Source organism: Ascaphus truei, chromosome 3, assembly GCF_040206685.1.
Source record: "Ascaphus truei isolate aAscTru1 chromosome 3, aAscTru1.hap1, whole genome shotgun sequence".
NCBI classification, from domain to species: domain Eukaryota; kingdom Metazoa; phylum Chordata; class Amphibia; order Anura; family Ascaphidae; genus Ascaphus; species Ascaphus truei.
Genome location: NC_134485.1, coordinates 187,836,151 through 187,908,239, shown reverse-complemented (window position 1 = coordinate 187,908,239; position 72,089 = coordinate 187,836,151). Strand labels below are relative to the sequence as shown.

The following is a 72,089-nucleotide window of genomic DNA, read 5'->3' as shown; positions in this document are numbered from 1 at the left end:
CCCTCCTCGAGTCCTCTCTTTCACCCCCCTTCCCCTCCCCATCCTCCCTCTCACCTCCCCCCCTTTCACCACCCTTCCCCTCCCCATCCTCCCTCTCACCTCCCCCCTTTCTTATATATAGTTTGTTACATTTTTTCTCATTTTTGAAAGAATGCTAAAGTTTAGGTTTGTGGTAGCTATAGTGCTACACAAAAAGCTTGTGTTTTATTTAAAACGTTCTCATTAATAGTAAGACTAAAACCGCAATATTTGTTTTCACACAATAACTGAACTTTTAACTTAAAAAGTATAGTGGTTATGTGATTCCCAACTTCCTGCACTGAGACATGCAAAGTCATGAAAAAGTTTTGGGAAATAAACCATATTAATATAAACTGTTACTGCATATTTCTTTTCATTACATTGCCCTTTTTTTCTGCGAAAATAGTTAGATTTTATCATAAAGACACAATGCGACAATAAACAAATGATTAAATATATCTGTTATTTTTTGTGTTGTAGATTCAGATGAGTCCCCCGTGGCAAGAGAGCGCAATGTTATAGTTCATACCAACCCTGATCTCTCCAGTTCTGCAAACAGGAGATCTGGGACACGGGATACAGAGTGCCAAACAGAAGATATACTCATTACAGCTCCCTCCAGAAGGAGAATTAGAGCTCAGAGGGGACAGAGTGTAGCAGCGTCACTCTCTCATTCTGCTGGAAACATTGTAGCCCTGACAGAGAGCGGAGACCAAATGTTCACCACTGCAGTGTCCAGCCGCATTCGCTCACGGAGTCTTCCTCGGGAAGGTGCTAGAGTCAGCAATGATTGTGATCATGATGCTCAGTCTTCAACCTATGAAGAGGAATGCTATATGCCCAGCTCAGAGAGGGTCCTGAACAAGGATGAGAACAACTTAACTAGCCAAGGTTCTCCAGAACACCAGCCTTTAGGTTTAACATATTCCCAGCATCGCCACAGCCCACAATTAAACCTGAATGAGAGAGGGAGATCAAGGCTATCAAGAATGGCAGATTCAGGGAGCTGTGATATTTCTTCAAATTCAGATACTTTTGGAAGCCCTGTTCACTCAATCTCTACAGCGGGAGTACTGTTGAGTACACACATTGATCAGAAAGATGACCATCAGTCCTCTAGTGGGAACTGGAGTGGAAGTAGCTCAACATGTCCATCCCAGACATCAGAAACAATCCCTCCAGCTGCATCTCCTCCACTGACTGGGTCTTCACACTGTGATTCAGAGTTATCTCTTAACACTGCTCCTCATGCCAGTGAAGATTCTAATGTCTTCATCATTGAACCATACAATGATGACCACATGGACAGCATTAGAGGTCACAGGGCCAGCTCCTTTACATCTACAGTTGCTGATTTGCTTGATGATCCAAACAACAGCAACACAAGTGATAGCGAATGGAACTACCTTCACCATCACCATGATGCTTCATGCCATCAGGATTTTAGCCCACAGCACTTAAAGGCAGATGGCTTAGGTAGCCCAAGTTTTACCAGTATGTGCACATATGATAGCTTTCTCGAAAAGTCCCCATCTGAAAAAGCAGACACAGGCTCTCATTTTTCAGTGGACACTGAAGGATATTATACCTCCATGCACTTTGACTGTGGTCTTAATGATAATAGGAGTTATATTTGTAACTATGCACCCACAGGGTCTGAGAGTGACCAAGATACCGGTGTTTCTTCCATGATTACAGACTGTGTTTGGCAGCATTACGTGGATCACAGAAGACAGGGAAGACAGAACATCTCTTTTAAGAAACCAAAGGCAAAGCCAACTCCACCAAATCGCAGTTCATCTTTGAGGAAATCTGAAAATCATGCAGATGGTCCTGAAAAGAAAGAACCAAAGATAACCAGTGGGCAGCAAGTGCTTCACACTTCCAGGGAAATGATGCTGCAGCTTGAGATTTCAAATACACCTTCAAGAGTAGAAATCTTAGCTCCATCCAATCAGCAGGATCTACCCTGGGTCAATCAGGGTGATAATGATATAAAAAGCACTCAGTTTATCACCCCAGATATTCCATTGTTCAAAGATGAAGGTGGTGAACAGTCTCACTATGCAGATTTCTGGCTTCTCAATGACTTGAAATCAAATGATCCTTACAGGTCTTTATCAAACTCAAGCACCGCTACGGGTACTACAGTCATAGAATGCATTAAGTCTCCAGAAAGTTCAGAGTCCCAAACTTCACAGTCTGAATCCAGAGCCACTACTCCTTCTCTTCCTTCTGTGGAGAACGAATTCAGGTTAGCATCTCCAGAAAAGCTGGCTAGTTTAGCGTCACCATCAAGTGGCTACTCCAGCCAATCGGAGACACCTACATCATCCTTCCCCGCACCTTTCTTTTCTGGACCCTTGTCACCTGGCTGTAACAAGAGAAAGCCAAAAGTTCCAGAAAGGAAGTCTTCTTTACAACACCCTTCTTCAAAAGGTGGTAATATATTGGTAAGCAAAGAACTAGAACTTCCAGTAATACCTCCTACCCATCTTGACCTAAGTGCTCTTCATGTGTTAAATAAACCATTACCTTACAGACCCCAGATGCATTTTTTCAATCACACTAATCCGAATATGGCAGAGGATCCACTTCATTCAAATCCTCCCCCAACCCTTGCCATCACACCTTCAGTGCTGAAATCTGTCCATCTCAGATCTGTCAACAAGCAACATAAAGAGTCTAAGCAGAAAGAAAACAGCAGCAATCTTTTCAGCACACAAGATCCCTTCATAATAGGAGACACTTTTGCCTCAGAAAAAACAAAGGTGACTGCACCTAGGAAATCAATATTGCGTCAGTTCTCAATTGAAGAAGTCATGATACCCTTTATTGATGCCTCACCGGTTGACACAAGATCAGGCAGTCTGCCTTCAGAAAACATTGCACTGTTCACTGGACACAATATGTGTAGTCAGGGAACAGCTATATCCATGTTTGGAGTCAATGTGGAAGAAAAACCTGAGAAACATCGAAAACACCCAGTTGATGAACCTTTACAAGAAACGGCTTCAATGGCACCGCCAGAGACATTCACAAAAAGTTTTCAAGAGTCATCTGTGAATAATAGTGAGTGTGCTGTAGAACAAAGCTCTCATACTCAAGAGAATTATCAAAACCAGGAACAGGAGCTGCAAGTACAATGTGAACAGGTAACCATATCAGAATCTTTAAAGCCCAGCAATGAGCCTGACTCAAGCAACAATGATAAAGTGCCTGGAAATACTCTCAGCTTTGAATCAGAGATCTCCACTGTATATTCACTCAGTGACAAATGTCCAGAGCAGGAAATTGAAACTGTATCAGGTATTCCGACCAAAAGTGCCTCTGAAGACAACAGGACAGATGAGATATTAGAAAACATGGATGATGTCTTCTGGAATGGTTAGTCCTATCAATGAACTGCTGTACAAGGGAGAGTTTTTAATTGTATTAATGTTTATATATTACATCTAAGATATAGTATATTGTTGAAAGAAAAACGAACATCTTCTAGTAAATACAATCCTACCTGTTATAATCAAAAGGCTTAACCACCAATTTACTTTCCTTGCATTGTTGGTATACTTTTGCTACTTCCCTGCCAGATAAGCACAATGTATATTGATTTGCTTCTCGTTTTACTAGAGTTGGCTAATGTTGACATGTTTGACTTTACATACAGAGGCAGCGGTATGAATTGTTCCCTCAGTGAAGCAGCTCAGGACGATTTTCGTGTTTTCTGCAAAGTTAATCGCGCCAGAACTGCCCCATTGCATCCAAAGCATTTTGTCCTTTTCTTTTGATAAAACTGCCTTGCACAATTTTCGTACATTCTTGTTCAGGCATAGGGACTCAACTTAAAAACAAGATGTTTTTTATTATTGTGTTGTGGTATTAATGCACGGTTTGGCACACAATAATAGGTGCTACATCTTTACTAAAAGCAGCAGGTTTTGTCTCTCTTCTGGTTCAGTAACTGCATAGAGTAGCAGTGCTAGACCTGCCCTTGCTTGACAGGACATATAAATACAAGCCCCTTTTCAGCATTTTGGAAGAAAAACATGGGTCATTAGTGTTTTCTCTGTTTTGTATATTTATACTTGTACTTGTAATGCGTTACATTTACATTTTGTGTGCTTGGGGTAAATGACAACTGTGCGTAATCTTAATGGCTAACGCAAGAAAAAAAAACATTTCTAATCTGCACATGCAGCATTGTTTTGTTCTGTCCGAATTGCTTTTTTTTTTTACATTTTTTAAAGTTGACTAGATATGTAAATATTAATTTTGTAAATTAATTTCAAATATGAATTGTTGCTGCTTCCTCTTTCTCTGTGCAGAATCCTCTCAGAGTGAGGACTCCCTGATGTCACCGCTGAGTGAAGATTACCAGGCTGATACAAATGATGTTTTTGTGTCACCTAACAGACCCCGTACTACTGAGGATCTTTTTGCCGTCATTCACAGGTAACACAGATTTTCCTCTTATAAGGGGAGTTACTGTACTTTGCACTGCAGATGGTTGCACTGTTTGATGAGCATCACTGCCTCCTGTTATAATATGTGGCTGTTGCAGAGAAAGTAAAACTTTAGTGGCCTTAAAAGCTGTATTTGGAAATAAAAAAACACCTACTGTATGAAGAACTCTTGCATTTATCCAAAAAATGGTTCATGGTTTTATAATATTTTGTGTGATGTGACTGTGTTTTGGTTTATCACTCTTTTGTGTGATGTCACTGGGTTTTGGTTTATCATTCTTTTGTGTGATGTCACTGTGTTGACGAGAGCGCACAGCACAGCCCCCTTCTCTCTTCCTTATCTTTACCACCCCTTATTTAGGGCCCTTGTGGGCTAAAGATTACCCTGATGAACTCCCTTAGAGGCCAAAACGTTGGTTTTGTTATGTGATCTAATAAATTATTTCTGGATTATGAATTCAACGTGGGCTGCCTCTCAAAAATTGCTATTAAGTGATAGGTGGTTTCTTGTCTTTACTGGAGCATCCATTACAATTGTAGTGTGCGGTACTGTGCCTGATCCTACTTTTTACTAAAGGTGAAAGATACACTGTATTGACAAACACTCCTGCCCCCCCCCCCCCCCGCCATCCCAGAATCCTCCCCACTTTAAAAGCGTTCTTCATTTACAAAGAATGCAAACGGTGTTTGCTTTAAGCATAATTACATTTGTTCAAGTAAGCAAATTACTTTGCTGTTGTGTTGATGTTATTATTGCTGAGTTATGTGGGACTGCACGTTTTAAAAAAGGTATGTTCTTTTTTTCTTTACAGATCCAAGAGAAAAATACTTGGAAGAAAAGAATCTGGAGACAACACTGTTAAAAACAAATCAAAAGCTTTATCTGGGAGTAACGTAGTCACCCCAGCAAGTTCTCAGAGGTCTCCGGGTCTTATCTACAGGAATGCCAAAAAATCCAATACGTCGAACGAGGAATTTAAGTTACTTCTTCTAAAAAAGGGGAGCAGGTCAGATTCCAGCTACCGAATGTCGGCTACTGAAATACTGAAGAGTCCGATAACCCCTAAAACATCGGGTGATCATCCTCTTGACTTCTCTCCTAGCTTCGACGAGCCTGCGCAGTTATCGTCTGGCGGTGAGGCATTCTCCCCCTTTTCTCCTTGCTCTCCGAGGGTCATTTCCGAGGGTTTCTCAACAAAGAGTGGCACCATGTCTGCTGCCTCCAGAGTGGGGAGGTCTCGGGTGCCTCCCGCTGCAAGCAGCAGCCGTTACAGCGTCAGGTGCCGGCTCTACAATGCACCGATGCAGGCCATCTCGGAAGGAGAGACAGAAAACTCGGATGGCAGCCCCCACGATGACAGATCCTCACAGAGCTCAACGTAGGAATTGCATCTTGTGCTGCCATAGCAACGCACTGCTTGTCTGTCACATAAAAACACTGGAGACGTGTTTCCAGCTGCATGCAGAATTATTCCGGATTATTCTGGACAACAACTGAAAGGATTTCTTCTGCACAAACAATCTAGTCCAGGACCATGTCCCAGCATTCATTGGAAGGAGAGAAACGGCTGGTTTCTATTGCTCTTATTAAGTAACTGGATCCTACTTTCCAATGAACTTTTCACAAAAAGTGATTTCCTGCCATAAATACTTGATAGAAGTATCTGGATCGGGGAAAACCATTATATTCGGAGAGAGGTTTTTCACAATCCTATGTATCAATCCAAGCAAGACCTGCAGAGCACTCTAACAGCTAAAGAACTAGGACAACGTTGACAGGATGCAAAGTACTAAAAATAATATTAGTGCAATTTTTTTGTCATTTAGCATTCCTTAAACTAGAATCACATCATCTAGGTTTACCTGAGCTATTATTATATTTTAATATTTTAAATCCTTATTATATCTTAATTAGATAGTAAATCCACTTTGAGGGGCAGGGGACTGAAATAATATGTTGTGGAAATAATGCTCATATTGTGAAATATTGAAATATTATTTTGTTGAAGTGCTTCCCTGGGAATTGAAAAGAGGAAGAAAAAAAAGAGGAAATAACTCTTGAGAATAGGTATTTTTGTACATTAGGAATTTAAAAAAAAATAGAGCAAAATTTCAAAGAAATACAAAAAAAAAACCTGTAAATAACATATTTTTGATAAAACTGTAAATAGGATTATCAGAGTAAAAGTGGATATGCAGCCAATGAATAAAAGGCATTAGAAATTCTTGAAAGTACGGTTAACTCTCTCAGTGCTACAGAATATGTTGCAGCACTGAACGGGCTCTGGGGAGAGAAGAGGTGAATTGAGTAATTGTATTCTGTGAATACCACCATCATAGCCTGTGTCACAGTAATACATGTCCATTCTTAACAAAGATAATAATTAAAAGCCTCAAATTTGTTTTTGTACATTTTTAACTAAATGCAATGTCATGCTTTTTGAAGGTGTTTATTATATAAAATGAATTTGAAAGTAGCATTCATTTTCTTTTCCAATTCACTATTGTGCTGGGCAGGCTGGTAGAGCAACGCCGGCCAGGTAAACTTTGCAGCAGATGATCAAGTACTGCCAACCTGTCGTCATGAGATTTTGATAAAGAATTTAGACGATATGATGCACTATATAATAAGATACGATGACACATGGCTAGGTTGGCCATACTTGCAGATGACTCAGTGCTGCCAGGGATTCTGCATGGCGTTGTGCAACAGAGAAAGGGTTAATTGCCAGACAACACGCAGGTTCTGAAAAAGGTGGAGCATAGTAGTGGTACTTGTGCTTGCATGCAACTAATCCTGCTAACAAGGTGGACCAGAGCTTCTTTCAAAGTGCCATTAAAAAAAGTATCGATAATGTGACACTGCAAAAGAGCACAATTCTGTTTAAAATATGGAGGCCCTCTTGAAAAAGAAAAGATTTAAGCTAATAGGACACACTTGTGCTTTTTTATAATGGATACACTGATTCGCATAAACAATAGGAATTTGTGTGGAGAGGGACAGAAGCAGTTACTCAGAAAATGAATAACATCACAGCGCATATCCAGATCCATTTTGCAGATCTATGAAAATTACCCTAAAGTCTACTGTACAAACTTTGATTCGTAATAGAAGGGGATATATCTCTTTAAATAACTCATATGTGTTTGCAGCTACAGTTTGATCCCTGTCATAGGCCAAACCACGCAGACATAGATAGAAGTTTATATTCAGAATGCACTTCACAGAAAAATATTGGAATTGCTCGTTTAGCCTTGAACACATTATGACTGCAGCTATAGTATGCTGCAGTCTATATACCCTCTGCTGCCAAAGCAATTTATTGCAAAGGGTGCCAATGGTGCCAATGGTGCCAATGGTGCCAACATACTGTACACACACACAAAAGAAAATTTAAAAAAATTATATATATAAATATATATATATATAATGCATTTAGGAAATGGCTGCACACTGTAATAAATAAATATCCCACAGAGGATATCTGTGCTAGATAGAGAAAAATATCAAATTTGAAGAAAATACCAGAATGGTATAATTATCAGCACCAGACAATATGAATGAAAAATAGAGGGTGTTTATTGCCCCATTACACGCTACTGTGTGTTATGGCGCAATAACCACCCTCTATTTTGCATTCATTTTGTCTGGTGCAGATAAGTAGACCATTCTGGTATTTTCTTCAGATAAATAAATACAAAATGCTGGGTGCACTCAAACAGACGTTATATGAAAAACAGAAAAACTATATACTTACCAGAGATACAGGTGCACGCTGAAGGACAGGGAACACCAACCAGTCCAGTAGATAAACAGCAAATAAAAAAAAGGGGGGGGGGGGTCCGCAGCACTCTCAGATAGATAATAGCAGTTTCATGAAACATCAGGCAACCAATGTAATCCAGAGCAACGTACGTTTCGGTCCAACAAGGTTCTTTCTGAAGCTTGAGAAAGGACCTTGTTGGTCCGAAGCGTACGTTGCTCTGGATTACATTGGTTGTCTGATGTTTCATGGAACTGCTAGTGTCTATCTGAGAGTGCTGCAGACCCCCTCCCTTTTTTTATATATATATATATATATATATATATATATATATATAGCCAATAAATAATATCACTTGTGAGCAAATTCACATGTCTTAGACACGTCTGCAACCCTGCCTTTCATCATCACCTAGCATAGAGTGCTTCCACCGCAGCCAGGGATTCTGGGAAATGACATGCAAATGAGCATACAGTGCACCTTTTGCCTGAATATATGAATATATATATATATAGACGTGTGGTAACCAGGGGATCCTGATGACCAAAGAAGACAGCACACTGCAAGGTTGATGTCATAAAAGTGTATTGTGGAACACAAGGCCGCCAACGTTTCGGTCCTCACAACGGGACCTTCCTCAGGGCAGGGACCTCCCTGCCCTGAGGAAGGTCCCGTTGTGAGAATCGAAACGTTGGCGGCCTTGTGTTCCACAATACACTTTTTTGACATCAACCTTGCAGTGTGCTGTCTTCTTTGGTCATCAGGATCCCCTGGTTACCACACGTCTATATGCTACGTATGGGACAAGCATCTGCCTCCTAAACTAAACCGTGAGTGCAAATCTCCATACCATGACTATATATATATATATATATACATACATTACCATGAAGCGGCAAAGAGGCGACAGCACTCAGACAGTTTGAAGCAGTATTATGTATTAAACATATAGCACATATCTCCAGCGTTTCGATCCCACAGGGGGATCTTCCTCAGAGGGGGTGCCCTCTGTTAATAGAAGGTCACTGGCACTCCTGTAGGTAATCAATAGTAGGCTGGTGCCTGTCCCATAGAAATAATAAAAGCATACATTACCATGAAGTGGCAAAGAGGCGACAGCACTCAGACAGTTTGAAGCAGTATTATGTATTAAACATACAGCACATATCTCCAACGTTTCGATTCCACATATATATATATATATATATTAAGAGAAAGGGCGGGCCCCGCATCCACAAGACTGCACAATAAAGGCAACCAAGAAACTGACAACCAATATATATACTAAATAGTATGTCAATGGTGCTAGATGGGCCAATGAATATGTAAGCAAAAAGAGAGAGAAAGCCCAAAAATACAGCACTCTGGTATACCGTCTACAATATCAAAAATACATATTTATTTATTAACTGTCACAAAAACAGTTGTGACAGTTAATAAATAAATATGTATTTTTGATATTGTAGACGGTATACCAGAGTGCTGTATTTTTGGGCTTTCTCTTTTTGCACACACACACACACACACGCACACACGCACACACGCACACGCGCACACGCGCACACACACACACACACACACACACACACACACATATATATATTAGGCACCCCAAACATTTACATACAAATTAATTTTATTAGCCCAACATTTCGGCTGGAACCTTTATCCAGAGTGTAACGGAAACGTTGAGCCAATAAAATACATTTATTTTCAATTTTTTGATTTGCCTATCCCTTTGTTATTTTTGTACATTATCTCCTAGGTACTCTGATTGCAACACCCTCTCCAATTGTCTGATTTATACCAGTTAATTGTGTGCCCCACTCCCTTCACACGCACACACACACACACAGAAACACACGCACACATATTACTCCGTATATAGCATACAGTAGTGGTGGTACACATTAGTCACAGAAAATTCCTCGCCCAGGTACTCGTGTATATGGTAAGGTATGAAATAAGAAATTATCGGCATTCACTGTTTTTTTGGTTTCTTTTAAATAAATAAATATTACGTGGTTTCATATATTGACGTTTCGGTCGTGTCCAAGACCTGATCAGGACCGAAATATCATTATTTTTTTAAATTAAACCATATTCTTGTTAAGCCCCTGACACCAAATGCAGCTATAAAAATAGACAACACATTTAAAAAGCTCGTTAAAATGGTGACATCAAGAAAAAAAATTCTTTAGTTGAATACAATATTACACGGCTCCTACGCTGTTAAAATCATGCCAAGCGTGCAAAATAAAACAATATTCCAAAATGTACAAGGTAAAGAAGGTATTTAATGCTAGTAAATATTTCCCTAATTATTTTAAAAAGAGAAATGCTGAGCTAAGAAATAGACCATGTTCTTCTTTTTAACGACAATCAGTATTTTCATTGATAACACATGCAGAATATGTCCTTTTGTTGATTTATTAGGAGAAGTTAGCCCATTTGCTACAATTAGACCAATCTGACTTTGAAGGGGTTAAATCATTTTTGACTAGTGCTTAACCTTGAATAGAAGGACAAAGCAAGTGCATTGATAAAATGAAAGCAGAGAGGCAGATGCTAAATTACTTGAAATGAAAGATGGGCAGACTGACTGAAATTTGATTTGTGTTTTTTCATTTTGAAAAAAGTGCAAAGCTTGTGAGAAGTTTGATCAAAATTGTCCAATTTCGCAAGTGAATGTATTTTCGAAAATATTTTTTCACTTTTATCTTTTTTTATAAATGTTGTAATATTCTTGCAATTTCTTTAGACGCCTTTGTAGGACTTTTCTTATTTTTACAACTTTTTGAGAAAAGACAACGTTTTATTTCTTTTCAAGCTTTGGTAGATTTGCGGTAGTTTGAAAATGCAAAAAAACACTGTTTTCACTGCAAATTAGAACTTTGGCCCAAAACATCTCTACTTGAGTTTACTTGAATTGTGTGTTTTTGTTATGAACAAAAAGGTTGAACTTTAAACGAGAAAGTGATTTGCACTTTTGCTGAAGAAAAAGTTGCAAAAAAAGTCTTGTTATGTAGATATTATTGAGTAATGTTCATATGACATATGCTTATGGAGGTGGTAAGAGAGAGGAGCACGTGAGTTTTTTAAGATGGTGTCTGACAGGGCTTGGTATTGACTGAACTGAAATAGTTCATAGGAATCTGAGGGGGTTCAGAGCACATGTAAAGACCACTGAATCATGAAATGAGTGAAAGGGGCTTAATTTAATTATGCACCAGATACTAATAAAGGCACATTTAAAGATGCAGTCCCACTTAGGACCTAATTAGTAACTGTGGTACAATATGTTTAATAGGTTACAATGAGTGAATGATGCTTGAAAAATATCAGAGAAGTGTTTTTTTATTATTATCTTTTTATCATGACATTGTTTGTAGACACTATAACAGCCGCAAAAGGTTAGGTTGGGCTACGTTACCCTTATCTCTGTCTTATCGGTACGTCAATGGCAGTTGCTTGTTTTTTAAGGGGCAGATCAGGCTAGCCACTCCGTCATCAGAACGGAAGTATTTCCTGTATCCGGGGGTCTGATCGCGTGACATTATCGATCACATGGCACACAAGTGCCAGGGGTCTGGTGGCACTCTGACCGCAGCCCTGGCACTAAAAAACGTTAAATGACCATGTGACGTGAAAACGATGTCCATAAATCTGTTTACTTTCTCTGTGGGGGAGCAAACAAAGTTGACAATCCTCACCACCACCCATTCAAATTTACCATGTTACCAAGAACAAAGGAACTTTCGTAGACTTTAAAAATGAAATGTAAAAATATAACTCTCTTTTTTTAATTTTTTTAAAGGTATTTCAATATCGGACTTATTGAAATCATCACCACCTTTATTTCACTCTGGTCCTATGTGTGACTGCCCTTTGAAGGGCTTACTCTAGATCAGTGTTTCCCAACTCCAGTCCTCAGGGAACCCCAACAGGTCAGGTCTTAAGGATATCCCTGCTCCAGCACAGGTGGCTCTGTCAAAATGACTGAGCCGCTGATTGACCCACCTGTGCTGGAGCAGGGATATCCTCAAGACATGGTCTGTTGGGGTTCCCTGAGGACTGGAGTTGGGAAACACTGCTCTAGATGAGCCAAAGTGCCCGATAGCGCCACTTTCGGACAAATTCCCCATTGAAGTCATTTGGGAATTTCAGTCAAAACGGCCTGATTGGCTACTTCAGCTGATATATAATAAGCCTCTTAGTGTGATGGTAAAATGACATTAAAAGAAAATGCCATGTGCGGTTGGCTAGTAATTTCTGCACTTTTAAACCACTGCCATAATGACATACCTGGAACAGCATGAGCCCTGGCATGCTACAGGTCCTTATGACATACCAGGTCATGGGCACCTGCTCATTTTGGGCTGACTGCTCTGACGGAAACTGCAGGGGTGATCCCAATTCTGTCATTTCCAGGGCTGGTCGCATCATGTGATCTCATCTGCAGCGGGCACTCTGGTGGCGTCGGACCCCCAGAACTGTAAAAGGCTAAAGCATTTAAATTACATCAATAAATCAAAGGATAAAATGCATAAATAAACAAACAAACCACAAAACCTGAGTTTTCTGTGGGTCGAGTTAAGATGTCTGTCTCCAAATAGTTTTCCTGATCCCCATCATAAACACATATTTTAGTGTTGCTACATTTGTGTAATTTGGAGGAGAATAACTCAATGTTGGAATAGTACATGATTTCGCCAATGAGAGGCCTTTATTAGGGCTTTGACCCTAGTTTTTACAATACAGACAAAAGATGAAGTGATTGGACGGTATGAAGATTGTATTCAAGTATGTCTTAGCATGTGTGTGTAATAGTGAATTCACCTTCAAGGTGTTTTAAAGCAGCGGTCCATGTTACTCGATTCTGTTGTGGGTGTTGAACCTAACATCCAGGGATCCTCTGGTTCCCGAGATTTAACAGGATGTGGTTTACGGTTGCTCTGACGGCCAATAGAAAGTTGCAATGTCATTGCGAGATGACACCACAGCATTCCATTGGTGACCCATGTGAACATATTTGTAGTCTTTTTGTGTCACACCCGTACTTGAAAAAACGCAAATATCTCGGGATCTAGGAATCGAGGAGAACGGACCAGGTCATTAACTTAAACAAAATACAGGGACTGCTGCTTTGAGAAAAGCTTCATAATGTCATTGACAGTTTCTCATTACGGAGACATGAATTAAAGAGTTGTATTATCTATAAAATATAGAGCGGCACTGTGAAGGTGTGTGGAGGGGTTAAGCATGTGATTATTAGGGGTTGTGTGCACGGTATGGTAGGCTTAGTCTTATACTGTAATTTTCAAGTTGGATTATTTTATTGAGCTGCAGGGCAATCATTTTCATTGTAATGCTGTGCATTAGTATCCCACTGCACAATTAGCAAATTATTACCCTTTTAGATCTTTGCCCAATTAGTAGCTGTACTTTCATTATTTTGTTAGTTTTTTTATTTATTTATTTTAAAGACATGTAGAGCTGGAAAATAATAAGCTTTTATCTTTGCTACTTGAGATATACTACCAGCTTCAAATAGTAATGGGAGAATGCTCCAGAGATAATGCCTGCTTGTAAAAAAACAGTATACAGCAGACATTCACCTAGTCAACATAAGCTATTTTGTTAATAGAACTATGATATTAAATGTCTTTTTAGTTGTTAATGAAATGATGTATCTTACATGTTCCTTAAAAAATAATCTACCCATATACAGTAAATCTACATAAGCGTAAATTCTATCCTTCAGGAGGGTGAACAATTTGTTGATACCCGTCCAGCACTAAAGCTGATGACGTGAAACCCAAGTTTTCGAGTCCTTGTTGTTATTACCTGATGCATTTATTTAATTAGAAATCTCTATTGTAATATTAAGCAATTCGGATGCTCTATTCTGATACCGTGACACATTATTTCACCAAAGAAGGTGACATGCATTATTCCTGACATGGAACACTCCATTTGGCTTAGTCAGTTATTATTGGAACACTGTACCAGACAAAAATGCTCTTTAGAATTCCACAGTATATTCATCCACATCTAATAGAGTCCACATTATTTTTTTAAATGAAAACATTGATTTATAATATGTTAATTAACTGGGGCATTGGCAATTTGTGAAATACATACCATATCTTCCAGGATTCCCAGAAATCACAATTACCGCACTTCACCCCCCTCCTTTTTAAGAATCTGTGAGATGTCTCTTTGTCCTACAATGTTATCCTCCCTCCCGCATTGTGCTGCTTGTTTGTCACCATACAAATAAAAGATCGTAATGTCTCCCTATTACCACTTCTTCCACCCTGACTAAAGGGGTTATTCACTAAAACGCACCGAGGATCGTAACCAGCCATTCAAGAGAATGGTCACTGAATATGATCACATTAAGGAGTTAACAGCTCCCTAATTTGCATAGGGATGGCCCTGCAAAGTGTGTCCTAATCCTTGGCAGTGACCGGGTTAAGTGCTGTGCAGAATCCTCCCCCTCAAACACTTATTGACACTCATGGAGCATTTACTAGTGACTCTATTACAAGAAGCAATTCTTCTGTGAGAGCTGCTGGCACACTCTAAAAGCAACAACTTAATAACTTGACAGTTGTGGATGTATAGATACATTTTTAATGGTACAAAAAAAGCACATTACAGTATAAGCTCTAACAGTTTGTTCCATATTGGAATGTTGTTTAAGATTAAGAAAATTACATCTGATTCATGTGTGCATACATTTAACGAGTCTTACACAATTAACTAAAATGACTTAAGATTCACCCATTGTCCTTTACAAGGAAACCATCTTGGTTTTATGAGGCAGTATATATGACTTGGCATTATTATTCCTCACTCTTTTATTTTTGCTTCTTCTGGAACAGTATAAGCCTGTCCCTTCCATTGACCTGGTATTTCACACTATTGTGCCCAGTTAGTTACCGTAAAGCAGAATGCAAATGGATAGACATTCGCAATGCAGCCTCTCTTGTACTTCCATTTTTACAAATTACATCACAAATTTAAGATGTGTGGATATAAAGCTAATCTACTTTGCTGAAAAGTTTTACAATTACTGTAGAATGCTGATCACACTGCAGCAAAAGAATAGGAAAATATTTTCTTTCCATGCCGTAAAAATGACACCATTACAATAAACATAATTTAGGCCTGGGACATAGTGTGTTGGGAGCGCGCTGAGGCGCGCTCCTGCTCTGCCTCGCCTGCTGAAAATGGGTCTTTTCCCTGTCCTTGCAGGCGAGGCAGTGAGCGCGCTATGGGGGCGGGGCGGGGGCAGAGTGGAGGCGTGCCAGGTGGCGGAGTGGGAGGCGGGGCTAGTCCCCCCCAAGCGGCAAATTTCAAAACTGCCTGTCTCAGGAAAGTTTCTCAGCCTCCGCACGCATCAGCGCGCATGCGGAGGGAGAAACTATAGCCGTGCTGATTACAGATGCAGGGGTTTTTTTGCATCTGTTCAGCGCGGCTCAGCCCGCCTCAGCGACGCCTATTGCACTATGTCCTAGGCCTTACTCACACTTGCTTCGTTATCATATGATTATGAAGAATTACACTTGTTATAATTGTAACTGCTAAAAGGACTCCATTAACAGCCTCTAGTTTAATAGATTAATTATTGTGCTGCCATGTGCTATTTGCAGATACCTAGATCATCATTTCAAAAGATAGTGCATGAAATAGACTGGCATCTCATAGTTTTAAAAGTACTTTCTGCTAACGTTCTTACCTTTAATGAAATGATGTTAAGTTCATTGTCTTACTATTGAGAGATTCGGGTGGAAGAGTCCCTGCAAAATGTATGCACTGATACTCATTAATAAAAGGAATAATGTAAATGATTAACACAATAAAAGCAAGTAAATCCTAGACTACGAAAACAATTCATATTTGCAAAGGAGCTCTGGGCTGCGTTTGTTTCGGATGTTTGTAAAAGTGGCTTGGCACCTGCTGAGAACTTTTTGCTTCACTGCCTTTTGCACTGTGACTGCACAGCAATAATTTACTCCTGCAGTGCAAAGCAATGTGCTGACCCTTGAGCAATTTACCTGTTCAATAGGACATTCTAGTAAAACATTTGTGCAGGTTAGCTATGACATTAATATTTTAAGATGAACTTTTTACTATATAACCGGGGAGGCCCCTGATTCCCGAGATGCCCGCACCGGACAGGAATACTTGCCCGGTGGGCACAAAATGTCGTCTGTATAGCTCTAGCTGCCACTAGAAAGTTGCAATTTTTGTTGGTGATAATATTTGTAGCTTTATTTTTGTAGTTTATTTTACTGGCACTGGGGGGTCTATAGATCCGGTCCCAGTTCAGGTAAGGTAAACAAAATATATATCATTTTGGAATGGATTCCTGCTTTCAAATGTATTCCTATAATCTAACAATGTAGACAACAGTAGAAGGTTGTCGATTTGCAAAAGGTTACACTTTATGACTCATCTCATGTGTAAAAGGTACAGTTAGTTACTTTTTAACTCTAAATGACTACTCTAGACAATCACTGTACAGTTTTATCGCGATCAAAACCTGTTGTCATTAATTTACTAAACCTAGGTCTGAGAGCACTAAGCTAAGTATATAATACTTATGGTGAAGGATACATGACAAAAATCACAATAGTATATTTAAAAAAAAATGTGGTCTAGGAGCAGGGGGGGAAAGCCCATATTATAAAGCACATGATCCCAAACAGGATGTGTACCTGACTGTCCTGGGTAGATTTCTGGCAAACAAACGCACGCTTGTAAAGGCAATTGCTGAAGCCAACAGTAAATGTAGAGAACAAGTTATGTGTTACGTTACAGCAAAGATTTAATTCCAAGCTGCAGCACCACAAATCTCAAACAGAATACTCACAACCACTGATGCTCTTAACCACTTCAGTGCTTGAGTTACATGCAACAAATTGGTCTTCATTTCAACCACTGAAAGGTTTTATAAAGCCTGTGTAGCTATATTTTCACTACATAATGCACTGGACAAAGTAGCATGGGATAAGATTTTCTAGCTCCTAACCGTTTGTGTGTTTCTCACTTTCCTCTGCGTCTGGGAATCCTTGCGGTGGGTCGTCCCATTAGAAAGAAATGGACTTCCCACAGCGATGCTGAAGGTAGCCGCGGCTGTCACTTGCACTGAAGCTGCGTTATTTTCATTTATAAGCTGCGGCTACAGCAAAGTTCGTCAGCCTACAGTACATTTGCACAAATATACATTTAGATACATACTGTACAGTATAACAGTCCTCATTCTATACTTGGTTTTAGCAATTTATTAGTCCACAAATATGATCATACTACTAAAATCAAAGATCTCTATGTATGAATCAAATGACCAAGAACACATCAAACGTAATGTCTTTTAACAATACAGGCTACAGTACAGATAATTGGAGAACAATTATGACTTTTTGCCTTGACATTCAATACAACATGTAGCAAAATAATGCTTCTCAGTGATACCTCTGGCTATATTATTGACGGTCGCTGTATAAAGATAGCTGCACAGGTCATGACTGCATTTGTCGAAAATCCCAGAAATGTTAAACTGTTCAATGATGTATTGTTTCAGAACAGGGCAAGTTGCTGGCGAGCCAATAGTAACATTGGCATTAGTTGAATGCTCTAATTTGTAGGCACGTGCATTTATGATGACTGTGTCCTCAGCAAGGAAGTTGCCACCTGACTTTTTGTACAAACCCAGGCATTGCTTGGGTGGAAACATTTGAAGGTTTATTATCTCAACTGGGGACATCTTGGAATTTAATCCACTGCAGTTAAGCACTAAGGCCGAGCTTATGGTGGCGGCGTCGCTACGTGCACCTGCTTGCGTCCGTGCGCACTTCCGGGACTCTAACCTGATTGCCTATGGTAGTTCCTCAAGTGCCCGTGGCGCTGCGCACGTCGATGCTGCAACATTTTGCCGCCACAACTCAAATTGAGATTTCGGCTACCTTGTGAGCTGGTTCAGCCATTGAGGGCGAACCAGCTCCGTGACGCGTTCGTGACACGTTCACCACGCCCCCCGCCATGCCCCCGATTGCCTATCCCAATCTCCTGCAGCTAGTGCATACATAGTTGGGACTGCAGGAGTGCGTGCGGTGGCGCACACGCGCCACAACCATGAGCTCGGCCTAAGACACCCCTATGTTAAGATCATGTAAAACAAAAACAACAAAAAAAACAAAGAGAGCAACAGAGATGACTGATATTGATCTACATCGATCACTGTAGTGCTATTTTAATGACTCCTAGTGACAGCATTTCGGCGGCTTATTCACCATCCTTCCAAATAAACGTTCTGTTTGCACTGAGGTAACAGATTTTATATTTTGCGTTATGCAGCCGTTTTGCTTCCTTGTTTGGTTTCTTCTAATCCCTTTTAACTTTATATTTTCGCAAAGTAGGCGAGAAAGAAGTAGATTTTGTTTTCATTTTATTTGCCAAATTGCTCGAGGTTGGTTGCGTGCATTTGCTGCAATAGTGGCTTATTTAAGTCTTTGGATGCTGGAGGCAGCTCATCTTATCCCTTTCACTGCCATGGGGGCTGGCAAGGCATTGCGGTGCAATGTGCTGCTGGCCCCTCAGGCAACAAAGCGGTTAAACAATACGTTGGCAGTCTCCAGTACTTAAAAGTTTGATGAGTTACAAAAAATAAAGAAAAAGTGATGGATACAGTGCTACTCTTTTGGTACTACAGTAGCACCAGTACTTGCTGGCTGAAAAAGACAATGGTTAATGGACTTGCATCCATTTTGTATTTTTGTAATATCTGTAAATATGAACTTTTTAAAATTAAATTGTTGCAAAGATGGTTTCTTTTGTAAAATGTTTTCAAAGTTTACATTAAATCTAAGCCTTTGTATATTTTAGAGCTGTGCAACACTTTAAGTCTTGTATTTATTTTTTAGTAAAAATGGTGACAATTTCTTTTGTGAACCCCTCTAAAATGTGTCAGAAAAAGTTTGATTACCTAGAAAGTGTGTATAGAAGCTGCAAATAAACGTGACTGCAATTAAAACAACTGTTGAAAATGTTTATTTTAATGAGGCCTGTCAATTTGAAAAATGCCATCTATATTGCAATGGGTTATCTATCTAGAAGTGATACCTTACACACTCTCTCTCTCTCTCTCTCTCTCTCTCTCTCTCTCTCTCTCTCTCTCTCTCTCTCTCTCTCTCTCTCTCTCTCTCTCTCTCTCTCTCTCTCTCATTTTTGTAAAAACAAGTTGTCAAACTTGGTGAACACTGGTAAATATAGTGAATACTGGATATTATTGATTACTTGAAGGTAGGTAAGTTGTCTTATAATATGAATTGTTAGTCCAAATAAAAAAAAAGTATCACCTAAAACTGAAATACTAATTTACTCTGGATATTATGGAAAAAAATCTTTGCCAACATTGGCATAAAGAATTGACCCTGAAAACTGACAAATAGCCTTGGCTTGACCATTTCATCAATTTCTTTTTAAACATTTGTCAGAAATGTCATAAAGCCAATAAGAAAGATCGAATAAAACCCAGGAACAATAAATAAATATCAACACTGCAAAATAGAAAAAAAATAAGTATTTTCTCTCTGGCAGACATGACAGAAGAGATCCCTTTGTGGACATAATCTGTAAAATATGTAGCCAAAGGGGATTTTTAACCCTTAAAAACCTCAGCCTCTATGGTTTAAGCAGATATACAGTATATTCTAATGCATTGGTACATGTGCCCGGTGTGAATCCAATTCTTTTTTTTTTATAACTTAGATTTTTTATTGGGTTTTAATGCAGTACAGAAACATAGCAATCATCCATTGTTTCATTTAAGTACCAATGTCTATCTCTTTTAACAAATAATTCAAGGAAAAGTAAACTTGAAATCCAACATAAAAGGTGGGGAGGGGGGGATGGGAAGGAGGGGGCGCGGGTCTGTTTTCTCCGTCTGAAGTCATGTTTAAGCAGTCCCGTGTTGTGTCTGATCCTGCCTATTCTCAACACCGTTGCAACCACAGCAGTCTTTGGGTCGTCCTTAGCTCTACTCCTGGCATTCCTGTCAAACGAGAACGCATCTGAAACTATCAAAGCCAGATTGAAGTTTTCTCACCCCCTGGGATGTCCGTCTGACCAGCCATGGCGTCCAGACATTTAGAACATTTTTGCCAGTGTCATTGACTAAACTTGTCAACTTTACCATCTGGCAGACAAACCAAATTCTGTTCCGAATTTTGGGAATTGATGGAATTTCATTCTGCTTCCATAATGCTGCGATCTCGCTGTTGCAAAATGAGCAACCAGTTTAAGTTCTACTTTGGATAGGCCCAGGAATGGTCTATTCAGAAGAAATAGGCATGGGTCCAGTGGTATTGTATGTATGTATGTATGTATGAATGTATGTCTTTATTTATATAGCGCCATTTTTGTACATAGCGCTTCACAGTAGTAATACACGTGACAATCATCATAACTACAAATAACAGATCATGGGAATAATTGCTTCAGACATAAAACTAACATTGTGAAAGAGGAGTCCCTGCTCCGAAGAGCTTACAATCTAATTGGTAGGGAGAATGTACAGAGACAGTAGGAGAGCATTCTGGTAAGTGAGTCTGCAGGGGGCCAAGCTTTATGTATCGTGTATAGTATTAGCCATGGTGCTACTCATATGCTTCTTTAAGCAAGTGTGTCTTAAGGTGGGTCTTAAAGGTGGATAGAGATTGTGCTAGTCGGGTATTGAGGGGAAGGGCATTCCAAAGGTGTGGGGCAGTCGGTGAGAAAGGTTTAAGACAGGAGAGGGCTTTAGGTACACAGTGGGTAGAGAGAAGACATCCTTGAGCAGAACGCAAGTGTTGGGATGGTGCATAGCGAGAAATTAGGGCTAAGATGTAAGGAGGAGCAGAAGAGTGTAAAGCTTTAAAAGTGAGAAGGAGAATTGAGTGCGAGATGTGGGATTTGATAGGAAGACAGGAGAGGGATTTCAGCAGTGGAGACACTGAGACAGATTTAGAAAAGAGTAGAGTGATTCTGGCAGCAGCGTTAAGGATAGATTGTAGGGGAGACAGGTGAGAGGCAGGAAGGCTGGATAGCAGAAGGTTACAGTAATCGAGACGGGAGAGAATGAGGGCCTGAGTCAACGTTTTAGCAGTCGAGTAACAGAGGAAAGGGCGTATCTTTGTAATATTGCGGAGAAAAAAGCGACAGGTTTTAGATACGTTTTGAATGTCAGGGGAGAATGTGAGCGAGGAGTCCAGTGTGACCACTAGGCAGCGTGCTTGTACTACTGGGTGAATGATGGTACTTCCAACAGTAATGTGGAAGGAGGTATTAAGGCGAGGTTTGGGAGGAAGTATAAGGTCTTCTGTTTTTGCCATGTTAAGTTTAAGTCGGTGGAGGGCTATCCAGGATGATATCGCAGAGAGACAGTCAGAAACTTTGGTCTGTACAGCAGGAGTAAGGTCAGGGGTTGAAAAGTAAATTTGTGTGTCGTCAGCATAGAGGTGATATTTAAACCCAAGAGATGTGATTAGGTCATCTAAACTTTCAGTGGAGTGAGCAGTGTGGAAACCAGATTGTAGAGGGTCTAGGAGAGAATAGGTATTGAGAAAATGGAGCAAACGAGAGAATATAAGACGTTCAAGGAGTTTGGAGGCAAAAGGCAGGAGAGACAGATCGATAGTTAGAAAGACAGATAGGATCAAGCTTGCTGTTTTTGTGAGATCAAAAGTCCTCTGAAGCCAATCTCTAATTTTTTCGCTTGTCGATACTTACTAAATCCGACTTGATCTGGGTGTATTAGTCTTGGCAGGATATGACTTAGTCTGTTGGCAATTAATTTAGAGTAGATTTTGATATCTGTGTTTATGAGCAAAATTGGTCTGTAGCTCTTACAGTCCAGCGGATCTTTTCATTGTTTATAGATTAAGGATAAGGACGCCTGGAGCATGTGTTCCGGGAAAGGAGCTTCCGCTGACACTGCATTAAATGTCTAAGTAAATATGGGGCTAGAAGCTTAACATATTTTTTATAATACAAATTTGAGAAACCATCTGGGCCTGGGGCCTTACATGGTTTTAGGTCCCTGTGATGATGAAGGGGTTAACCAGGCTTTATAATAAAGGTCAAGCCCACTTGATTAACCCTGACCCGTGTGTTAGGGTCTTAGAGTGTCAGCTCTGGGACCCAGGTGTCGAAAATGTATTGCTGCAACTGTATACTAATTTTGCGACAATAAAGAAGTATGTGATTTTTGCCTTTACTGGGATGCAGGGATCGGGAGATTTCTAGGATGTAAGTTTCAGGGTGGGTTTGTCGGAGAAAGACTTTACAGAATGTGGCTATGTGTAGGGTTTCAAAAGTTATGGGATACCCCAAAAGTTGTATCCGGGGATTGAGTGAGATTCTCGGATACAGCCAAGCACATTACTCTGCCAAACTCTGACTCTGAAAGCGTTCTTATGGCTCACCACCAGGATCCCTGCTGCAGCATCATCCAGACAAGGTAAATGGGTATGAAGGGGTTAAACTATATCTGCAGCTATTCACTGAATCCCTAGTGTAGCAGGGGTTCCCCAATATAGCAGAGATACCCAGATACATGCCCAGTTATACTGACCCTAGTTTAGGGGTTCAGGGGCTGCTCCAGCTAGGTTATAAAGCTGGGCAGCAACGATCTGCCAAAATCCAGACTGTGGAGCCTGAGCAGAGGCTGGGCTCAGTATGCAAAGAGGCAGAGGGGCCAGGTTAATCCATGCCCCTTGCTACCTGAAAAAAAGGTGCCCGCCCTGCTTAACAATACCGTCAAATCGGTGATTGGCTGGCAGAAGAATTCCCACGCTCTGATAAGCTGTACAGGTTAGTGGATGAGAGCCTGAAAGCTTAAGAGAGTCTGCAGCCAATGAGGAGAGGAGATTCCAAGCGCAGACCAACAGCGGCGAATTCAAAGATGCTCAGAACTGAATAGACGGTAGCTGACTTCAAGGATTTTAAAAGCAAAAAAGTTTCTACGTCCAGCTTTTTACAACGCAGCGGTCGCAGCAGGCATTGCATGCAGAAAACAGTTCCAGGACTTTTGGGAGTCACTACCGGTCATTGGAAAGTGCTCTAAAAAGGTTATCTTACGGAATTTCGTTCCGGAAACGGATTTATTCGTTAGCCACATTCCCAGTAAGTGTGTTAATCTTGAATTGTGTAACTTTGTGTATCTGTCTTTTATAAGAAATAAATTACCATTTATTTTACCATCTTGTTTTGCTCAATCAAATGATCCCAGTTATAAAAAGGTGTTGTAGAACCTGGTCTCCCATTACAGTCCTTGATAACTTTGGTAAGTTCTTCCATGGTAAAGTCTCTCACCAAGAAGTCCCTCTCTCCACCGTTCCATCTTGGTAGGTCGAGGCTTGTTAGAAAATCCCGCCTAGCCCGTTTTTGTGTTATCATTATGTGCCACTTTTTCTCCATTGTACAGTTCTTCATAAAACTTTGTAAATTCATCTACTATCTTTTTTGGATTAGCCGTGGTAGCTCCCGATTTCAGTCTTATGGCCTGGATATTATAATTTGGGCGTTTATTTCTCAATTTATTTTCTAGCAACGTATCTGGCCTGTTTGCTTGTTCAAAAAAATAGCCTCTTTGACCAACTCAGTGAGTTATCCGCCTGGGAGGTTAAAAGTAGGTTTAATTTAAAAAAAAAAATTTTTTCCACAAATCTTTTTATTAGGTTCATTATCAGCATACAGACGATCTTCTTATACTTTTTCTATTACAAACAAGGTGTATCATCTATATTTTATATACAATGTTCACAATGTTTTTTCAAACATATATCATATCTAATTTAACTTTGCACTCTAACTTAAGGTCTTTTTCAACATATGGGCGGTCAATTTTGACTTTTCCAGTTCTAGTCACCTTATGTCCCCCGTATGTTTTTTCCATGTTTACAGTATTTTCCAGACTCAACTCATAACTATTTGAACTTTGAACTCTTACGTAACTTGCCGTGTTGGTATTTTCATTCTTTTCCTTCTCTCCATCCCCTCTCTAGTCCTTTTTATCCTATATCGTCCTTTGTCCTCATGTCTCTGTCCTCTAAGAACCAATCCCACCTCTGGTGAAAGTCTCCCAATGTTCTGTTCCTGTCTATGCTTGTCTCCAGTTTATCTATCGTCATTAGTTTGTAAAGTGTGTCTTGTAGTTTATCTATTGAGGGCTGTTGTGTTTGTATCCTCAATTCAATTTTAATATCTTTTATCTGTTGAAGGGTGTCTGGGCTGGCCCCTTGTTTATGTTTCCCAGTCAGGTCTTTCAGTTTGTCCTATAGTGATACAATTTTATAATTTTGCATTCCTTCCTCTCTTCCTTTTCGCTGCTAAACTGATCAAAGTACCGCTTTGTGCGCTTCCCATAACATTGAGAGTCAACCGTGTCTTTGTTAAGCCTAAAGAATTGGTCTATTTCACTATTTATAATTTAAGAGACCTCTGGAATTTTCAACAAGGATTCATTGAGTTTCCAGTTTGCTCCCGGCCTGTCTAGGTTAAATTGGGTGCACCTTAGCTATATTGGTGCATGACCATGAAATATCATGGATCCCTGCATGGGAGATCATCGGGACCAGTCTGCTTGATATAAAGAATTAATCGATTCTGCTATAGGTTGAGTGCGGATGTGGGAGAAAAAAAAAGAAGGTATAATCTCTTTTGAAGGGGTGTAGCTCTCTCGAAATGTCCACTAAATTATTCTCTTGTAGGCCTTTTGTCAGGGCGGTTGAGTTGTCTCTCTTATTAGTCATAAGGGGGCCTGTTCTATCCAACTTTGGGTCCAGGACCACATTAAAATCACCTGCCACTATTAGATGTCCTCTTGTCTCTTTGTTCAGGGTCTTGAAATTAGAAGTAAAGAAGGAGGGGTCATGCACACATGGAACATACATGGTAGCTACTGTCATGGGCTGGCTATGTATTGTTCCCATAATTATCAGGTATCTACCCTCTCTGTCATTCTTTATCTGCTCTACTTTGAATGGGAATTTATTTTGAAAGAGTATCGCCACTCCACTCTTCTTATTAGCTGAAGACAAATGGAATTGTTTGAAATGTTTGTCCATATATTTAGGGTAGCTCTTGGTGCTAAAATGTGTCTACTGCAGCATGACTATATCTGCTTGCCTTTTATTATATTCGACCATTGCAACTCGCCCCTTCCCTGGGTTGTTTAGGCCTTTCACATTATGTGAGAGTATAACTACTGCCATCTTAGTTTATCTAGTCTCCTAATTTTTGGTGCTGTCCTGCAAACTATACCTACTAGGGTTTCCTTTAACTTCTGTTGTATGGAGATATTTTTTAGGTTACTGTGGTCGACCGCTGTACTGTGGCCTAAATACTGTAGGTTAAACCTGTCCATGGAGAGGGTAACTGGGGAGGGGGAGGATGGGAAAGGGTGGGAAGGGACAGGCTAGGAGAGACAGCTTCTGTAAATGACGAAGCTGGACCTCTAGCCCTTGGGGTAAACCTAATACCTGGGACATTCAAAAGGGATGCCCAGTGATCCGATTGGGCTCGGACCTCAGCGCCCCAAGAGTCTTGATTGAGTGCCTGTAGAACCTCCTGGTCATTCATCTCGAAATGCAGGTGAACAGCCGGGGTATTCCCACCTCCGGCACATCTTAATAAACAACTTTATATAACATAACTCGGGGCATTATCTAGTACAGATGAACTAGTGACATAACTTTAAGATATTGATCCAGTGTGTAAAACTCTCACCCAACAATTAGTTAACCTTGTGACTTCTCCTCTTTTATCTACCGTGTGGGGAAGGACACCTCTATGTCAAACTCAGTGCTGCTCAATGGGTCTACTCTCTATTGTTGCATTATCCCAATAAGACTCTCTGCAAGTCTTCCCACCTTCCTATAGTGTCTATGAGGTGTCTGTTGCTACTCCCCAGCTATGGGTGAAGCCTCTGTGTTATTCTAGACATCCCGGGACATCTCAACTATTGGGGCTGCCTTTTGGAACATATCTCTCTCTCACTACTGTGTGCAAATTCTCCTCCCCCCGATAGTTTCTCCCTCTGATAGTTTCTACTGGGCCACTTAGCGACCTTCTACCATCTTGCGTCCTCCCCTCCCCTGATTTCTCCCCAGTGCTGTGACTCTCACTCTGGGGCTGCCGCTTATGTGAATGCCTCCCTCTTCCAACTATTCCCTTGTGCAACTGTGTGTGAGGGGGGGAACACCCCCTTAGACGAACTGCCGACCCCCCCCCCCTCCACCGCTGACATGTTTTCGCCAGGGCAGAGGTGCCCGCATCATGTCTGGGACTCTGGGCTGTACCGGAATGCTGGATCCAAGATGGCCACTGCTCCATTTGCTTTTGAGCTCAGAGGAGAAATTGCAACTTTAACGCTTGAATAACTGAACAAAATGGGGTATGACCCCTTTAAGAACTTAATTGTCTTAATTGGTTTAAATGAGTGGGCTTTTCCTTCCTGTCTCGCGCCCCAGCCCTCATTTCTCTCCACGCCAGATCCGGAGAGAACTCCTCTGCGAATGGCAGGTCAGAGCAGTTTGTATTTATTCCCAGTTTTCTTAGAAAGGCTTCACTTTCCTCCAAACGCTTGAGGGTGATAGCGGCTCCATTCTTCAACACCAGGAGACCTAAAGGGAAAACCCAACGGTACCAGTTCCCTGTCCTTAAGTGTTTTAGTGATCAGGAGATGTTTTTCCTTTTTAGCAGTGTGGAGGGGGACAGATTCTGAAACACACTAAGCTTTATTCCCTCAAATTCAATAACACTTGCAGCCCTGGTAATCTGACATAAGGCATCTTTAATACGGAAGAAGTGGAACCGCATTATTATGTCCCTGGGGGGTCCCCAGGCTGGGGCTTAGACCGGAGTGCCCTATGTCAATGATCCAGATGCCGGTCTGCCTCTTACTTGTCTGGCAGCATGTGCGCCAGCCATTTTGACACAAAATCTTCGGGATCTGTGATGGCCTCTGGGACCCCCCGCAACCTTATGTTATTACGCCTGTCCCTGTTTTCGGTGTGTTACTGCTTGTCGGACAGGTCAGTGATCAGGGTTTCAGGTGGGCTGTTGCTTTTTTATTTTTTTGTACCGCTCTAATAGTTATGTCCAAGAGCTTTTCTTTGGCACCTGTCCAGTCCCCTAAGCCATTAACATGCTTACGCAGCTCAGTGAGTTATTTTTCAAAAAAGCTTTTATTTCCCCGCAAAATTCTTTGAGATCACATCTGGTTACCAGCTGATGGTCTCTCCTGTCCCGCTTGTCCTCCGATCTATCTCCATCCGATTCTGAGCCTTCCAGCGGGGTCGGTGTTTTTGAGTTGCTTATTTGCGCCATTTCCCTTTTATTGAAGTAATACGTTAATACGGATGAGGGATGTTCGCGCTTTCGCTCTGGTAGCCATCCCTCCGCTATCCTATCTTTATTTGTCAGCTTAGTTGACTTTTTTATACTTCAGAAGTGACGATTTAATGCCTAAATTGCACAGGGTGGCGAGCTTCAAGCATCATCTACCTAGCTGCCACGTATGCGCCGCTCGTGAAAATCCAATTCTGATGCAAAAATACTTATGTAACCCCCCTAATAAAGGGTTACTAGCATGGCTAGCATGTGTAAGGTCCCACCATGTGTTGCCATGGGATCATGACATCATGGAGAGTATGTAAAGGAAGAGGAAGGTTCGTGAAGGTTAGGTTCCAGGAGGACAAGAGGAGAGGAGCTTCGAGGAGAGTAGATAAGTAATGTTTATAAAGTATTAGCACAGACCAGGTTCCGCTGTTTATTACAACAAGAGACAGGGGGTGCCCAATGCTACATCCCATTGACAAAACATATATGATGAAAAGTATAAAGTAAAATACTTCAATAATAATAATAATATTAAATACTTGGTTATTTGGTTAACCCTTTGGTCAAAGAGTCATAAGCCTGCATACCAACGTCAAGGTATAACCAAATGAATGCAGGTCCTACACTACACTACACTGTGAACCCTTCCTTTTACCTCTGTAAGAGGGGAAGAACCATAATAGGTCTTGTTCCAGCAGCAAATGAAATGACCTTAACACACATGAGCTAGCTGGGAATGTGTGTTAATCTATGTCTGACTGGTAGCAGTCAATTGGAGGCTGTGGCACCTCCCACCAGAGCTCACTCCTCCTCCTTCACCTTTTTAACTTGGGAGGTCATTTCATTTGCTGCTGGAACAAGACCTATTATGGTTCTTCCCCTCTTACAGAGGTAAAAGGAAGGGTTCACAGTGTAGTGTAGTGTAGGACCTGCATTCATTTGGTTATACCTTGACGTTGGTATGCAGGCTTATGATGCTTTGGCCAAAGGGTTAACCAAATAACCAAGTATTTAATATTATTATTATTATTATTATTATTGAAGTATTTTACTTTATACTTTTCATCATATATGTTTTGTCAATGGGATGTAGCATTGGGCACCCCCTGTCTCTTGTTGTATGCAATTGCCACGCTCAGTAGCTCTCTGGTTGACATAAATATATATTCATCATGTGGTGGGTGTGGGAGTTTGAGCTAGCTGGGAATGTGTGTTAATCCGCTGTTTATTATGTTGTAGATCGGGACTGTACCCTTTAAGTAAGGATCCCTAAGAGAAGGAATGGAGTCCTGAATATTGCAAAAAAGGGAATATGGCATGCCACAGAGGGTCTCAGGAAAGAGGGCTTCCGGGTGTCGGCGCATCCACGAATCTGCACTAATATTCCTCATCAGTCTGTATGGAAGTGGCAGTTTCCAAGCAAGCTAAAGGTACCGGGTCATGTAAGAAAGACCCACCACGACTCCCATAGGGGCTACTGAAGTCTGAGTAATACCGATGATATCCCGAAGGAACAAGAAGGGTCTGGGTCCCACATCTACGTAGAGCAACTAAATAAATGTACCTCAATTCGAGTGTTAAGAGTGGCTACTAATGGGAAAACCATATTCATGTATGTCTGATATAAAATACAGTGCAATGCTGTCAAAATGTGTATGAGAGGTCCCTGTGCTTGGGGACACGAAAAAATGACGGTTGTACTACAAAGTTCCTGACGCCCAAGCCCGAGTCAAGGTAACCCATGCAGAGTAACCATACTGTACATAACACAGAAAGGTAGCCAGAAGTGGTATAACACCAGAAAAACCTCAGCTACAACAATGTAAAGTAAATGAATTGGTGCATGTGCCATGTTTGACAACTATTATGATTAAAAAATATATTTTCAGGCCACGCAAAGCGCAATTTTGTAGAGGAGATCCTTCTTTGTGGATATACTCAGTGTAAGTGGCCCAATCACTGTACATTAAAAAATGCATCTGAGCCAGATTTGACACCGGTTTTCACGCAAAAATCATTTTCGGGCCAGGCAAAATTCAGATGAATTATATACAGGAGTTCACTGCCTGCAGATATAGAATTAGGGTCCAGAAAATGGTGCTCAGCTGAAACAACCTCACAAGCACAATAATGCAGTCTAATAAATGCAGACTGGACGGCTTTGAATTGAGTTTTAGTAGGCACTTGAAACAGTCATGTGTGACACAAAAGTGAAAAAGTTCTTAGCCTAGTAATAATGGCAATAATAACTATAACAAAGTATATCCATGGCAGAATAAAAGGACTAAATAGCATCAAAATAAGCTCAATGCCAATACCTTGATCTTCCTTTGTTTATGTCTCCCGTCCTTCATGAGTCCCAGCTAGTCCCAAGTGTGCAATCCGCAGCGATGATTCCAGAGAGTAAGTTTGAAAAACGGAGCACTAACCAAAGCAAATATCACAAGATGGCCCCATAAAAAAGATTTTATTGAAGTCTCATAGGACAAACAAATGCACACACCAACGCGTTTTGCACTGCAAGTGCGCTTTATTAAGGTGTATGTGCGGTGCATATGCACGTGCATGGGTGCAATAGAGTGAGGGGGCGATCACTGGCTGGGTTATCCCCCTTTGAAGGTGTGGAAACAAGACCCTCATCCGCCATTGGTGCGTCTTGGTTACCCTGCTTTTGTCATCACCTCCCCTTACCCAAGTGGGTTTCCACAGGGAACACTCCCAAGATAAGGATGGTCACATATGATCTCTACATAATCGAGGGGGCTGTACATGCTACTATGGCTCTCTGTGGTCCAACGGCGGGTATTTCTTTGACCTGGATGTACCCCATTACGGATGGGCCTGCTAATCATGATCCCTCCCTGCCCATGTCCCACCTTGGGACATATCTGATTTTATTATTGTATTGCTTGCATTTTGCACATTGGTGTATTTTATGTTTTTTACTGCCTCAGAACTTGTGGCGTCACTCTAACAGTGGATCTATTTCCTGACCCAGGTTGCCTGCACACTAAGCACTGGACTTCATCACTGTTGACAGCGGTTACCAGGGATGCCAATTCCCCTAGCAACCACCCCGCACTGCATTTCCACCCGCAGTCTGCGCATATGCATTCTATCCTGCACAGACGTTGCCGGCATCTGCCGGAGGGCGGTCCGTATGTGTGACATCATCACGCATTGGGAGGGGTTGTCCCAATCGGGACCTTACCCTTACGCATCATGGGCATCACTAAGGCCGAGCTTATAGTGCAGGCAATGGAGACACGACCGGTGACGTCACCGTCACTGCTAGCAAAAGTTGTAATTCGCTTTCCGGCGATGTCGCGGGCGACCAGGTCTTTGATTGGTTCAGAGGCTGTCACATGTAGCTACAGCGTCTGAAAAATCAAATTTGACCGGCTTCAAAAATTTGCGTCGCTCCCGTCGCTCCATGCTTACTATAAGCACTTGCGACGGCGACAATGCATTTGTTTTCGAGCTACGTCACGTTGCCGTCACCGGCACTATAAGCGCAGCCTAAGGATGCCAGCAGCAGTACTGTCTATGCAACACACCGATTGCTTTATTTCGGGACTTCATGACTACGTGTTTCATCTTCTGAAATAACCAGTCCCTCCCTACAGGTTTGAATGCTTTGCTGCACCCAGCGCTGACTGGTTTATCATTTGTAAATTGAGGTTGACACATTGCACATGCGCATTGGCTACCCTCACGTACCCCATGTCAATTCTCCTCACAACTGTCTCTGGTTTGATTTTTGTTGCTAATTAACTGCCTTATATATACCTACCTTATATATTCTTGTCTGTGGTGCACTGTTAGAGCTTGAGAAAGGACAGAGTGAGGTCCAAAATGTTGCTCTGGATACATTGGATTGTTTCATGTATTGAATAAATTTATTTTTGCTACTTTATGGAGAGTGCTGCGGATTTTTTTCACTATATATACCTACAGTAAGTTCACTTATCTGTTTTGGCTCAGTAAAACCGCCTACAGAATAACACTACATTTTACAATCGAGCAGCAGATGAAAAAACAGAGTACTACCACTAAAACTTTGAAAAAAGGACTGAGAGTGTATAAGCCTTAGAAATTAATAATTTAATGGTCATGTAGACAAACAAGGTGAGGTGTCACCCATCAACGCGTTTCGTGCAAGACGCACTTTCTCAAGGTATACATACTATTGAGTAGGGAATGCATTTATAGGCCTAAATCTTAATCTAAGTAGCCAATCAACACACATACCTCAGAGCCTCCCGCGCGCCCCCGGCGCCTCAGGTATGACATCATTATGTCACGTGCACACACCCGATCAGCGAGCACACAACGTGCCAGGCAAAAGTGTGGGGAACAACGGCGCACCGGCAAGGGAGCCTGCGCATGCGCAAATCCCCCGAATCTAATCGCCAGTGATCCCCACGTTTGAAACAGCTGGAAAAATGTGTCCTAGCCACAGCCTGCTCACCGATCGCATCCCGCGACGTACATAAAGCCCAAGGATATAGTAATGACCTAACTCCAAACAAATTATAACAATTATAAACAAACAAACCCTACACAGAGAAACATATTTAAAAAAAACACGAAAGATAAATCCAATCCAAAAATGGACCAACTATGTGGAAATAAAAAACATAACTATACATATGCATAGCAGATACCTAAACATTTAGAGACTGCAAATAACAAATTCATACATGAGGATAAAGGGAAAATTAATAATCAACCATCAATTTCATACAGAATAATTATATCTATGGTTGATATTCTAAATATAACCTCTTATTAATCATGCTGAATGGGATAGTATAATACCAAACAAGCTTTAAATACTTTAGCTAATGTGATACTAGCCATAGAGGACACATAATTACAAATATATTTATATCATTAATCCCGTTACCAGGAATGAATCAATACATTCATTAAATATGTTCTCTATATCCAATACAAAAAATATATCTATGTAAAGAGAAACATAAAAAATAAAATATACTAAATAAAATCCCTCTGTTAATGCAAAAAATATTGAAGAACAATCATGATAATAACATAATGAAGCAGAGCAAAGGACAAAACAACCCCCCATTATATAAGGTTAACACCCCTCATACAAATATATACATTTGAATCTCCCTCTTTTTAAGTATCTAAACATGTCCTATAAGGTGATACACATAGAATGGGAGTAACCTTTAAATCGTATGAAACTGTTTCTAATCCTCACCAAAGGGACCCAAATCCCAATCCAAATTGAGACTGAAAGGGACTCGGGTCCTCAGTGTGAAGATCCAAAACATTTCACGATTGTCCAGGGCATTGATCATGTAACCACTTCTGGGGGTTGGCACATTCTCAATGCCCAAAAATGAGAAAGCACTGAGATTGTCCCGGCTACAACATGAAAAATGATTAGTGACAGGGTACATTAGATCCCCTTTGGAGATAAGGCACACATGCTCCATGATTCTGACTTTCAGAGCTCTCGTTGTGCGCCCCACATATTGCTTACCACTGCCACAGGTCAGCAGATAAACCACAAAGGATGTGTTACAATGAATACATTGTTTGGTTCTAAACCGCTGACCTGTAGCTGCGGAGGCAAACTCCGATCCAGTTGCAAACACCTATAAGAGTGAAAAAATAAGGGGCACTAAAGTGAAATAACTGAAAAAAATTAGTGATTATTAAATTATAATCTGTGTTAAGGTTACCTTATACCATAGGGATTGATGGGTCCTTTAAGAAAATTCACGTTCTGCAGCCGGAGTATAGGGGATCTTGATTCCCTTATGAACAGATAGGAAAAAAACTCTGCACATGACCCGAATGATCTCTAACAAATACAGAACTTACTGTGCCGAGGTATAGATTGGAAAAACCTGGAGTATAAACTAAGGGATCTATATTAATAGCAGAATTTACTGTGCCAAGGTGCCTAAGGATAAAGTATTCAAGACATATACATATAGATCAAAATATACATTTATTAAAAATACAATATAAAATATAAATGCATGTCACGGGAGACCAGGCCATTTACACCTTTTTATCCGGATTATACATTGAGCAAAACAAGATAAGGAAATAAATTGTAAATTTATTCCCAGAAAAAGGCAAACAAACAATGTTAAAATACAGGCAAAAAAACACACTTACTTGGGACTAGGGTACAAAGCTAGACTCTTCTAGGTGCAGAGAATCCTAATAAGGATTTTCCCCTGATAACAGTTGCAAAAACAGGACAGAAATTTTCCAGCTTTAGCTGTAGCTGCGTTTTTCTTGCTGGAAACTTGAAATTTAGAATCCAAGCATCTGGAGAAAACTTTGAGAATCTTTAGAACCTTGAGAGAACACTTGGAAAACACACACTATCTAATGGGCGCAAGGGATTATAATACCCCTGACTTTCATTGAAAAAATACTATAGCCTAAACCAAAGCGTGAAAAATGTATCCACCGCCAATCAGAGCAGGGCTCATCTAGCTGATGATGTCAGGGAAAGGGGCATGGCTATCTGCAGGGAAGGCTCCGAAGAGTCTGAAAGAACTGTTGGGGCCTTTTCCTCTGCCCCTCCTTGCTACCAAATGGCCCGACACCTCGACACCCTGGATTCCCTTTGAGGCCAGATGGCTAGGCAGACATCATGTCTCCTATGCAAATGCTTAGGCTGACTGCAATGGATTTTTATACATACAGTATAACACCCTATGAACCATACTTTATTACAGCATACATGTTGGGTTACCTCATATTTGGTTGGGGCACCCACACACCCAAAGAGGCCCTTGGACACCTTGGCACTAACTGGGGTATCCCCCTTAACCTAGGGATTCCCTCAGCTACAGGGATACTTTTCATCCCTGTGCCTCATTTTACTGTGCACAAAGCATATGTTTTAAAACACACTGTTCAATAAAATATACACTTTAAAAATATCCTAAGCCCGTGGGTTATGGGAAATAGAATAAGAAGCTGCATGTTATTTCTTACTAGGCATATTCCCCACACTCTATACAATAAACTTAGGGCTGGACTTTTAAAAGTCCCCTCACAACCTTATAGATGATTGAAGTACACCCCAGAAACTCTATACTGGTTCTGGGTGACCTGGGCATTTACTGGGTATCCCCATTAACCTAGGGACCCCTTGACTGTTTCAGGGACACCTCACATCCCTATGCCCTATTTACCTTTCTGGGCTGTGCTGAAGCAGAGACCAATAGTGGTGAGTCGCGTAATTACAGGTAATGCTTTTACAACAGTTGGGTCCAAGAGCTGACACTCCTGACCCCCAAAACATGGATCAGAGGTAACCAAATGGGCTTAACCTTTATGAGTGAGCCTGGCTTCCTCTTCACCGTCACAATGCACAAACAAAATGTTTAGACCCAAACCTTGATTAAGCTTAATCAGTACAATACATATTCCGGAGAACACCAGTAGTAGAAATGTCTACTCAAAACAGAACCAGTGATATAACTGTCCTGTCCTAACTGTCTCTGAATATTTTGCAGAAATATTTTTTTTTATAAAATGACTCTTCTTCCTTAAAAGGTTGAGACCCCTGGGCTATCCACAGCAACAGGAAAAAATAGGGTAACCTCAATTATCGAGGCCACTACCAGGCACTATGGAGTGTGTTTAGGAAAGAAGGTTTGACGCCGGTATATAGGTGATGCAGGTAATAAGGCAATATATGGGTATCTCCGATACTAACAAGGGGAGTGGGGTACTGGAAAACCGGTGAGAGGTACAAGGGGACACCTCCCAAGGGGGCGTCCCCAAGTAAATCACGGCCCGGCTACCAATATATCCTCACCTGTCTCCCCTGTGTATCGCGTGGAGGTCCCTTGAAAGCCGTTCCTGTTTGCGGCTGCAAGCTTGATCCTGGAGGTCCCTTGAAAGCCGTTCCTGTTTGCGGCTGCAAGCTTGATCCTGGAGGCTCTGTGTGCTGGGATTCTGCTTGCTGGCGTCTGCGTGCCCCAACCGGATATGACGTCACAGATGAAAAAAATAGAGATTGCTTCCGAGGTTCACAGCACCTTCACTCAGCCCACTCACTCAGGGCTGAGTGAAGGTGCTTTGAACCTCGGAAGCAATCTCTATTAATTTATCCACAGCAACAGGCTAGCCTCAGTAACAGGGAAGACTCACGAACAAGGAAGGCTCAGCAACTAGAACCCAAGGTGGCCTGGAAGACAGGGAAGACTCACGAACAAGGAAGGCTCAGAAACTAGAAGGCTCAGAATCTAGAGCCTAGGGTGACCAGGAACAAAGGGAAACATATACAATGCTCAGGCAGGGTTGGAACTCACTGGCTGCTATTTAAGCCCTTGAACAGATGCAGCCAATATAGCAGACTGCCAGTAATCAAAATGTTCACAGAAGCCAGGTAAGGTCAGGTTCCAGCCAAAGCCTGGACTGGAATCCTTACAGTAACCCTAGAGATGTGGAATATGGACCACACCCAGGCTCTTAAAAAAAACTATCGGGACCCAGACGGATGGGAAGGGGGTGAGAAGGCAAACCCGCAAAAAATCCATTGAAGAGAAAGAAAAACTCTTAAACACAGAATCGGAAGTTATTAACCTCTCTAAGGTTACACTCACTTCAGCGGAACTCTCTGTTTTGGATTATGGTCTGAAATATGAGCCCAAAATGGATTAGACTTTTTGATACCGTTATTTACGTACATCGTTATGTACAGTACGCAAAATTACATTAAAGAAATTTTTTCAAGCGGGCAACAGATCCATTCTCGATAACCCTCTGATGAGTGGTTATACTTCTTTCCTCCCCCCCAGACACAGGTTGGGGATACTCCTGGGGATCCCTTGACTTTTGTGGACCTTTGCACTCTGTATGATCTTTTTTTTTTTTTTTCAACTTTTTATTTTCATTGTTTTCCAAGCATACAGCGGTGTAAATACATTTTTTGGCCAATATTAGCTGAGGTTGCCACATAACTTGCTGATTCTCTTACACATAACACGTTGACTCAGGGGGGAAAGGGTTGCGCCACATCGGGGAAGACACATGTGGGAAATGGGGGGGGGGGGAAGGGGTAACACGAAGGGGGGGGGCAGAGGTGGGGTAGGGGGGGATGGGGAGGGGGTGTTGACCCGTATTCCACAGCTTCTTGTAACTCCTCGGAACTCTCGGCTCACGCCGTGCAACCCAGTGTTGGGCTGTTCTTGCCACGTCCCCTCTCTGGTCTGTGTCTGGGGCTCGTACTCCCCCTATTACCGTCCGGAACACGTCGAAGGAGAACTCACCTTCCATTATTACAGCCAAATGGTGGCATTGCTCACCCCTGTGATGTCAGTCTGTACCAACCAGGGGAACCAGACTTTTTGGAAATTTGCGCCAGTGTCGTTGACCAAACTAGTCAACTTTTCCATCTGGCAAACAAACCAAATTCTATTCCGAATCTTTTCTAACGATGGAGTTGTATTTTGCTTCCACAATGCTGCTGTCTCACACCTCACCGCCGTCGCAAAATGAGCGATCAATTTGTTCCCCGCTCTTGACAGGCCCTCTAGTGGCCGATTCAGGAGAAATAGCCAGGGGTCTAGAGGAATTTCAAGGCCCAAGATCCTCTCCAGCCAATTCTGAATCTGTTCCCATATTGGGCGCAGTCGAGGGCAAGACCACAGCATGTGCAGCAGGTCTCCGGGCTCTCCACATTGTCTAGGGCACAAGGGGGAGTAACCCGCGACAAATTTTGATAATCTAACTGGGGTGAGATACCACCTCATTAACACCTTATATGAGTTCTCCTTCAATGTCGTGCAAATCGATGTTTTTGCTGTCGCCTCGAGTATGTCTGTCCAGTCTTCGTCCTCTAAAGTCTCCCCTAAGTCCCTCTCCCAGTGGGTCATGTAGTCAAGACGTGTGTTGGGGCCGGTCCCAGGATCGACTACCTCTCTGTACAACCTAGATGTAAGTCCCGAGATGTTGTGCCCTCGTGCACAGAGCGATTCAAAATTTGTCACTTTAGGACGGTTCTTGTATTTGGTGTAAAATGCCCGGATCTGGAGGTATCTAAAAAATTCTGTGTTGGGGATGCCTTTGTCAGCCTGAATTTGCGTGAATGTTTGAATAGTGCTCATGCCCTCCAGATCCCTCAACCTCCCGTAACCCTTCTGCTTCCAAACCATAAAGTGTCCCTCGTCCAGCCCTGGAGCAAAATCTGGGTTGCCGAATAGTGGTGTCATCAAGGAGTACTTCTTAGTTAAGGCGCATTTGAATTTAGTATCTTCCCAAATCGAGAGTGAGTTAGTTATTGAGGATAGCGGTCTCGAGATTTTCTTTAACCTAAATTTTGGGTACCAAATCAGATTCTGAATGTCCAATGGGGCACACAGCTCGCTCTCCAGTTTCACCCATCTACGGCGCTCAGGATCTACGTGCCATTGGATAATTTGGCTCAATTGTGCCGCTTTGTAATATGAGAACAAGCAAGGTACCGCCAATCCGCCTGCTGTTTTGGGTTTAATCAGTGTTTTTGCTGGAATCCTAGCTTTCTTATTGTGCCAAATGAATTTAAAGATCTGAGCCTGCAAGTCACTTATCTCCGCTCTATCTATGGGTATGGGGAGTGTCTGGAAAAGGTATAAGAGCCTGGGCAAAAGGTTCATCTTCACGCTATAAATTCTTCCAATCCATGAGATCCCGAATGTCGCCCATTCCTTCAGCTCTCTTCTCAAAGATTGCAAGAGTTTGGGATAATTTGCTTTATATAGTGATTTGACCTCCTTCGTGAGATTAACTCCCAGGTATTTAATCATTTTGGGTTGCCAATTCAGATTGAAGTTAATCTCTACTAGTTTTTCGGTAGTTTTGGGGAGGTTTAGGCTTAGCGCCTCTGATTTTGATTGGTTGATTTTAAACCCCGAAACTGAGTTGAATTTGTCCAGGAGGTCAAAGAGGTTGGGTAGGGAGACTAGGGGCTTTGACAGTGTCAGGATAACATCATCGGCGTATAACGCGGTTTTGTACTCCTGAGACTGAATGTGGATTCCCGTGATGTCTTTATTGCTGCGAATGTGATTTGCAAGTGGTTCCATGCATAGGGCGAACAACAGTGGCGAGAGTGGGCAGCCCTGTCTTGTACCACTTTTAATGTGCAGCGAGTCTGACGGGTACCCTTGATGGATTACCCGCGCTGTTGGATTTGTGTACAGCGCTTTGATTGCCCGTATTACCGTTTCCCCCATTCCAAATGCTGCAAGCGTGGCATCCAGGTATGGCCAGTCGATTCTGTCAAAGGCTTTTTCCGCGTCTAAGCTTACAATCATCCCCGGGATCTTGTTGGCATTTATGTAATCTATAGTATCAATTATCCTTCTAGTATTATCGGCCGCTTGCCTACCTGCGATGAAGCCAACCTGATCTGGGTGAATCAGCCTAGGCAGAATCGAACTCAATCTATTGGCCAGTAATTTGGAGTAAATTTTAATATCTGAGTTAATTAAAGATATTGGCCGATAGCTTGGACAATTGGTGGGATCTTTGCCCTGTTTATGGATCACTGAGATGGACGCTTGCAACATCATGTCTGAGAAGGAGCCCCCTGTCAAAATATGGTTGAACATCCTCAGCAAGTGCGGGGACAGGATTCCTATGTATTTTTTATAATACAGGTTAGAGAATCCATCTGGGCCTGGAGCTTTAGCAGGTTTAAGATTAACAACTACCTCTTTTAGTTCCTCCGCTGTGAACTCCTTACCTAGGAACTCCCGCTCCAACCTTGTCAGTTTTGGTAGGTTTGCTTTGGCTATAAATTCGCCTAAAGCCTTATTTGTTTTAGCGTTATGCCGAACCTTCTGGCCATCGTATAGCTTTGCATAGTATGCTCTAAACTCCTCGACTATGTGTTTGGGATTGGCTGTTATCTCTCCCGTTCTAGTCTTAATCGCATGGATTGTGTAGTTGTGTTGTTTATTGCGAATTTTCCTCGCTAGCATGGTATCTGGCTTGTTCGATTTTTCAAAAAATTTCCTCTTTGTCCAACTCAGTTCTTTCTCAGCCTGGGAAGTGAGGAGGATGTTAAGCTCTATTCTAACGTCCTTCAACTCCTTCAATGTATCTGCGTTCCCGGATTGGATATGTTGTATAGAGAGTTCATGGAGCCTCTCCCGTAATAATTTTGTTTTGGCTTCCCTCACTTTATTCTTACCCGCTGCTATGCTTATCAGGACCCCTCGCATAGTAGCCTTGTGAGCCTCCCACAAGGTGACGTGAGATTCCACACTGCCGGAGTTAGCTTTAAAGAATTGTGAGATCTCGGCTTTAATTCGTTGAGCGGTCTCTGGGATCTTTAATAAAGACTCATTTAGTTTCCAGTTTGCTCCCGGGTTGATCAGCTTAATCTGGGAGCACCTCAGCTCAATCGGTGCATGATCAGACCATGAAATATCATGTATCCCTGAGTAGGTGATCTGAGGGACCAGTCTAGCCGACACCAAAAAATAGTCGATCCTGCTGTAGCTGTCGTGTGGGTTTGAGTAGAATGTGTAACTCCGCTCCCCAGGGTGTTGTTCCCTCCAAATATCCACCAGCTGATTCCCTCTGATCCCCTGTCGGAGAGCTGTGACCCCGTCCACTCTGTCCCTATGTTTCGTCTGTGTTCTGTCCATATCTGGGTCCAACCGTTTATTAAGGTCCCCCGCGAGTACTATACTGCCCTCTGCGACCCTGCTTAGGATGGCGAAAAAGGATCTAAAGAACTGCGGGTCATTCTCGCACGGGGCATAGATTGAGGCCAATGTCAGTTTACTGTTTTGTGTCGTCCCTATCAGAATCAGATACCTGCCTCCCACATCCCTTTTAATCTTCTCTATTTTGAATGGGAAGTTATTGTGTAGGAGTATAGCCACCCCCTTCCTTTTTTCTCTTGCTGAGGCTAAGTAAAACTGTCGGTATTGGGCATCTAAATATTTGGGGTTATGTCTGGCCCGGAAGTGTGTTTCCTGTAGGAACAAAACATCTATTTTCTTTTTCTTATATTCAGAAAAGGCAACCCTCCGCTTCTGCGTACTATTAAAGCCTTTCACATTTTGGGATAACCAGGTTACAGACATTGGGGAGTGTGTATAGATCTGCTTACCCTATTCTGTGCCCTCATACGGGTGATTTTGCCGGACGATGGCTGAGATTCCTTTAGGAAGCGTGACTCCGAATGCTCCTGCAGTCGCTCCATGTGGGGGGTCGGGATAGGGGGGAGGGGGATACGCACAAAAACAGACAGGGGAGACAACACAACATGTGGTATAGACAGCATCACAATAGACAACAATATAAACTGTTCTGAGCTTATGCCAGCCCTTGCTGGTTTGAGCTCATGTGCCCGGGGACCCCGTGGTCTTGCGTCCACCTCACCGTTCATCACTGCAAGGCTCCAGTTCTGGAGACAGTCCACATTCCCCGGGTCTTGCCCACCTGACCCCAATGTATCCAGGTCAGTGTGGTTGAGGCCCATGCCTACTACCAGGAGAGCGGAGCTACCTCCTACCCCCCCGCGCTGTGGAGCATTATCTGATGTGTCACTAAATACCCACATAAAGTATACCATTAAGTAACTCTACCACCCAGCTTTCCTGGGAAACCCAACTTGTTTCGAAACTTCAACTTCAACTTGAAACTTTATCTTCTTTCCCCCCCCCTCCCCCCTCCCCCCTCCACTCCCTTGATTGGGATAATGAACCTGTTGTGCTACCCCTGTTTTAACTCATTTAGCTGCCTATCCTCTTTCCTGTGTTGTTATTTGTAATTTTGTTTTCCCTGCTTTTGTAATTTTGACTCCTCCTTTGTGCTTTCTTTACCATTCCCCTTCCACTCTCTGCCCTCAGTTCCCTCTCCTTGCCCTCTCTCCCCCCTCTTACCCTCTCCTCATCTGCCCTCCTTCTCAACCTCCATCCACCCCCCCTCCCTCCTCTCCCTCTATCTGTGGAGCCTAATGCTCCGCGTGTCAGCAGCTTCTGCCGTCTCCCCCTGCTGTGATATGGGGCTGCCTTGCCCAGTGTGTCGCCAAGCCTCTCCTCTGGCTCCCCTCCCCTTGTCTCAGCGCCCCCCTCCCGCTGGCCGACGGGACCCTCGACTGAGGAGTGCGCGTACCTCTGCCTCGGCAGTTTTCCCCTTCCCTTCCGGGTGGCGCGCCGATGACGTCATGTCCGGGCGCGCCGATGACGTCATATCCGGGCGCTCTGTTCCGGCCGACGTCAGATCCTGCTGCATGCGGATCGGGTGAGTTGGGCCTCCCTCTTCCTCTGCTCCTCCCGAAACTCCGCCCCCGCTTCCTCCCCTCCCTCCCACTTGCCTGGCAGCAGTCTGTTCGCGCCATTTGCAGGGGCGCCATGTTTCCCCGGGAGAAACTCCCGCTTCTTCCCCGGCTCCTCAGTGTAGCTGCAGAAGGCGCCATCTTGGGGGCCATTATCCCCTGACAGTAACACGATGCTTCTTATGCTGCTAACGGGGGACCGCCATCTTTCATTACACAGGAGGATAACTTGAAAGCTGCTTCAAACTGCAGCAACAGGTTGGAAAAAGAAACTTAGTCTCTATAGCCAATAACTGTCACTTCTAGGGGGCAACGTGTCCTCTAGGAGAATCGGGGGTATAACTAGGGGGTAATATCCAGTCCAATCTCCCCTCCCGACCTTAGGGTTTGTTTTTATTGTTGGTCTTCCTGTTCTCGGCCGCCCTGCTCACTCGTGTCCAGGAGGTTTCTGCAATCGGGCGCTGCTCTGATTGCTGCGGGAGCTTGTCCCCAACTCCTAAGGATTGCAGTAGTGCTGCCCCCTCCTCAAGATGCCTTATGGTGCGGGCTTTGCCATCCTTAATGACGAGGAGTCCAAAGGGAAAAACCCACCTATAACGTATGCCCCTCTCTCTCAGTATTTTTGTAAGGGGCTGTAGTGCCTGTCGTCTGTGTAGAGTAGTGGGGGAGATGTCCTGGTAAACAGCCAGCTTCACTCCCTTGAATTGGAGGGTGGGGGATGCCCTTGTGATTTTACTAAGCGCCTCTTTTATTTTAAAATAGTGAATGCGCAGGATGACATCACGTGGGGGATTGTTGGGAAGAGGTTTCGCTCGCAAGGCACGGTGACATCTGTCCAGTTGGAGCTCAGCAGGGGACTTATCTGGCAGCAGGGACTCCATCCACCTCTCCACAAAGTCCTCGATGTCCGTGACCTCCTCAGGTATGCCTCTCAGCCGGAGATTGTTCCTTCTGTCCCTGTTTTCTCCGTCCTCTTGCTTCTCTTCCAGCTCGAGCAGCCTTTGTTTTATGTGATTTAATTCTTGTCCCGTGTGCTGGTGACACTCCATAGAGACATCCATCTGCTGCTCCAATTCGTGGGTGCGTTCTCCTATGCCCTGTATGTCCTTGCGCAGCCCATCTATTTCACTACGGAAAAAGTCTTTTATTTCCGTTAGGAACTTAGTCATGTCCTTCCTTAGGACGGGCTGCATCCCCGCATCCTCCTCTGGGTCCCCCCTGCCCGGCTTGGAGTCTGTGTCAGAACTCCCCCCTGCAGACATGGCCCTCTCGTCCCTGGCCTTTACTTGCTCTGTGTGCCAGAAATAGGATCTCAAATCCAGGGACTTTCTCTTCGTGCTTTTTGTCGTGGCCCGAGTTATGGGCATAGCCGCCGCTTCAATGCTGCTGAGGGTATATTTTGCGCTGAGTTTGGGTGGGTTTTTCTGGTATTTATTTATATAAATGCGCTGGGGATCGGAGGAGCTCTCAGCTTAAGCAGCCATCTCCCAGTCCGTCGCACATGTGCCTCCTCTGTATGATCTTAATGATCTCTACGACGATCAGCTTGAAGAACTGGACCTCTTTCCTTTTTGGGGAGGAGTTCAGGTTTAAGGAAAAAAATCAAATTTTTATCCTGCATATTGCAAAGGTTCAAGTCTTATTGCATTTGAAAAGTTAATTGAGAAGGACCTAACTCTCCTGTCCAAGGGTTACACATTCCATACGGCCCCCCTTGATCAGCGACTCAATCATTTAACTATAGATGAGAAAGTAGCACTTCAAACCCTTAAATTTAAATTATGCCATTGTAATTAAGGGAGCTGATAAAGGAGGAGTGATAGTAATTCAGGACAGGAGTCAATATAGGTCTGAGGCTTTATGCCAATTAGAGCCAATGTAAGATGTTACATTAAATCAAGGGTTGATCCCACAATCCCATTTTCAAAATAATTTAAATGTCTCTCAGAGGAGGGGAGTACCTTGGGGGTATTTGATGAGAAGGGGGTTAACTTTCTTTACAAAAGCGATCCTATTATACAGATATTTCACCATCTCCCGAAGACGTTGGTCTCTCCACCTGGGAGACCGATAGTTGCTAGTATTGGATCTTCGGGAGATAGCCTATCAAGATATGTGGATTTGTATCTACAGGCTTTTGTACAAACACTTCCCTCTCATATTAGGGATAGTGGAGATCTCCTTTACGCAACTGTACTGTGTGAGATTGGAACACGACTACTTGTGGGTCACGCTAGACGTGACGTCCTTGTATACAATTATTCAACATCAGCAGGAGATGGCAGCTGTCAGGCACTACTTTGAACGTTCGGATCTATCACCTGCACAGCGCACCTTCATACAGTATTAAATTCTGTGCACTTTTTATTAACCCACAATCATTTTTTGTTTGATGGGATTTTTTATCTCCAGACACGGGGAACGGCCATGGGCACTAGCTTTGCCCCCTCCTACGCCAACCTGTTCTTAGGTTGGTGGGAGTCGTTCCACGTATTTGGAGATGGAAACCCCTTCAAGAATCACATTATCTTTAACAAACGGTTTATAGATGATCTTATTTTTATTTGGAAAGGGGATGCACAATCACTTGTATTATTTATAAATCACCACAATAATAATGATTTAAATTTGCATTTAACACACAATTATGATTTACATCACATTCAGTATTTGGATTTACATCTGTTTATTGATCAGAATAAAAGTATTCAAAGTTATATATTCAGCAAAAAGGAATACATTTTTAAGAGCTGACATCTGTCATCCCAAATCACTCAAAGGTATCCCAAAAGGGCAGTTAATTAGGCTAAAAAGAAACTGTTCTGACAATGAGGATTTTCTCACACAGTCCAGGGATCAACACAACAGATTCTTAGCCTGAGGCTAGGCCCAGGCAGATGTTACTCTGGCTTATGAGGAAGTATGTGTAATGGAGAGATCAGATTTGTTTCAAAGAAAGGGGCATAAGAGAACTACTAAGATATCCCTCTGTTCACAATGCTATACAGTGCTCAGGTAGAGCAAATTAAGAACATTGTAAAATGACACTGGGGTGTCCTTTCTGTAGGTCTGGCTCTGAAGGAGATATTTAGGGAGGGCCCCAGATTTGTGTTTAAATGGGCAAAAGCAATTGCCAATTATGTTTCACCTAGTATGTTTGATTCAAAGATTACAAAAAACAGGCTCTTATAGGTGTTTGCATTGCAAAATTTGCAGACACATGACAACTAGATCGGAGTTTGCCTCCGCAGCTACAGGTCAGTGGTTTAGAACCAAACAATTTATTCATTGTAACACATCCATTGTGGTTTATCTGCTGACCTGTGGCAGTGGTAAGCAATATGTGGGGCGCACAACGAGAGCTCTGAAAGTCAGAATCATGGAGCACGTGTGCCTCATCTCCAAGGGGGATCTAATGCACCCTGTCTCTAATAATTTTTCATGTTGTAGCCTGGGCAATCTCAGTGCTTTCTCATTTTTGGGCATTGAACATGTGCCATCATGTATATATTTGTATGAGGGGTGTTAACCTTATATAATGGGGGATTCTTTTATCCTTTGCTCTGCTTCATTATGTTATTATCATGATTGTTCTTCAATATTTTTTGCAAAGGGATACTCTCTCTCTCTCTCTCTCATATAGAGAACATTTTTATTGAATGTATTGATTCATTCCTGGTAACGGGATTAAGGATATAAATATATTTGTAATTATGTGTCCTCTATGGCTAGTATCACATTAGCTAATGTATTTAAAACTTGTTTGGTATTATACTATCCCATTCAGCACGATTAATAAGGGGTTATATTTAGAATATCAAACATAGGTATAATTATTCTGTATGAAATTGATGGTTGATTATTAATGTTCCCTTTATCCTCATGTATGAATTTTTTATTTGCAGTCTCTAAATGTTTAGGTGTCTACTATGCATTGGTCCATTTTTGGATTGGACTTATCTTTGGTGGTATTTTACTATTTTCTGTGTTGGGTTTGTTTTTTAATTGTTAAAATTTGTTTGGAGTTAGGTTATTACTATCCTCGGCTTTATGTACATCGCGCTCCCGGGAAGCGCACTGTGGCTAGGACACATTTTTCCAGCTGTGTCAAACGTGGGGATCACTGGCGGTTTGATCGGGGGCATGTGCGCTTGTCACGGGAGACTCCTGTGGCGGGTAGGATCTCGGTGGCCGGAACAGCAGGAAGCGAAGTAGGGGTCACAAGCAGGGGTCCGAGGCAGGCGGCAGGTAGCGAACTCAGGTAACAAGCAGGGGTCCGAGGCAGGCGGCAGGTAGCGAAGTCAGGTAACAAGCAGAGGTCGGCAACGAGGAGACTGGGACAGGACAGGCGGGGCAGGACAGGTCCGGGAGCAGGGACTGAGAACGGGGAGCAGGGACTGAGACCGGGGAGCAGGGACTGAGACCGGGGAGCAAGGAACAAACAGGGACAAGCCAGATTACAAGCAAGGGCCTTTACTGTGAACAGACTATAATACAGGTACAGGTACATAACAGATCAGGATCAAAGACAGAGGCATGTGATAGGAGTCTGACTTGAAGCAAAGGCAAAAGCAACAGACAGGAAGCAAAGCTATAAAGGACAGAGACAGGAGCAACAAGAAGACAGACAGGCAGACAGAGGAACCCAGAGGAAACAGAAGACAGCAGCACACCCAGTGGACAAAGAAGAACTATGGCTACGCAGGAGGTCTAGGAGACCCTGACAGCGCTAACTCCCTAGCCGGTTTGCAGTGGTTCCCCATGCGCTTGCCTGGCGCTTTGCGTGCTCGCTGATCAGGTGCGCACGTGGGACATAATTACGTCATACCTGAGGCACCAGGGAGGCTCTGAGGTATGTGTCTTGATTGGCTACTTAGATTAAGACTTAGGTCTATAAATGCATTCCCTACTCAATAGTATGTATACCTTGAGAAAGTGCTTCTTGCACGAAACAGGTTGGTGGGGCGACACCTCGCCTTATTTGTCTACATGACCATTAAATTATTCATTTTTAAGGCTTATGCAGTCATTTTTTTAAAGTTCTAGTGGTAGTGCTCCTTTTTTTCATCTCCTGCTTACTTACTCTCTACACGCATGCACACCCAGGACCCATGGACCGTTGGTGCTGCGTCAGGATGCTGAACTAATATGCGAGTCCTTTATTTGATGCATTATCCTTATTCACTTATATATTGAAGGTATAGTGGGACTTATCTACACACCTAGGGCCTCATGCAGTAAGCGCCGAAAAGCCACTTTTCGACAGCTTCTCGCAAAAAAATGCCTACTGCGATTCAGTAAGCCCCGAGAAGCTGCTGATAAGAGCAAAACTTGCCTTTTTTTTTGCCGAAAAAAACTTTTTGGCAGCCGCTTGGCGAAAAGCCACTTTTCGGCGCTGAATGACAGTTTTTCAAACACGCTCAATTCTAGTAGCCCCGATCAGCTTTTCGCAGCTTCTCGCCGCTCCAGAATTGCGAATTTCTCTCAAAACCGTCCCGCCACAAAACGTTGTTGGGGAGAAGCGCCGGGTGAGCGGCGAGAGAGGGGACTTAGAAAAAATCAGGCCCTTTTCCTGCCTTGGATTGATGCTGGGGGTCTCCGGATCTGATACCCATTAATACCAGCACCGGAGACCCCCGGCATGAATCCGAAAATGCAGGAAAAATGTATTTAAAGCCCACTTCATTACCTTAGCGGCTAACCGCTAAGGCAATGAAGGGGTTAAAAACCTGTGCCAGGCTTATTGTGGGTAGCGGGGGTGAGTGAAGGGGGTATTTGGCCTGTGGTGGGAGTTTAGGCCTTCCGGGGGCACTGCGAGTGGACTTAAGGCCTTCATTACCGCAGCAGTTAATAAGCTACGGTAATGAAGGGGTTAACCCCTCCCGCTACCCACCCGCAAGGCCTAAACACCCACCAAGGGTCAAATACCCCCTTCACCCACACTTGCTACCCACAATAAAAACAATACACACTACAGCTCCACTACCCACCTCTTAGGCCCTCAATAAACATTACCATATCAAATACACCACCCACCCCATGTGGCCCCAACAACCCCTATACCTCCCCTAACATACAGTACATTTTTTTTATGCACAGCAATGATACTATAGGCCGGCGGTGGCCCTTGGGTGGTCCCAGCGGGTGTCCGGGGGTCCCCGCTTGCCTGCAGTACCAATTCTGTGCCCAAAAAATAAAAAATACATTAATACTTTTAAATAAATACACCCCCCCCCCCCGCACCCTAACACATACAGTACAGTAATGGGCAAAATTACTATTTTCCACATATGGATAACAGTGCATTTGCCCATTTAAAATACAATAAGCAGAATAAATTAAATAAATGCATCTTGCACTCACCCTTGCCAGGCTGCCACAATGAAGGCCGTCCTCATCCCGTCCATGCCCTCCGGTGCTGCAAAAAATACACATGAATAAAAAGCGACAATCTAATGTCCCCTAACCCCTTAATCACCTTACCGGTTATTAACGGCTATAGTAATTAAGGGGTTAACCCACCCTCCCCCACTACCCACCTGGGAGGCCTAACCACCCTCACCCACTACCCACCCGTGAGGCCTAACCACCCTCACCCACTACCCATCCGTGAGGCCTAACCGCCCAACCTTTGGGGACAATACCCCCTTCACCCACCCCCACAATAAAAACACTACACAGAACAGCCCCACTACCTACCTCCTAGGCCCCACAATAAACATTACCATATTTAATAAACAATACATAACCCACTCCCTGTGCCCTCCCATAAAAACATTTATTATTTTACATCCAGGCTTAATACCCCAGGCTGACGGTAGTCCGCGGTGGTCCTGATGGGTGTCCATAGGCCCCACAGTGCACCCCGGGGGGTGCCCATGGGTGTCCGCGGATCTCCGGGTGGTCCCGCTAGCTGCCGTGGGCCTCCAAGTGGTCCCCGTGGGTCATCCCCACAGGTGTCTGGGGGCCCTCGGTGGTCCCTGCAGGTCCACGTGCCCCCACATCTGTGGTGCCCCCAGTTCTTCCCTGCAGGTGTCCCCCATGGGTCCGCAGGTGGTACCCGTGAGCGTCCAGGGTCCTCGGGTGGTACCCGTGGGGGGCCGGGGGTCCTCATGTGGTCTCCATAGGTCCCCGCAGATCTAAGGTACCAAACTTGTATGTAAAAAATAAAATATGGCCTACATTTAAATAAATCCACCCCCCACCAAACACATACAGTAATGGGCAAAATAACTATTATCCAGATATGGATAATAGATTATTTGCTCATTATTAATCACATTAACCAGCATAAAGTAAATAAATACAGTTCTACTTACCACAGCCAATATGAAGGGCGTCCTCGTCAGGATACTGCAAGGTCCCTGTCCTCCATTGCCAGAAAAATACATTCAAATGTCCACTAACCCCTTAATTACCTTATTGGTTAATAACCGTGAAAGTATTTAAGGGGTTAACTCACCCTGTCCTGATATCCACCGACGAGGCCTAACCACCCTCCCCAGGCAACTACCCCCACCCTTGACCCATTCATTTGTACAGTGGCTTCATCATGCCCATATATTATATATATAATATGGGCATCATTAACCAATATACAAAGAAATGGTTAAGGATTACCAAAACATGCCCAAATAAAAACATCACATAGCAACATCAAACACAGCACATCTCAAAATAAAATCATCACATAGTCAAATATAAAAAACAGCACATCTCAAAATAAAACACAACACATAGCCAATTAAATCTATAACAAATGCCAATAAAACTATTGAATGGTACAGTGGGTACATGGTGCAAATAATATGTGCATCATGTAACACTATGCCACTCAATGCTCAACTAAAAGAAACAATTACAAACAAGATCCAATACCACCCAAACAATGATAAAATAAAAACAAAGCAAGAAGTAAACAGTCAGAAATTACCAACAATCAAGTAATCCAAGCCAAAATAAATTACACAATTCACTATTAAAACACCAAAACCAAACCATTCTGAAATAAATGAAAGTTCAAAGTAACCACCACCATCAAAAATCTAACTACCAAAAAGAAGCCACTATTAAAAAGCAAGCCCCCCTGAAATAAACTATTGAAAACACCACTCAAAATTACATAATAAAAATTATATTGCATCAACATTTCTAAACAAACAAGCAAACTACATTTAAAATACATCAAAACAAGCCAAACAAGCATTTGCAAAAACAGCCATTGATTGTCCCTGTATGTATGCATATCCATAGGGATATACATAAATACAGGGGCAATAAATGGGCATACAAAATAATTAAATTACAGTAAATATAAAAAACCAAAACAACCATTGGTTGTCCCTGTATATCCATAGGGACATACATAAACACAGGGGCAATAAATGGGCATTACAAAAAAAACCAATCACATAAAAATAAAAAAAACCTGAAAAATAAAAATAACATACATGTAATTTATTTATGACCTCACCCTCCAAATCCCGGGGACACCACATACTCACGAACCAATCCACGCACAAGAACCAGGTTAAAAAAAAGAAAAAAAAAAAGTATTTTTCTTCTTTCTTTAAATTTGTAATCCATACCGTCACTCTTCTGGGGTCTTCATCTGTCTCTTCATCCGGCATACCATTGTCCTCTTCTTCCTTCCGGAGGTCCTTCCTCCTCGGCTTATTGCTCTAAAATGAGACGTGATAAGCTTTTATAGGTCTATGACGTCACATTTGCATCAAATGGTTCCCACAGCCCTGATTGGGCATTGAAAACCATGTGATTTTGTGTTTTTTTTTTTTTTTGGTGATGTCATTTAAAGGGAATGATGCCAGCCAATCAGAATGGCTGTGCTTCATTTCCCTTTAAGATGACGTAATCAAAAGCAAGATGGCCGCCATCACATGGTACTTGAGCCAATCAGATCGTGGGAACTAAATCCCCAATCTGATTGTCTGTAGTAGACCATGTGACAGAGTTTTTGAGAGAAAGGATGTGATGTCATCCAAAGGGGGTCTCATGGTCTACTACAGCCAATCAGATTGGGGATATAGTTCCCACGATCTGATTGGCTTTGTTTACATCCCACGGTCACGTGATCGGGACATTTAAAAGAAGAGGGATTCCGGCACCCCATACCCGGGGCCTGTATCTCGGGAAGTAGGGGGTCCCCGGACCTGAAACCAACGTGGTTCTGCTCCGGAAACCCCCTGCGCATCTACACTATGAATAACATTTTTATTTTAAAATAGGGGAGCCCTTCTCGGCAGGCAGATCGTCTCACAACTGGCAACTCGCCATGTTTGGAAATGTTACTCTCGCAGGTATTCGGGCCTTTCTGCATAACGTGAGAACAACACGCCAAAAACATGGTGAGTTCAAACCCCTGCCGAAAGTGTATTTTCGACGCTTACTGCATGAGGCCCTAAGTCTGGATTGAACTTTATGTTATACCTTTACATCTGTGCATGGTGAGGTTTTCCAGGCAAATGTGTTTTCCACCTTTAACCCAACTTTATACTTACATAATTCATATTAAGGGTCCTTTTGCTGGAACTATTTTTCATACTTATTGTGTCTTTATAGCTCTTACCACCACACAATTTTTCATATTTTATTTTACAATGGAGTTCTGATATTTGAGGTTCTACAATCTGTCTTTTGTATCACTACAGCATTTTCCTATCTTATGCCACAAGCCTGACTTTTCATAGATCCCTGAAAATAAGGGAAGATAAAAATAAAATAGCTTAAGACAGGTTAATAGTGCAAGGTTTAGCCCTGGGGGCGACAGAAGGGCCATGGCATCAGACCCCTAGCTCCGTATGGCGTGTAACCCCACTTATTTGCCTCAGACTGACACATACACTGAGGTGGGGACCTGAGTCCTCCTCCTATACGTTATTCCCCTTTGGTCCTAGGTCAGACAAAAGGGAGGCAGTCTACAGCAAAGTGTATATTTCAATGGTATTTATAAAGTTATTAGAACTAGCAGCTCAGGTACATTATGATCTTCAACAGAAATATATATTACCATATTGACATTACATAGAAAACATAACACTCCCCAATAAATGCTGCACGGGTGTGTGTCAGTGTCTGTCCCTATGGACCCAATCTTGGGTTCTAAGGCCTGTGTAATGATGACAGCACACTGTTGGAGCTCTTACCTACTGTAGCAGACCTGTACTTCTCAAAACGCTTTGGTACCCCTTTACTCTGCTTCGGTGGAGGATCTCCTCTGATGGCATACGTGCCTCTGACTGCTCTTTGATGGGTGCTCCTCTCCATGAATTTGAACCTGTGGGTTCTAGGAGTCTGAGAGCAGCGACACATACTAAGTGCCTGGATAGAGAGTGATTCCAGCTTTCTCTACTTTGAGATTTAATTTTGTGGGTGAACCGCAACATGACAAGTTCCCATTGAAGAGTTAAACATGTCTCCTTTCTGTGAAGTTTAAACTGTGGGTTCTAGGAGTTTTGTGGATAGCGACAAGTGAGTGCCTTGGTAGAGAGCGGTTCCAGCTTTCATTGTTCTTTGAATACCGTGGATTCCAAAAAAGAACACTGCACGCTCCGGCAAACAAACAACATAGAAAAAGCATTTAGGATCTTCGTAACTAAACACTGTCACCTGAGTGTTTCTCTATGAATACCTAAAGTGGCTCTCTTCTCATTTAATTTTATCCTGCAGGTTTTAAAAGACTAGATGACAAGTGAGTGCCATAAAAAAAAAAGAGCGATACTGGCTCCCTATGCTATGGAAATGAAAATATATGCTTTCTAAGGATAAACATATCATAATTATGTTCTTTCTGTTGCCATCAGTTCAATGAGACTTAGGGGGTCATGCAGTAAGCGGCAGAAAATTGCATTTGCCAGGGGTTTGAATTCGCCATGTTTTTGGCGTGTTGCCCTCGCTGTATGCAGGAAGGGCCGAATCCCTGGCGAATCACAGCAAGAGCAACATTGCCAAACATGGTGAGTAACCGGTGGCGAGACAGTCTGCCTGGCGAGAAGCTGCCGAGAAGCCAACCCCTGCCAAGTTGTGTCTGCAGCAGAGAGAGATCCGCCGCTCTCTCGGCGCAAACATCGGCACATTAAAAAATCTTTTAAATACAATTTTATTCATATTGTTCATGTGCAGGGGGTCTCCGTAGCTGAACCGCATTGGTTTCAGGTCCGGGGACCCCCTGCTTCCCGAGATACAGGCCCCATTATGAGGTGCCGGTATCCCTGTGCATTTAAATGTCCCGATCACGTGACCGTGGAATGTAAACAAAGCAGAGGGATACCGGCACCCCATAAAGAGACCTGTATCTCGGGAAGCAGGGGGTCCCCGGACCTAAAACTAAAGCAGTTCAGCTCCGGAGACCCTCTGCACATCTACACTATGAATAAAACACCCATATCAATAAACAATCATTCCTTAGCTTTGCGACTATGGGCCTCATGCAGTAAGCGTTGATAAGGGAATGATCGCCATTTTATAGCCAAAATTGGGTTTGAGATTCAGTAAGCGCCGATAAGTGCTTGATATCGCCATGTTTCGGAGCCGATTATTTTGTTATGGCCAGTCGGCTGCCGATAAGCCTGTTTTCGCCACTGATCGCCACTTTTTTAAATCGGCTGGATTCAACAAAAAAAAACAGCTTTTCGGGGCTGATCGGCACTACGAAATTGAGATGTTATGGCCAATTTCTCCCGCCAACTAAAGTTGGCAGTTTGGAGGGGAGAACGATCGCTAAGGCTGCCGGAACGGCACTTAGAAAAAAAAAATCTTCTGTACATCAATGGAGTCAATGGAGCGGGGACGTATAACAGTATAGTACTGTTTACGTTTCATTGCTCACAATACAAACGTCATTTGCATTACAGTGTGGGGGCATTCCCTGCATTGTGTCACAGCTGACGTGTATTATTTGCATAACATTCTACTTTTACATGTTGTCAGCATTTGCGGGTCACATTACTCATCATGTGATGATGTGTCAAGGGAAAATACTATACTCAACTCTTAAAGGAGAACCTCACATCATATCACACATTTTAATGAACTGAGCGACAATTATTTACATGATGTTACACATGTCACACATGTCACACATACACAGTATATTCATGTTCCTTTACATTACACAATGCTAGTAATGTGTCACGCATCTTTAAACGTTCATGTACATCTGTATTCTCATGTTTACATATACTTTTGGGTCCTCCCTATTTTCATGACGTCACTTATTGGACGCTCAATCACATTGCATGTTTACATTGTAACCGTAGCATTACAAGCACTTCAACCTAACTTATACACACATGTACAGTAATTCAGCATTGGGACACCTTGTAAACTCATTCTATAGCAACTATCCTCATTACAGAAATGCATGCATATGCACACGACTATTCATTGTTGTCAACATGTCACAATAACATGGCTAATTACACATGTTACACACAACTTTTCCCACGTCAATCTCAGCCTTTTTGTCTAATTACATGACTGACTGTTGCCTTCAGAAGTTTTACATGCATTGCACATGCAACTATTTATTTGCAAGCAATGTTTGTACAAAGCTTCACGTCACATCATTGGCAAATATCATCATTCCCTGCAGAATACACACAACAAATACTTATAACAACAACTGCACACAGCTTGCCACAGAAGTACTTTATTATGTTAATGTAACACCTTGCATTTTACTATGTCACCTGACATCATCACATACCTATTTAAAGGACGCCCATTACCTGCTCATTCACAGCTACTCATTTCAAAATGTTGAGATTGTTTAGGAGACGGAGGAACATTCTTTTCTATGACATGCTTGATGATCAAGAGAATCATATAGGGCAAGGGAGGGACACACCGAGGGACAGTGACAGGGACAGTCACGCGGATACGACAGAGACAGGGAGAGGGACAGGCCGAGGGACAGGAGATCAGAGGAGAAGACAGAGGAGACAAGTTGTGCCTCGTCCGCGTCTGTACAGGGAGAGAACCCTGTTAGATGGGATGAGTGAGGAGGAGATTGTAAGTCGCTATCGTTTGAGTTCAGCAGCAATCTTATCTCTTTATCAGGAGATAAGGGGAGATTTAGATTTTTTCACAGCCAGAGGTCGTGCAGTCCCTGGGCTTGTTAAAATGCTGTGCTCATTACATTATCTTGCTTCCGCGTCATACCAGACAACTGTGGGCATACTGGGCGGGGTCTCGCAATCTACATTCTCGCGGGCCTTGACCCAGTTTCTCTATGCACTCAATAGACGCGCTAGGAATTATATTCATTTTCCTACAGAGGCGACAGAGTGGCTGGAAGTCAGGACTGGCTTTTATAATATAGCAGGAATACCATGTGTGCTGGGTGCAATCGATTGCACACATGTTGCTTTGATTGCACCTAGTCAGAGTGAGCATGTGTACCGCAATCGTAAGCACTACCATTCACTCAATGTACAGGTGGTATGTGATGCGACGATGAGGATAATGCATGTGGTACCCAAATTCCCTGGTTCCAGTCACGATTCCTCTATCCTGAGGAACTCTTCAGTCTTCCATGCGTTCGAAGAGGGACATTTTGAACATGGTTGGCTGCTGGGTGAGTACACATTTACATGTTCTAACACAAAACACATTTTTATTTAGGAATGTTGGCATTGTACAATTTGATCACTAATGTCAGCTTATGTGTACCCAATTCATTATAGGTGACTCAGGATACGGAATTAGGCCGTGGCTCTTGACTCCGGTGCTAAACCCTCAAACTGAAGCAGAGGACAGGTACAATGCAGCCCATATATCTACAAGATCTGTTATAGAGAGGACATTTGGCCTACTCAAGACCAGATTTAGGTGTCTGGACAGAACTGGTGGGGCTCTTCTATACAAGCCTCAAAAAGTGTCTGATATTATCCTTGCCTGTTGCATTTTGCACAATGTTGCACTCAGGCACAATTGTACAATCAGACCTAGCTGAGCCTTTGGTAGACGAGCATCCCACCCATGTAGCTGCTGAAAATGAACAAACAGCCAGTGGTGGCCAGACACGCCAGAATCTCATCAATTCATTTTTTTCTTGTAAGTAAAAACATATATGTTCCAAGTTCTACTTTTATACTTACATTATGTTATCTTAACAATAATGTTTTTTTATATACCCTTCTGGTAGGACACAGATGAATATGGGTTGCACACCTTTCTTTTCTCTGCTGTGTGCACAAAGGGATGTGGCACTGGTATGTTATTGTTGCACAGGTTATATAATCCCTCTTCAATTGTACTTTTGTTGTGTGTATGTGAATACAAATGGGGTAACAAAGCACTAATATTTTAGCATTGTGTTGTTCCTTATGCTAACACAATACACATATTATGCCCATACTCATTCATGCTTCTAGTATGCTTACATACAATGTTATTGGTGCAGTGTAACATGTACATCCATATGATGTGTACACCAGGCTGATTTACATTTGGAATGTGATTAAATATACATGGTGTTTCACATTTAACACCAAATACACACTTTGCTGTGTTGTTTACGGTACTGAAGATGGCATGTCAATGTTTGCAATTTATATATTGTTCCTTTGCATTATAGGTATATCTCCAGTATGACTGATCATGGTATGTATATTTGCTGACATCTCTCATAAGATGTGCCTACCTCAATCTTCCTATAATTATTTGAACTAAAAACACAACATATTGGTTTTAACACAAATGTAACATACATGTACTTTCTGTATCATGTATATGCATTTAGCTACTCTTGAGCTTTCATGTGCATTGTATTAGAAAATGATTACTCACATTTCATCACATTTTATGTATGTTTCCTTATAAATTCCATTAATGTAATATAGATGTGTTTGGAGACAAGGGGATAACTGTACTTATTTGTTTACTTACGGGAGCTCATTCATCACGGATGAAATTGACTGATCATAACACTACATGCATGAATGCCTGTAATCACAACAATGCGTACTACATATTATATTTAGCAATGTAGGTGTTTTTTAATTCTAGGAATTAATAGTCAACATTAATTTACATTTGTGACATGTGTATGTATAAGTCACACGTGTGTGGATGTGTCCTACATGTACCAAGTGTAAAACTGTTAACAGAAAACACAATTTTGTTGCAAATGTTACTGTCATTTAGCATTTCTAATTTACCAATATGACAATGTTGGTAATATTTTTGCAATATAAATCACGTCACTTCATCATTATCATGATGATAATTATCAAGTATTCTCACAATTGTAACGTCAATCACGTGCACAGTAGCATAGACACACTTTTTAAGACAACTGTTTGTGTCTGTATCAATTTGTGTAGGATCCATGTATAACACCGACAAATGATAACACCAGCTTTATTATGGTAGCTTATATCATCATATTGACTATACTATGTATTTTTAGAACGTTTAATAAACACAGTAAACTATAGTTAGTTAGGTTAATGAAATATACACAGAAACGTACTTCATTACATGATGTTGATGTCATATTCAGAACATCATGCATTGTAGGGGACCACAACATCTGGCCAATAACATTATTTGCTACAGTCCCAAACCATTTTATCAACATACCCATGTAACAAGAGATTTTTTAACAAGAAATGGCTAGTTGGTTGTAAGTGTCCTTTACATTGGGAGAAGGAGTGGCTCAGTGAGTAAAGACACACACTGGCACTGACCTTGTGACCTTGGGCAAGTCACTTTATCTCCCTGTGCCTCAGGCGGCAAAAAATAAATTGTAAGTTCCACGGGCCAGGGACCTCAGCCAGAAAAATGTGTCTGTAAAGCGCTGTGTACAACTAGCAGCGCTATACATGAACATGCTCATATTATTATTATTATTATTATTATTGTTACATAGTTTCGACAGTCATACGTTCCATTACACAATAGAATTCACAAATGTGTTAGCAGAGTGGCAATGGTTGTTATATATAAAACACACCATGCCATAAAATGATAGTAGTCATTAAAGAACACTCATTAAAAAATCATGAGGCACTATTTTGCAACATCATTATGTTAATTAAGTGCTTATGCAATATAGGCATAAGGGTATCACATTTTTAATTGTTTGTTAATAAGCGCTGCAAGCAATATAAAATTAGTTCCATATGTAGTATAGTAGTCGGTGGCTCCTCCTCACAATCATCTCATATAAAGGTAGACTCTTCTGAAATCATACATTGATCTGATTGTATCTTCACCGACATCTCTGAAATACAGCAAACACATGATGGTCAAATATGGCACCTTACTATATATGTATCCGTGACAACGCGTTACACAGCTCTATATGATTGTGTACATACACACGTCACTCACTTATATGTTAGAACTACAAGTGTACATCAGTATGTAATGTTTCTTTAAATTTGTAGCAGGCATAACTATGTATATGATGTGAACGTTGCCTGTATACTGAAAAATGTGCGCGCACATCTTAGTGTGCGCACGCACTTCACGCTTGGCTGCACTAACTGTTAGCGCATGCGCAAAACAAAGCGTACGTTGTGCGTTCAATACATCTTGAAAATACCATTAAACATAAAATCTTTATTTCAAATACAATGAATACGAAACTACATTCGTTCTAAACGAGTACATCTGTATTCTTTTTAAACAGACGTGTTTGGACAGAAAGGACGGCCGATAACACAATGCGCAAATGCAATACGTGTGACGTCATGTTAAACCAGCGTGAAACGCACGCTAACACTCCTCCCACTCAATTAACATTCGGCTAACGCCCAGTTGACGCCTACAAACACTGAGCCGCACACATGACACACTGCAGTTACCGTTACTATAACAAAACATGACAGCCAATAGGCTTTGAGGCGCGCACGTCGCTTGGGGGCGGGACTTACATCCGTAATCCTTTTTAAGGACGCCTTGGGCCATGACAAGGGTCCCACGTCATACGTGGTGGACCCGCTTTTAAATGTTGTAGATGTAGCATGATAACAAAACAGGTATGTGTTAGAGTTATGGTAAAATGTTGCTAATATGTTTAAAGGGATAGGAAAGTACGTATATTTATTCCGTCAGCAATGTGTACTACTCTTTCAGGTTCTACTATATTGTATTCGGAAACAATTTCTTTGTGATCGCTACATGTTATGCAGTCTGCAATGTTACGCTGTATCCACGCATTGAAAGGGAAAATGGTGGTTACAAAAAAAAAAAAACATTTAAACGCAGAGTCAACTCATAACGGTTGTTATATTTACCATTCTTCTAGAATTAACTCTTCGTCTGGCTGCAACTGGTCGCTCCAGAAATGCAAGGCTTTTTCATCCACGCTTGACCCACTCGCTGAATCCAGTATGACACACATCTCCTCCATGAAGCGCTCATAGGAATCGCCACTGCTTTCTTCAAACAATTGGTCGGGAGGTAGGTTCATTTCTTCGGGTACCCATTCCAATGCATTTTCAGCTGAAAGGCTTGCTACATAATCATAGTAGTTTTGTTGTTGTACAATGTGGGTTTCAGGAATGGAGGGTGCAGATATTGCAGCAGGTATCGATTCACACGGAACAGTAGTAGCGGATCCATTGCTATTGGCATTAGGAATAAATATGCCTTTAACCACAATATATGTGCCCTCTTTCACGGTGAAATGTTTTTCTTTGGCAATCTTCCAGAAACCATAGTTGTCTTCTAGCTTATCCTGCACACGTTCAAAAAAGTCATTAGTTGATAAAGTGAATCTTATTGATGAATTAAAATTGCGCGCATGCCGACGGTCTTGGTAATAAGGATATTTTGCTCTAATCAAATCATAGATTTGGCGTGTGCTCGCTTGGTGTCCGCTTGTTCTCAAAATAGCTTCTGACACCATGTATTTATAGCCTAAATTCGGATTCATATTTTTCACGAATTCTTCAGCCATTGCAAATTAGCGAAAAAGATGTGTGCAGGTATCTGTTCTTTGCTCATCAAAATGAAACTGCTCAATGGCTAACAAATTGCTGTGTTTCCTTTTCAAGGTCAAGAAAACTATAAACTGTAACTCCTTATTTCAAACGCCAATTGGATTTGTAGTTTTAATTGCTTGAAAATTTGTGGTTTGTGATAGCCGCATGTGGGACAAACATGTATCCTTTTTTTATCTCGTTTCTGAAAACATTCCTACACTTTTAATTCAGTAACATAGAGTTTTCTTGAAAAATAACAAAGAGCACTGTGTGAAAATAGTGCTTAGACAGCCATATCAGTAAATACACACACCTGCAAAATGAAAGGTTTTTTTCCCACATACATTTCTGTGTGTATTTGAAAGTCTGGTTAACTCCCTGTCTGCAGGAGTTTAAATACGTGTGTCTCTATATATATATATATATATATATATATAAATATATCTCTCTCATAAATATATATATATAAAGTGTATATTGTACTATATGTATATTGTGTATATTGTGTGTATGTGTATGTGTATGTGTATATATATATATATATATATATATATATATATATATATATATATATATATATATATATATATTTGTATTTTTTTTTTTTTTTATATTGCAGGAGTACACACAACATATTGATGGCAGTAAGTAGGCCTTGTATGAAACCTATTTAAATGGTGATAAACATGAATGAATTAAGTAATAAACATTTGTTTGCGCACAATGTTAGAGGCTCACACTTAGTATAGTTCTCAAACATTAGGCCTGTATTATTAAAATACTGTGTTTTCACAAGGAAGCATGAAGTGTATGTTTTTTGTAAATACATCTATACCAGTTTAGATAGTACTATATATACATACACACACACACACACACACAGTGTGTGTGTGTGTGTGTGTGCATATATGCATACATACTACATATATATTAGTATAAATTCAGAGATGTTCTTGAAACAAGAACACATAAATGATTAAAGGACAACATTACAATGGCCAGCAAAGGTAAGTAATATTTAACACAAAATCCTGCTGTACACGTACAAGAAAGATGTTTGCAGTTAAATAGGTGCTTTTATAATTGCATGTGAATAATATGCACATGCAATGATTACATCAATTAACACACCCAAATGCAATGTTTTGCTGCAAAGTCAATGGCAGCTTCTCTAAACTTAGCAACTGGCTCCTGGTGGACCATTACTGAACAGACGATTAAAACATAAATATTTATAACACTATTCATTAATTAGGAGTGTTTACATTTCCAAAACTTCACGTGTACAAGAACATATTTGAAAGTTTGGAAACAACACAGTCTTCAGCATACATACAATATTAATTAGATAATCTGAAGTCAACAAAACAAGGCCAAAGACATATTTAGTGAATTATAAAATTTATTTTTTTTGTTCCTTTTGAGAGCGAGTAACAGGCCTGCTTGTTGTCTCTTGAATTTTCCTTTTTCTTTTGCCACCAACTTTAGCCACAACAGAGCCACTTTGAGTGGCCTCTGGCACTTCACGGGCAGGGCTTGTGGCCAGTGACTCACCTACAGGGCTTTTGGGCAGTGACTCACCTACAGGGCTTTTGGGCAGTGATTCACCTACAGGGCTTTTGGGCAGTGATTCACCTACAGGGCTTTTGGGCAGTGATTCACTTACAGGGCTTTTGGGCAGTGATTCACCTACAGGGCTTTTGGGCAGTGATTCACCTACAGGGCTTTTGGGCAGTGATTCACCTACAGGGCTTTTGGGCAGTGATTCACTTACAGGGCTTTTGGGCAGTGATTCACTTACAGGGCTTTTGGGCAGTGATTCACCTACAGGGCTTGTGCCCACTGACACATGTGAGCAAGTTGGTAGACACTGCACAAGTGATGGTTGGTCTGTTTCATGTGTGTCTTGTTTTGTTTTTGTCGCCTCCTTTGTAGGTGTCAGCTGCTGATTTTGTACAGATGGCAGCGGTAGGATGTCGTCAGGAACCTGCACAGCAATGTCTGCTACTTGACCGGTAACATTCGGGCCTGGTGAATGAAGATCAGATGAATGTGGTGAAAACTGCCCAGCATGTAAGGATCCTGCCTGTGACGTGTTGATGTTGAATTGTGGTACATTAGTCATTCTCAAGTAATTAGCTTGTGTTTGCTGAACAACTAATGCTTCGAATGAGGTGTTGATTTTTTGCAACTGTTTAGGCACTTCAATGAAGACTCTGTGGAGATGTGCCAATTGTGAAACTGTTTCTTCCTGCAGTGCAATCATCCTTTCCAGCACTGTCATCAGGTCAGAATGGCGACGATTTTCTGCTTCCACAATTTTTCCCTCAGAAGCTACAATTGCATCGTATGTGGTATTTGCTGGACGATTTGGCGGTAAAACAGTTTCAATTGGAACCTCTTCATGGTCACTTGCTTGTATTTGTGTGTCTATGGCGGCGGCGGCATCATCATCATCATCATCATCATAATCCTCTTCATCATGTTCTACAAATAAATGTACACATTATTAAATGGCATGTTAATCTCTGCTGTGTTACTATGTAATTCTACTGTGTCATAAGTAACAACTAACATGTTTCCATACGTTTTATAACCTCACATTAAAAACTACCTTGACTTAAGAATAATGTTTGGACTCAGTATGAAATATGAGTGAATGAAAACTTGCTGTAAACTCACAACTCCTACATGATAGTTAACATCACTAACACAATACATGTTGCCTTACACTTCATTTTCACTGACACTAAGTAATCCTATTTAAAGAACATGTGCAAAACAAATAATGAACATGACAACATAACATATAGAAGAGCACATATTATATGGCCACCAACTGATACACTCACCTTCTAGGTGTGTTGAGCTGGCTGACCCAGGTGAAGACACTTGTTCCGTCTCAGGTGACACATGTCCTTCAGGGGCAACTATATATAACAATAACATAAGTTTTACATTTACATGTGTAAATATTGAACAAACAGTTATTGTATGTTCTGTATTTATGAGTACCTAACAGCATCATTTCCTTAACCCAAAATGTGTGTGTGAAAGTGAACATAAATAGTTGTAATAACAATGTACATGCCTGTGTACTTAGAACTTTTGAGTTCCCTAACATAAAACATACTATGTTTCTGCAGTAATGCGTGAGGATAAATAGATAAAATTTGTACATAAAAATCATATGTTGTGTAGTGATATCAGTATCATAATGTACATAACTATCATGAGATGACCATTCACAATGGTTATCATGAAGGTGGTCATATTGCAAAAAGTGTTGTTTTTGGTAGAGGATATGTGTGGTACATTAATATAAGATGTGGCACACCTGAATGTGGCTGTGACTCAACAAGACAACACATGCAGTGTGTGATAATGTGTCGTTGATAGTAGTAGTTCAACTATAGATATGAGTGAACTAATGTGTGACGTACGCTTTGATAAGTAATGAGTTGTTGGGGCATTTAGTAGCTAAAGTTAAGCTTTCAAATGAGTGTGATTAACTTCAGTTGTGCTAGTCAGGTTGTAATAACGGTATTCCCTTCCCCAAAAAGCCTAATCAGCCACACCTTTCAATTACTTGAAACAGGTGAAAATGGTGTGAACTATGTTGACCCTAAAATGAGGCTGTAATTAGTGTGTGTGCTGAACCCCACCCCCTCTGTTGAAGTGTATGCTGTGATGAGATATTAATTGCAGCTGCTTTAACACAATGGTAGATGAGCTAAATAGTCGTGTGCAGTTTTTAAGTTATGAAAACAATGACATAACATATGATACGTGTGCCTCATTATGCTGTCTGTATATGACTTAAAGCAAAAATGGACCTTTTCATTAACAACTATAGATGTGTTAGTGCAAGTGATGTTTGTAGGCCGTTGCATGCAATATATTTGATGCATGCTTAAAATAGGCAGTAATGTCATGTTTGTCAGAGTAAAATAAATAAAATACACAATAATATTATACATATTTCTGTTCTGTACCTGTAGCTAGTAATAATTTCTCATTAACATGTGTTACACATGTGTACTACCCTGTTGTTCCCCATCTTCGCCCACCATCAATTGCTTCCACTGCAGCAATGCATTTTGGGAATTCACATGTAAATGAGCACGCAATGGCACGTGCTATATTAGTTACTGCTTTTAGTAGGACTACAACATATATGTCTATTTTGAAATATATATATATACAGAATCAGACATATACATATATAGATGCAGGTATGCTTATATTGTGAAGACAGTATAAAAAGCAGTGTAAATATGCAAAATAACTGTAAGCAACGACACGCCTAGTACAGTAATATTTCTCACCTGGTGGAAATTGTGAGGGATAAATTCCAATATCCCGGTCACCAGGTAAGCCTTCCACGACGACGGGAAGTAATTTTGCCCGAAGCAGCTCCTCCAATGGACTTAATATGAGACGTTGTGGTGTCGGCCCACCTCCAGTGCCAGTAGCATGCACGCGTTGGTGTTGTATTTTCTTTTTCAATTTGGACCTAATATCATCAAATCTCTTGTGACAATTCCGCTTGTCCCTCACATGATTCCCACACGCATTGACACCAATGACTATTGTGTCCCACATTTCTTTTCTGCTTGCTGAACTTGTCCGCCCTTGAAAAACATATAAAATATATGAGGTAAATTAATAATAATAGAAGCACCAGTTTCCTACACTGCTAGCTGTTCCAAGAGATAGCAAACATGCTGTTTTAGGTGTAATATGTGAAGCACATGAGCATTCACTACTAAACCTATACATGTAAGCAAGGTTGCATTCATATTGTATGCAGTTATGGCAAATTGACCGCCTGTGTTTAGTTGTCCTTGTAAGGCATGATAAAAAGCTGTGTTTCCAGACTAATTAACATAGAAAGATATTCTGAACCCATATTTGCATATGAACAAAACTCAGATGACCTAGGATCACATGTATTTAAATAATAAATGTAAAGGTACACTTACCTAGTAAATGTCCATATATACTGTCATAGTGCTCCAGAATGCCAGTGACAAGAGCTGTATTTTCCTGGTCATTGAAGCAAGGATTACGTGGCTTCTCCACACGTTTCTTCCGAGCAGGTTTAGGGTCAGAGCTTGGCTGGTGCTGACTGGACTCTCCTTCTTCCAATGGAAGAGCCTCCAAAAGTTGCCCACCAGCAAGCACGCCACCACCATCCACCCCATCAGCAACTGCGCCACCAGCAGCACTCACAGCACCAGCACTCCCACTCCTAGCACCAGCACTCCCACTCCTAGCACCAGCACTCCCACTCCCAGCACCAGCACTCCCACTCCTAGCACCAGCACTCCCACTCCCAGCACCAGCACTCCCACTCCTAGCACCAGCACTCCCACTCCTAGCACCAGCACTCCCAGCACCAGCACTCCCACTCCCAGCACCAGCACTCCCACTCCCAGCACTAGCACTCCCACTCCCAGCAACAGCACTCCCACTCCCAGCAACAGCACTCCCACTCCCAGCAACAGCACTCCCACTCCCAGCAACACCACTCCCACTCCCAGCAACACCACTCGCAGCACCAGCACTCCCACTCCCAGCAACACCACTCGCACTCCCAGCAACATCACTCCCTTGAACAGTACATTCACTCCGACGCGTACTCGCACGAGTAGCATTCCCACTCCCACCAGCATCACTCTTCCCACGCTTTGCGGGCATACTTCCAGCACTCACAAAAAGCAGACAATAAATGTACAGCCAATCACACGAAACACTTCCACATATAAAACAAGACAAAGATATAAACAAAACAACAATGGACAAAGCTCACCCAATACACAACAAGTCTCTCAGTCAATATGCAAATCTTCAATCAGCCAGCTCTGTGCGTCTCTCTCTCTCTCACTCCCAACAACACAGAGAATGATTAGCAGTACACGTTGCCTTTAAATATGGCGCGCAATCCAATACATGCTTGTTTCGCCTGATTCAGCAAGATTTGTGATTGGGCAACCTATCAGCACCCCGCCACGCACGCCGATACACCTGTGTGTGATCGGCTAATCATCGTGAGAGTGGGCGGATTTGTTTTCGGGTTGATTTTGAATGTATTCGGCACTTACTGCATACGGAGAGGAAAAATCGCCAATAACATGACTAATCGGTAAGATTGCCGATTTCACATAATCGACGCTTACTGCATGAGGCCCTATGTGCTATGGTAACGAAGCAGCATGAATATATTTCTAATAATAGTGTACTGTGAGCAGGGGGTCCCCTGAGCTGAACCGCATTGATTTGTGGATCAGGGACCCCCTGCTTCCCGAGTTACAGGCCCCGGTATGTGTCATCGGGTGCCAGTGTCGCCGCCATCTTTATAGCGTCCCATACGCTACGTGCCCACTATATAGATGGCGGCGACACTGGCACCGGTGCCCCAAACCGGGGCCTGTAACTTGGGAAGCAGGGGGTCCCCGAGCAACAAATCAATGCGGTTCAGCTCAGGGGACCCCTGCTCACGCACAATATTATGAAAATACATTAATGCTGCTTCATTACCATAGCGGATAGATGCTAAGGCAATGAAGGGGTTAAGGCATAATAGCATGTTTATTGGGGACAATTGCCCCCAATAAACATTGCAATTATCAACATACACCGCCTGTGCCCCCAACAACCCCTATACCCCCATTACATATATCACATTTTTGGGATGCACAGCAATGATACTATAGGCCGGCGGTGGCCCTCGGGTGTTCCCCGCAGGCCTGCAGTACCAATTCAGTGCACCCCTAAAAAAATTACAACACACCACCCTTAACACATACAGTATAGTAATGTGCAAAATTAATATTATCCACATATGGATAATAGTGAATTTGCCCATTTAAAATACATAAAGAACAATAAATACAATAAATACATATAGCACTCACCCATGTCCGGCTGCCACGATGAAGGCCATCCTCATCTTCATCACCATCCATGCCCCCTCCGATGCTGCAAAACATGAACAAGAATAAAAACAGCCAAAGTAATGTCCCCTAACCCCTTAATCACCATAGCGGTTATTAACCGCTACAGTCATTAAGGGGTTAACCCACCTTCACCCAACACTCGGGAGGCCTACATACCCTCCCGCACTACCCCCCCACCCCATGAGGCCTAACCACACTAACTCACCCAATACCCAGCCGGGAGGCCTACCCACATACCCTTGGGGCCAATACCCCCTTCCCCCACCCCCAGTACCCACAATAAAAACAATACAGCCCCACAATAAACATCATTATATTTATTAAATACATAACCCACCCCCTGTGCCCCCCCATAAATACATGATTTATTATTTTACATACAGGGTTAAAACCCCAGGCCCACGGGAGTCCCCGATGGGCCTGACGGGTCACCTCACAGACCTACAGTAGCCCAGCACATGTTTCAAACAGGGTCTGGAGGCCTACGGGTGGTCCCTGCCAGGTGCCGTGGTCCACCAGGTGGTCTCTGCGGGTCATCGTGGGCCACAATGGGGTCCCCACGGGTAGGCCCGTGGCTGTCCTGGGGGCCCCGGGTCAGACCCACAGGTGTCTGAGGGGCCTCGGGTGGTTCCCACGGGGGTCTGGGGGCCCACGGGTGGTCCCTATGGGTCCACGGTGCACCCACAGATGTCGGGCCACCGGTTCTTCCCCGAAGGTGTCCCCCGTGGACCCGGCAGCCGTTTACCCGTGAGAAGCCCGAGGAGACTGCAGGTGGTCTCCATAGGTCCCCCGCAGACCTGAGGAAACAACCCTGTATGTAAAAAAAATAAACATGTCCTATACATTAAATACATCAATCCCCCACCCCCCCAACACATACAGTACAATAATGTGCAAAATAACTATTATCCAGATAGGGATAATAGATTATTTGTCCATTATTAAACACATTAGCCGATTAGTGGATTTGCTGTAATTTCTGGGACCATGCAATAAAGATTAGTTGAACAATCTATGAGTGTGGCTTACTGTCTGGACAAGAGGAAGTGTCAGCATGGACCATCCTGCCATCTCAGGATCCTCACTGACTGGAGGCGCTGCCATGTGAGAATAAAGAACCCTGAAAGCCTGTCCTGGTTCTCCCTATACCACTGCGGAGCAACTCAGAGCCTCCTGAGTAGCCTAATAAAATAAATAAAGTTCTACTGACCTCATCAATAAGAAGCCCCCTCGCCAGCAAAATCCGTGTCCTCCGTTGCCAACAAAATACATAGCCAATACATTGCAATTACATTCTGATATCAATTAACCCCTTAATCACCTTATCGGATAATAACTGCAAAGGTAATTAAGGGGTTAAGCCACCCTGACCCGATACCCACCCTTCACCCATTCATTTGTACAGTGGCTTCATCATGCAACTATATATATACATATATATATATATATATATATATATATATATATATATATATATATATATGTATATATATATATATGTATATATATATATATATATATGTATATATATATATATATATATATATATATATACTTATTATATATATACATACATATATATATATATATATACACATGATGAACCAATATACAAAGAAATGTTTAAGGGTTAACAAAAACATGCTCAAATAAAAATACCACTTCTCCATATCAGCCACAGTCTAACAAAATCCTATTTCCTAAAAAAATCATTCTCATCTGCCAATCAAAAGCATCAAATGCCAATCAAAACATTGAATTTACATTGTATACATGATGCATAAAATCTGTGCACCGTGTACACTCTGCCAATCAATGTTAACAATAAAACTCGCCATGTTTGGAAATGTTGCTCTCGCAGGTATTCGGGCCTTTCTGCATAACGTGAGAGCAACACGCCAAAAACATGGTGAGTTCAAACCCCTGCCGAAAGTGTATTTTCGACGCTTACTGCATGAGGCCCTAAGTCTGGATTGAACTTTATGTTATACCTTTACATCTGTGCATGGTGAGGTTTTCCAGGCAAATGTGTTTTCCACCTTTAACCCAACTTTAGACTTACATAATTCATATTAAGGGTCCTTTTGCTGGAACTATTTTTCATACTTATTGTGTCTTTATAGCTCTTACCACCACACAATTTTTCATATTTTATTTTACAATGGAGTTCTGATATTTGAGGTTCTACAATCTGTCTTTTGCATCACTACAGCATTTTCCTATCTTATGCCACAAGCCTGACTTTTCATAGATCCCTGAAAATAAGGGAAGATAAAAATAAAATAGCTTAAGACAGGTTAATAGTGCAAGGTTTAGCCCTGGGGGCGACAGAAGGGCCATGGCATCAGACCCCTAGCTCCGTATGGCATGTAACCGCACTTATTTGCCTCAGACTGACACATACACTGAGGTGGGGACCTGAGTCCTCCTCCTATACGTTATTCCCCTTTGGTCCTAGGTCAGACAAAAGGGAGGCAGTCTACAGCAAAGTGTATATTTCAATGGTATTTATAAAGTTATTAGAACTAGCAGCTCAGGTACATTATGATCTTCAACAGAAAGATATTTTACCATATTGACATTACATAGAAAACATAACACTCCCCAATAAATGCTGCACGGGTGTGTGTCAGTGTCTGTCCCTATGGACCCAATCTTGGGTTCTAAGGCCTGTGTAATGATGACAGCACACTGTTGGAGCTCTTACCTACTGTAGCAGACCTGTACTTCTCAAAACGCTTAGGTACCCCTTTACTCTGCTTCGGTGGAGGATCTCCTCTGATGGCATACGTGCCTCTGACTGCTCTTTGATGGGTGCTCCTCTCCATGAATTTGAACCTGTGGGTTCTAGGAGTCTGAGAGCAGCGACACATACTAAGTGCCTGGATAGAGAGTGATTCCAGCTTTCTCTACTTTGAGATTTAATTTTGTGGGTGAACCGCAACATGACAAGTTCCCATTGAAGAGTTAAACATGTCTCCTTTCTGTGAAGTTTAAACTGTGGGTTCTAGGAGTTTTGTGGAAAGCGACAAGTGAGTGCCTTGGTAGAGAGCGGTTCCAGCTTTCATTGCTCTGTGACTGAATACCGTGGATTCCAAAAAAGAACACTGCACGCTCCGGCAAACAAACAACATAGAAAAAGCATTTAGGATCTTCGTAACTAAACACTGTCACCTGAGTGTTTCTCTATGAATACCTAAAGTGGCTCTCTTCTCATTTAATTTTATCCTGCAGGTTTTAAAAGACTAGATGACAAGTGAGTGCCATAAAAAAAAAAAGAGCGATACTGGCTCCCTATGCTTTGGAAATGAAAATATATGCTTTCTAAGGATAAACATATCATAATTATGTTATTTCTGTTGCCATCAGTTCAATGAGACTTAGGGGGTCATGCAGTAAGCGGCAGAAAATTGCATTTGCCAGGGGTTTGAATTCGCCATGTTTTTGGCGTGTTGCCCTCGCTGTATGCAGGAAGGGCCGAATCCCTGGCGAATCACAGCAAGAGCAACATTGCCAAACATGGTGAGTAACCGGTGGCGAGACAGTCTGCCTGGCGAGAAGCTGCCGAGAAGCCAACCCCTGCCAAGTTGTGTCTGCAGCAGAGAGAGATCCGCCGCTCTCTCGGCGCAAACATCGGCACATTAAAAAATCTTTTAAATACAATTTTATTCATATTGTTCATGTGCAGGGGGTCTCCGTAGCTGAACCGCATTGGTTTCAGGTCCGGGGACCCCCTGCTTCCCGAGATACAGGCCCCATTATGAGGTGCCGGTATCCCTCTGCATTTAAAGTCCCGATCACGTGACCGCGGAATGTAAACAAAGCAGAGGGATACCGGCACCCCATAAAGAGACCTGTATCTCGGGAAGCAGGGGGTCCCCGGACCTAAAACTAAAGCAGTTCAGCTCCGGAGACCCTCTGCACATCTACACTATGAATAAAACACCCATATCAATAAACAATCATTCCTTAGCTTTGCGACTATGTGCTATGGTAACGAAGCAGCATGAATATATTTCTAATAATAGTGTACTGTGAGCAGGGGGTCCCCTGAGCTGAACCGCATTGATTTGTGGATCAGGGACCCCCTGCTTCCCGAGTTACAGGCCCCAGTATGTGTCATCGGGTGCCAGTGTCGCCGCCATCTTTATAGCGTCCCATACGCTACGTGCCCACTATATAGATGGCGGCGACACTGGCACCGGTGCCCCAAACCGGGGCCTGTAACTCGGGAAGCAGGGGGTCCCCGAGCAACAAATCAATGCGGTTCAGCTCAGGGGACCCCCTGCTCACGCACAATATTATGAAAATACATTAATGCTGCTTCATTACCATAGCGGCTAGCTGCTAAGGCAATGAAGGGGTTAAGGCATAATAGCACGTTTATTGGGGACAATTGCCCCCAATAAACATTGCAATTATCAACATACACCGCCTGTGCCCCCAACAACCCCTATACCCCCATTACATATATCACATTTTTGGGATGCACAGCAATGATACTATAGGCCGGCGGTGGCCCTCGGGTGTTCCCCGCAGGCCTGCAGTACCAATTCAGTGCACCCCTAAAAAAATTACAACACCACCCTTAACACATACAGTATAGTAATGTGCAAAATTAATATTATCCACATACGGATAATAGTGAATTTGTACAAGAACAAAAAAGAGGAGGTATGGAGTCCTCCCCCGAGATCCTCAGTGACTGCACGCAGGGCTAGGTAATTAGCTGGGCTCAAATGCCCAAAGTACAAAAAGGTTAGATCAACCTAATTACAGGTAAGTAACTGCGCCCATCACTGTGGGCGGACAATTACCACTAAAACGCCGGATGGCAAAATAACAAATCTTTAATTAATATTCAAAGCACATAACACAATACACTAACTCTAAACGGATAAAATCAATTAAAATATGAAAATAACTGGTGTGCTTGCACTGCTAGCAATAGGTGAGTTACCAAAAGAACTATATGTGGGAGGTACAGCACCTAAGTGGTTAATCCACAGATGAGTGCTAAAAATCAATAACCCCTCACGTTGGTAGCTCCAGTGTGCATATAAAGTTTATGTGGTAATTGCATACATTCAAAGCACATATATTTCCATTGATGTGCACATAATCAGATTTCCCTCTATAACATATGTTGATACACAGTGTCTGGGACATGAGAATGATACAGATTACTCAATCAGGCTAAATGCTGCACACTGCTAAATCGTTGGTTAGACGCTGCATGTTGC

The 72,089-nt window shown here is 42.2% G+C and overlaps 2 protein-coding genes across 6 annotated transcripts in view; one reads left to right on the top strand and one right to left on the bottom strand.

The window, feature by feature from the left end:
* The window catches only part of NHS (NHS actin remodeling regulator), a 314,641-nt gene extending 307,680 nt beyond the window's left edge, over positions 1-6,961 (top strand). For all 5 annotated transcript variants that reach the window (XM_075589804.1, XM_075589803.1, XM_075589806.1 and 2 more), the window contains 3 exons: positions 502-3,408; positions 4,347-4,473; positions 5,297-6,961. In XM_075589804.1, coding sequence (XP_075445919.1) covers positions 502-3,408; positions 4,347-4,473; positions 5,297-5,867 — 3,605 coding nt within the window. In that variant the 3' untranslated portion in view covers positions 5,868-6,961. The remainder of the gene's footprint in view (positions 1-501; positions 3,409-4,346; positions 4,474-5,296) is intronic.
* Positions 6,962-43,452: 36,491 nt separating this feature from the next.
* On the bottom strand, positions 43,453-64,489 carry LOC142490687 (uncharacterized). Its single transcript, XM_075593107.1, has 5 exons — positions 64,213-64,489; positions 62,737-62,814; positions 61,659-62,371; positions 50,525-50,611; positions 43,453-43,545 (listed from the first exon to the last, which is right to left on the bottom strand). The coding sequence occupies exons 1-5, from the start codon at positions 64,487-64,489 to the stop codon at positions 43,453-43,455; spliced, it is 1,248 nt and encodes a 415-aa protein (XP_075449222.1).
* Positions 64,490-72,089: the final 7,600 nt, after the last annotated feature.

Coding starts and splice junctions, on each gene's coding strand:
- LOC142490687 (XM_075593107.1), bottom strand. CDS start 64,489: ATGTGGGACACAATAGTCATTGGTGTCAATGCGTGTGGGAATCATGTG. Junction 62,815..64,212: donor TCCCTCACAATTTCCACCAG/GTGAGAAATATT, acceptor TGTTATATATAG/TTGCCCCTGAAGGACATGTG. Junction 62,372..62,736: donor CAGCTCAACACACCTAGAAG/GTGAGTGTATCA, acceptor ATTTATTTGTAG/AACATGATGAAGAGGATTAT.